At 44.3% G+C, this 62,605-nt stretch overlaps 1 protein-coding gene across 1 annotated transcript; it reads left to right on the forward strand.

Annotated features, from left to right (window-relative positions):
* Nucleotides 1–702: 702 nt before the first annotated feature.
* On the forward strand, nucleotides 703–47,966 carry HDLBP (high density lipoprotein binding protein). The gene is made up of 28 exons (XM_056564736.1): nucleotides 703–859; nucleotides 23,466–23,532; nucleotides 26,355–26,455; nucleotides 26,533–26,687; nucleotides 26,776–26,991; nucleotides 28,262–28,468; nucleotides 28,987–29,202; nucleotides 29,456–29,662; nucleotides 29,747–29,854; nucleotides 29,961–30,065; nucleotides 32,170–32,248; nucleotides 33,274–33,413; nucleotides 33,507–33,611; nucleotides 33,707–33,820; nucleotides 35,308–35,394; nucleotides 35,747–35,878; nucleotides 38,638–38,856; nucleotides 39,285–39,506; nucleotides 40,387–40,605; nucleotides 40,943–41,087; nucleotides 41,166–41,314; nucleotides 41,430–41,534; nucleotides 41,617–41,751; nucleotides 43,582–43,725; nucleotides 44,416–44,595; nucleotides 46,247–46,363; nucleotides 46,486–46,620; nucleotides 46,750–47,966. The coding sequence occupies exons 3-28, from the start codon at nucleotides 26,380–26,382 to the stop codon at nucleotides 46,882–46,884; spliced, it is 3,852 nt and encodes a 1,283-aa protein (XP_056420711.1). The 5' UTR covers nucleotides 703–859; nucleotides 23,466–23,532; nucleotides 26,355–26,379; the 3' UTR covers nucleotides 46,885–47,966.
* The last annotated feature ends 14,639 nt before the right edge of the window (nucleotides 47,967–62,605 follow it).

The following is a 62,605-nucleotide window of genomic DNA, read 5'->3' on the forward strand; positions in this document are numbered from 1 at the left end:
TGAGAACCGTACACAGAATCTCAGAATACGGTTGCACACGGTTTTTCTAATCCATTTTTTGGAGTTGACACATGCGCAGAAGGAATTTAAATAGAACAATAGTAACTTTATTAAATTGCTTGAAAACTAATTCCAACAAAATAGCAAAACCGTAGGCAAAAACGGATAGAACCGTACATACATTTTGGAACCGTATACGGGGAAAAACCGTATTTGGAGTCATACGGTTGTATACGATTGCATACGGTTTTTGCCATACGTTTTTTAGCGGAAAACCGTACACGGTAACCGTATTTGAAGAACGTAGTGTGAACCCAGCCTTACATTGTCATGAAAAATCATTTCGATAGATAAAAAATGTTCATGAGAAATCACATATCATATTAGATGACTGGAATATAGTTACTAGCAGCAGAAGCTCCATTCTATTTCTCCAATCACTGAAAAGGCTGGATCAGTGTTTCCTAACCAGGTGCTGGATGCTCCCTGGCTGGGAAACACTAAACTGGGTTGTGGATGCAGCTAGGAGATTCCATACAATGGAGGTACAACAGTACCAGCCGCCCTCTCCCGCAGCACTGCCCCCCACCATCACGTCCTACTGCATAACACTACGACAAATGTCAACATAACGCAGCGCAATAAAGTTTGTCCTGTTAAAAAAAAAAAGAAGGTAACTTCCTGCCTCTGCGTGACGCATTTCCGCTTCCGTCTTTCCAAACATTCTCCAGTCCCATTCTTAGGGTGACGTGTCGCGGCTGATGACGTTCCGCTAATTGATAGGCTAACCCTCATTCTATATAAGTGCTGGACGGAGCGGCCGACGCTTTCCCCGGCAGTCAGCGGATCGGGACACGGAGTGAGTGTAGGGGAGGAGGAGGGTTGCTCGGGGTCGGTACACGGATGTGTGTGGGGTCGGAAGTGTGTGGGGGCAGGGAGGGAGGAAGGGTGTTTGCTGCTGCTGTCTACGTGGAGTAAGCGCTGCTCGTGTGAGGCTGGGACAGCGGGGCAGCTCTTGTCATTGACTGCTACGTGTCCGCATCATCCCAGCGCCTGCCTGTGTGTCCTCTACTGGAGGCGATCGATCTCCCCGTGCCCTGATCACCGGATCCCCCTCCAGCCTCACTAGATCTCCATATAAATATACACCCACCCCCCCTCCTCCCTTGGTAGCAGCTGGATCCCCTTCCCCACATCCCCCTCCTCAGCACTGACCTCACTTCATTGGCAGTTTAGACCGTTACAATTGTATCAACTGGTTTTTCAAAACAGATTTTTTTTTGAATACTTTAAAACAATTTATATAAAAAAAGCTGCATTGTTACTGTATATAGTCCAGTGGTCTTGAACCTGCGGACCTCCAGATCTTGCAAAACTACAACTCCCAGCATGCCCGGACAGCCGTTGGCTGTCCGGGCATGCTGGGAGTTGTAGTTTTGCAATAGTTTGGATACCGCTGAGTTTTGAAACAGCTGGAGGGATGCAAGTTGAAGACCACTGGTATATACAACCTGTATGTGTTATGTAGATTGTGACTCATCAGGTCACGGTTATCATTATCATGGAAGAGAACGAAACCAGTCGGTTAACTTTTCCCAGTGTTCAGATCTCTGGTATCTATGGACTCCATGTTTACTTGCCCTGGATGGATGTTTGGCGATTATATGGGGGGGGCCTCTAGCCTGATAGGTAAGCTTGGCCAGTGGTCTCCAATCCATGACCCTCCAGATGTTGCAAAACTACAACTCTGCTGTCCAGGCATGATAGGAATTGGCTTGCAACATCTGGAGGCCCGTGCTCTAGGGACCACTGATCCTGGCGAATATTGGGGATCCTGTTCAAAGAACTTTAAATGTTGACTCCTTGTTTTATTCAATATGAAGCAGGCATCCGAATATGAGGGCAACATTTTAACTTTCTGTGGGTTGGAAGTATTATCTGCTGGTAGCATCTGACTACTTTTGTGGCATAATTTCCTTTAAGCTTTGTTTTTCCTTTACCATATGTTTTCATACAGCACTGTTCCCCCCCCAATATCCATTGGCTTTCCGGTTGTTGCAAAACTGCAGCTCCCAGCATTCCTGGACAGAAGAAGATTGTCTATGAATGCTGGGAGTTGTAGTTTTGAAACACCCGGAGGGTCACTGGTAGAGGAACACTGCATTAGGCGATGTTCATCAAGGTCTGCCGTGCTGGGAGTAGTAGTAGTTTTGCCACTGGTTGTGGAACACTGGTATATAGAATAGTATAATGGAGTACGTGGTGATAATAATGCAGAGGCGGGCATGTTTATTAAAAGTGTAATCTGCTGGACAGTTCATATATTCTATTAAACAACCTGTCAGTCACCTGGTGACGTGGGGGTTAAATCCTGTAACCGGCAAGTAGCAGAGGTTTAACCTGGGCCTAAAATGGTGACGTTGGCATAGAATGAGGCCTGGGGTGGGAGGGGTATGCAGAGTTAGGCGAGGGGGAGGTGAAATCCTCCTAATCCATCTCCCAGTCAGCAGTCTATGTTGCAATCTCTGCAAGTGAGAATGTGAGTGGACTCTGTGCACAAGTAACTTTGGGCAGGGGCGCGCACGATTCCTGTATGGATCCAGCGCTTTAATCATGAACACGTGTTTTCTGGGGCACATTCTTGGGCCAGATTTAATTAGAGCGGTTTATTCGGTGTCCTTATTCTCAGTGATCAAAGGTATATCGGCATCTTGGAAACGGCCGACCTACAACTGACTAGTGCAAGACTACGACTTGGTGAATGTACTGGAGGGCTAAAGTGGATGACCGCCGTATATTTAGGACTTCATAAACATCTTAAATGTGTCATAAGAGGCGCTCAGCGTACCCCAAAATTATACCTATTAAATAGCATGTATCCACTAGGCAAATATCCGCTTATTCTAGGCTTTAAAAAAAAAAGTATAGACTTGATACCTCTAGGTATATCTGTTTCTTTGTTTTTTAGGAAGTTTTGTCAAGTTTAGATCTTTGTTTCAAGATCTTGGTCTAACCAACTCCTTATAGAATCTCTTCTAATAGACTTGTAAACAGTAACATACATTGCAGAAAATTCAATACCTCATTTTGGAAGATCTATGCCAGTGTTTCCCAACCAGGGTGCCTCCAGCTGTTTTAAAACTACAACTTCCAGCATGCCTGGACAGCCGAAGGCTGTCCAGGCATGCTGAGAGTTGAAGTTTTGCAACAGCTGGAGGCACCCTGGTTGGGAAACACTGGTCTTTGTCACCTATAACATACTAAGCATTACGCTGGGGTTACACGTTAAAAGAATAATGGTTGTAATGCGACTCAATTTATTCTGTATGACGTTGTACCACAAATGCGCTGCTGTGTAGCCCCATCTTTTAAGCCAAGTTTTTACATTATGGTTAAACTTTGGTGCAGTTAAACGGGTTATCCGGGAATAAATATATATATATATATATATATATATATATATCACATACACATACACATACACATACACATACACATACACACCAACCAACCAACTGGCTCCAGAAAGTTAAACAGATTAGTAAATTACTTCTATTAAAAAAAAATCTTAATCCTTTCAGTACTTATGAGCTTCTGAAGTTGAGTTGTTCTTTTCTGTCTAAGTGCTCTCTGATGACACGTGTCTCAGGAACCACCCAGTTAAGAAGAGGTTTGCTATGGGGATTTGCTTCTAAACTGGGCGGTTCCTGAGACACATGTCATCAGAGAGCACTTAGACAGAAAAGAACTCTACTTCAGAAGCTCATAAGTACTGAAAGGATTAAGATTTTTTAATAGAAGTAATTTTCAAATCTGTTTTAACTTTCTGGAGCCAGTTGATATATAAAGTTTTTTTTTTTTTTCCTGGATAACCCCTTTAATACAATTTTATATAGCACTTTACAATTATAAGATGAGCTTGGCCACAGTCAATAGTGTGTCCCTTTATGGCGCTGCAATGCCGTTAAAATATGGTGGGGGGGAAAAAATGTAGTCACCTGTAAACCACGTGGCAAAACCCACATGTTTTTACTGTGGTTTTTGCAATGTGGTTATGTACTGCATGTGAATCCAGCCTTGTGTGGAGCAGGAATTTGCCCCCCCCTTCCTTTGCTTGTACACATAACAAATGTGTGTGTATATGTGTGTGTGTGTGTGTGTGTGTGTGTATGTATGTATGTATGTATATATATATATATATATATTATAATTTTTTCTTTTTTTTGTGTGGTGTACCATATAGTCTAACTGGTATATAGATCAGTGGTCTCCAAACTGCGGACTTCCAGCTGTTGCAAAACTACAACTCCCAGCATGCCCGGACAGCCGTTGGCTGTCCGGGCATGCTGGGAGTTGTAGTTTTGCAATAGTTTGTATAATGCTGATCTATATGGGAAGTCTGGGGTTTATTAACTAAAAATAAATAAATAGGGGGACAGCCACTCATGGCATGCAGTAGTTGCCCTAGACTTGGTATATTTTGCCACAGTGGCTGTTTTAATGGAGGCCTACGTCTATTATGGCAGTACCAGGGTGCCCTTAGTTTTGAGCAGTGCCTTACAGTACCAAAAATGAGAAAATCCCTTTTAGGCCGTCATACTACTATCCTTGGGTCCCCCTCTGAGGTTCCCTGTTCCTACTTGATTGATTATAGACGTTGCTCTGTATACTTCTGGGCTTCCATATTAAAGACTTTTATATTTTCTTTCTGCGCTCACATTCCGTAATTCCGAGCATTCTACAATCTTCAGGACTCTGTATGGCGAAGGCAGCCCAGATTGTGGCGAAGCTTCAAGCTTATTTGTTTTACTTTAGAACTTTGTTTGTTTAGGCGAAAGTATATTCTATTCTAAATAGGACCACACACAAGCGCGCCCCCCCCCCCCCTCTTCCTGTTGGGGTGCTTTTGGTTGTGTCTATGCTAAACTAGACAATTCAGATTTATTTCACAACACTTGCTGTTACTCTATACCGATGTATAGATTTATTTTAAAGTTTTTTATTTATTTGACTTTTATAGTTTGGTCACCATATGGATTAGTGCAGCCCGAAAATAACTAAATAATAAACTTTGCTTTAGTAAAGTTGTTTCATGAATGCTGACAGGGTTTGCCTGTGGTCGATTTAGAGTGGAAATGGTTAAACTGGCGTAGAGAACAGTGTGCGGTGTATGCTGAGCTGGCAGGGTGCTCTGGCCCTTTAAGTTGTCCCCTCCCCCATACCGGTAATACAGGCTGTGCTGAGGTGGCAGTACTGAGGGGCCTGTCCCTCTAGCCTTGCACTGCTCCACGCTCCCAGGCTGGATGTACCTCCTTCTCGGCGCGCGCGCACACACACACCTGGCAACTGTGTGACCGGTGACAGTGATCCCCGCTGATCCCTCATGTGCACTACACAGCAGCCCTTCATTTTAACACTTCCCCCTCACATGTATGACCTGAATCCGCCTACAAATCTGTGTGGCTCTTACAGCTGACTTATTATTGGAGGGTTAGAACAAGGCAAAGTTAACTTTTTTTTTCTTTTGGCTGAGGGGTGGAGGCTGAGAGCATAATAGGAATGTATTGCCCGACGAGTTTTACTGATAGATCGTACCTATTCGGTGCATGCTTTCAGACCTCAGGACAGGCTTTGATGTATTCTCACGCATTCTCTTTTGCGTGCCATTATGCAAACATGTTAAGAGCGCTTTAAGTTGCCTGTTATTACCGCTCTTACTTCAAGCCGGCGCTAAATTGCTTTTAATTCTAATCTTTATTTGCAAAGTAATTACGGAACATCTGCCGACAAGGGCTTCAATGTAGGCTGATGGAGCGAGCTGCCTGCTTGGAAAGGCGCTGTGCAATGTCAGGCTATCGTCCTAACTAGAGATGAGCGAACTTACAGTAAATTCGATTCGTCACGAACTTCTCGGCTCGGCAGTTGACTTATCCTGCCTAAATTAGTTCAGCTTTCCGGTGCTCCGGTGGGCTGGAAAAGGTGGATACAGTCCTAGGAGACTCTTTCCTAGGACTGTATCCGCCTTTTCCAGCCCACCGGAGCACCGGAAAGCTGAACTAATTTATGCAGCATAAGTCATCAACTGCCGAGCCGAGAAGTTCCTGACGAATCGAATTTACTGTAAGTTCGCTTATATCTAGTCCTAACCTTTGAACTGCAGTCGCCTTCCTGAGAGCTTGGTAGACTTTGGCTTCTGTGGGGTTACTTTATAGAGAAAAGGTGAAAAGGGGGGGGGGGTTCTGCTTTTGGTAAACCAGTTGAATATTTAAGCAAATTGTTAAGGATGTTAAAACAGTATAGACTAGGGATCGACCGATATCAATTTTTTTTTTTAGGGCCAATACGATACTCTGGAAGTTAGGGCCGATAACTTATACCGATATTCCAGTATAAGTCATCGGCTATTTATTCCCAAACTTCCCAAACCTCCAGCAGTTGCAAACACTACAGCTCCCAACATGCCCGGACAGCTGTTGGCTGGGAGTTGTGTTTTGGAGACCATTGGTATAGATTAGAGATGAGCGAACTTACAGTAAATTCGATTAGTCACGAACTTCTCGGCAGTTGATGACTTATCCTGCATAAATGAGTTCAGCTTTCAGGTGCTCCCGTGGGCTGGAAAATGTGGATACATTCCTAGGAAAGAGTCTCCTAGGACTGTATCCACCTTTTCCAGCCCACCGGAGCACCTGAAAGCTGAACTAATTTATACAGGAAAAGTCATCAACTGCCGAGCTGAGAAGTTCGTGACTAATCGAATTTACTGTAAGTTCGCTCATCTCTAGTATAGAGCAGTGTTTTCCAGCCAGGGTGCCTCCAGGTGTTGCAAAACTACAACTCCCAGAATGCCTGGACAGCCAAAGGCTGTCCAGGCATGCTGGGAGTTGTAGTTTTGCAACACCTGGAGGCACCCTGGCTGGAAAACACTGATCTAGAGTGTGTGCTACAACTGTGGCCTTTGATGGATTATTCTGTCTAGGATCTTATTTTAGTTATGGGTTAACCACAAGTATTATCTAGTGCCGTATTGACATCAATAACCAGGGCAAACACAGGCCGCACGCAGTGGGAAGAAAGGCGGCCATAGGTATTTTATTAAGAGATAAGCCAAAAAGGCTCTGGTAACATTCCTTCTACAGAGGAAGGGAAATGAATTCCCAATGAATATGGACGATCTAGTAGACTGCATTTATGTTGTATCTTTGTGTTTCGTTGTAAATGAGTTTGCATTTTTATTTCGGTTTTGTATTTTTGAAAAGTAGAAAACCACATAACTACAATATCAAAATGTAAACGTTAATGTTGTATGTTTGTGATGGTGCACACATACGTTTGGGGGAATTTGTCTTTATAGCGTGCTTTATGGCTGCCTTCTGTTGAAGGCTTTGACTGCTCATCCATGAGGTGACTATGTAAGATCACCAGGGAGATATCAACAAATGCATAAACCACTCAGAGGTCTCTTAACCCCCGGGCAGCACTCAACAGCTGCATTAACAGGTTACATGTCTTATTGATGAATCTGCTGGACAGGCCTGGTTCACACTACACAATTTCGGTCTGAAATAGGGATCGACCAATATTGATTTTTTTTTTTTTTTTTTAGAGCCGATACCGATAACTTGTGAATTTTCAGGGCGATAGCCGATAACTTATACCGATATTCCGTGCATTTTAATTAGTGTGTGTGTATGTATGTGCGGGTATACCCTGAAACTCTTTCTGGCCCCACAGAAGCCACTGCTGATCAATGATTTAAAGCGGGTTCTTTAAATCAATGAACCGCAGCGGCTTTTGTGGGGCCAGAGACTGCCGCCGCCACCTGCTTCTCTCCCCCCTGCCTGTCCTGAGTCCAACCACCACCGCTGGCAGAGACCGCTGCCGCTACCCCCCCCTGCCTGTACTCTGGTCCTGAGTCCAACCACTCACGCTGCCAGAGACCGCCACCCGCATCTCTCACCCTGCCTGTCCAGAGTCCAACCGCCGCCGCTGCCCCATTGCCTCCCCCATCCCTGGTTTTATAATTGCTTGTTCCCGGGGTCCGCGCTACTTCTGGCTCCAGCAGCATCCTGAGCTGTCACTGTATGCCGGGCCACTGACGGTGACATCACGTTGAGGACATCAATCACTGCGCACAGCAACAGCGCAGGAGCCAGAAGTAGCGCCTACCCCGGTAACAGTTGATTATAAAACGGGCTGGAGGAGGCAATGGGGCACCAGTGGTGGTGCTTGGACTTAGTACCCCAGGACAGGACAGGCAGGGCGAGGGATGCGGGTGGCGGCAGTGGTCTCTGGCAGCGGTGGTGGTTGGACTCAGGACCCCAGGACAGGCAGGGGGAGAGAAGCAGGCGGCGGCGGTCTCTGGCCCCGCAAAAGCCTCTGCAGTTCATTGATTTAAAGCGCCCGCATTATCGGCAAGGTAATTGCCGATACCGATAACTTAGAAAATCGTGAATATCTGCCGATAATATCGGCCAAACCTATAATCTGTCGATCCCTAGTCGGAAATTCTGGTGCAGCAGAATCACATCGCTGGCACAGGGGTGTGAAAATTTAATAAAAAAACTACCTGTCCACGGGACTAAAACGGAGCAAAATCTACTTGTCCCTCATGACGATCCACTTGTCCCGGCTAATTTTCGCTTTTACTCGTTTTTTCCTTCTCGCCCTAGAATAGCCAGAACTAACTACTATAAGTATATCTTTATATTTTTCCATAACATGTGCTCCGAAAGAAAAAATATTGAAGTGAAATTGAAATAGTAAAAGAATTTTTCAAATTTGGTGTTTTTCTTTTCTACACCATTTACCTTGTGGTTGAGATAACATGTTGTTTTGATACTTTAGGTCATCCTGATTACAGCAATACCAGATTTGTATAGTTTCCGTCACGTTTTACTAATTAAAAAAAATCAGAACTTTTTTTGAATTTTAATTGCAATTTTGACCCCTGTAGCTTTTTTTTTATTTTAAAAAAGCTACCAGGCTGTATGAGGGCTAATTTTTTTGTGCCATGATCTGTTTTTTGTATCGGTACCATTTGGGTATTGATCTGACTTTTTAATCGCTTTTGAACTTTTTTTTTTTTCTGTGATATTATAAAAATTGCATTTCTGTGGTTTGGTATTTTTTTTACCGTATGGGATACATAATGTTATATTTTAATAGTTTGTACAATTATGCACGCAGCGATACTAAATGTTATGTTTGCATGTTTTTATATAAGAAAAGGGTGATTTGAACTTTTAACATGGAAGGGGTTAATGTCTCCAAACTTTTTTTATTAAAACTTTTTTTTTTTTACACTTTATTAGACTTCTAGGAGGAATCATTAGATTCCTCATACAGATCAATAGTTCTATTGAACTCCGTTGATCTGGGTGCTCTGTGATGCATTGATAGAGCCTAGTCCAGCCTGGATCTATCTATAACAGAGCCACGGACACCAGGAAAGCAGAGGTAAGCCTACCGGCTACCTCTATAGTGGATCTCCCCCAAACCCCCCCCCCCCCCCCCCACGATTAATCTGTTGCGATCCAATTGCGATTTGACAGCAGTGATCTAAAGGGTTAATAGCCAGCCACAGCAATCGCCGCATGCTGGCTGTTAGCAGCGGCCCGGGCTACTAAAAACAGCCGGGGCTGCAGAGTATGAAACGGGCAGAAGTCTGAAGCCCGCTCCATACAGACCGAAGTGTTTGTCAGGTCCGGCCCTGCTTGCCCGAGGCAGGGCTAAGGGCCAGAAAAATTCACCTGCCCGGCGCTGGGAACTGCATGTCCCAGGTGTCGGGCGAAAGGAATTCCACATCCTTGCACAGTGCACAGGTAGTGCTCCCCAGTAGGTAGACATGCCCCTCATACATGTGACCCCCAATAGGCACACAGGCACCCAATAGATATGACCCCCCATCAGTTAGGGCTCACCAGTATGTAGACAGGCCCCAGATAGATATGACCCCCATTACTGATGGGGCTCATATCTATTTGGGGGCCTGTTTACCTACTAGGGAGCCCTAACTGATGATCAGGTAGGGCTTCACATTAGGTAAACAGGCCCCCAAATAGATATGACCCCCGGCAAGTAGGGGGCTCATTTAAACAGTGAGTGTGTGTAAATTTTTTTTATTTTACAAAACCACATAATTTTTGTCTCCACTTCTGCCAGAAGTGAAGCTTCTGGGCCCAGATGCAAAATCTGCAACAGGGCCTCATATGCCAATTAAAATACTTGTCTTTTATGGGGCAGATGTGTATTGGGGCCCGCTTGGGCACCAAGGCCCCGATGCAACTGCTACACCTCTAGCTATGCCTCTGCCTTCTGCTCCGTGATATCATACCCACAGATTAGACCGCTCATCCAACAGAAGTTTCCCTTTAAAGGGGACACTTTGGGAAATTTATATTTCTGCAGTAGAGCTGGGCGGTATGACCAAATATGTGTATCACGGTATTTTTGTAACTTATGGCGGTTCCACGGTATATAAAGGTATTTCTTTCACCCCCCCCCCCCCAAAATCATGTGACCTGCCAGCGTGGTTCTTCCCCCCCCCCCCCAATTAACAGCCCAGCGGGGTATTACTCGCATATGTCACCCGCAAGCACTGCCCTCCTCCTCTTTGTTGGGGGGCCGCCGGCGATGGAACTCTATACTGTATGCCAGTGGTCTCCAACCTGCGGACTTCCAGATGTTGCAAAACTACAACTCCCAGCATGCCCGGAGAGCCAACGGCTGTCTGGGCATGCTGGGAGTTGTAGTTTTGCAACAGCTGCAGGTTTGAGACCACTGCTGTATGCTGTATCCCTATGCCCGGGCTGCAAAATTTAAAGAAAATAAACTTTAACTCACCTACGTCGGCCACACGCTGGGGACGGGAACGTCGGACAGCCGTCAGCCTATCACCGGCCGGAGCGATGTCCCACCCCGGCCAGTGATAGGTTAAACGCCCTATCATGTAAGAAGCCGACCAGAGCTCCTTACATGACAGTGGGCTCAGCCAGTGGGGACATCGCTCTGGCCGGTGATAGGCTGACGGCTGTCCTCCCCCGTCCCCAGCATGAGGCCGACGTAGGTAAGTTAAAGTTTATTTTCTTTATCTTTTGCAGCCCGGAACATAGGGATACAGCGTACAGCAGTGGTCTCAAACCTGCGGACCTGCAGCTGTTGCAAAACTACAACTCCCAGCATGCCCGGACAGCCGTTGGCTGTCCGGGCATGCTGGGAGTTGTAGTTGTGCAACATATGGAGGTCCGCAGGTTGGAGACCACTGGCGTACGGTATAGAGTTCCATCGCCAGCGGCCCCCAACAAAGAGGAGAAGGGCAGTGCTTGCGGGTGACATATGTGAGTAATACCCCGCTGGGCTGATAATTGGGGGGGGGGGGGGGAGCAGAACAGCGCTGGCAGGTCACATGATGTGGTGGGGGGAGGGGGGAACCAGAACAGCGCTGGCGGGTCACATATTAGTTCCTTGATGTGGGGACAGCGCAGCACTGGGCTGATAATTCATTCCCAAGGGGGACGGGCCCAACCGGTATTGTGTTATGGGAAAAATTCATATCGTGCAGCCCAAAAATTTCGGTATTGGGTATGAACCGGTATACCGCCCAGCCCTATTCTGCAGCAACCAGATAACTTTAATAAAACCTACTAATGCATATTGTGCCAATGCCATGAATCCACACCCGGTCTGTCACCTCAGCACTTTTCACTTGCTCCTTTGTTTTGCCAGTGGAAGAGACTCCTCCTTTGCTTCATGTCTGTGACTTGTTTGAAGGTGACTGACAATGTGGATCGGTTCGATATCTCTGACCCCCAGTGTCTCTACAATGTGATGAGGCGGGGGGGCTGACCTAACTAATGATCTGCACCAAATAACCAGACCCCTTCAGGCATGTCACTGACAGTGGGGGATGGAGGTGCTAAGACAGTGACATTGGCACTGGATTCAGATTGTACAGTGCATTAGTAAATTATAATATTTTACTTTTGGACAACAGGTAAATAACTTTGTCCCCCGGACATGCCCTTATAAATAGACTCCTAACTCTTTTGTGACAGCCTTCCATTCATGAGATCTCACCCGTCCAAGAGGGGACGGACGGTAGTGCTGCAGTGATGCTGCAAGGATCTGTCTTGCTTGTGGTATGCAGTTCTTGGTAGCAGAACGTTACCTTGGATATACTGTATATAGTAGAATGTTACCTGAGGGAGCTGTGCACGCAGAACCTCCTATTGCTCCCATGGGGTTCCCTCCCTGCCCTGGAGACGAAACATCTGTATCTGCGCCTCTTCTGTTTTGTAGCACACCATGAGATGACTTGCTTGTTTTCTCGAATTTCTCGAGACCTCTGTAAGATAGGTTGAAGCTCTGTGTTCTTGTTCCCCGCTCCATTCGCTGCTGGCAGTATAGTGTCGATCAGTCGTATTGCAGACTCCAGCTGCCTTTCCACATCGGTTACACCTGTCACAAAAATAACTTTTTTGTATATTTTGTTAATCAATGTATTAGAGACGACATCCTGTGATTAACAAAAATGTATATAGATATATAGTGATCCCTCAACTTACAATGGCCTCAACATACAATAGTTTCAACATACAATGATCTTTTCTGGACCATTGTAACTTGAAACCAGACTCAACATTACCTACTTAGTTATCTACTTATTTTTGTTTAATCCTCACTTTTTCCTATTTTTGGATGACCTTTTGGTGGCTTCAGAACCAATTACTAGGTTGCCATAGAGTTATGGTTTCAACATACAATGGTTGTCCTGGAACCAATTAATATTGTAACTTGAGGGACCAATGTATGTATATATAATTTTTTTTTAACTTTTAAAAACTGAACACTAGGTCTCTCTACATGTCCTAGCTCATTCATTTTGGACTCATGACGGCCTGGCAACATGAGTCCAAACTCTGTGCAGCCGGGACACTGAAAAGCAGAGTCAGACAGACGGGAGCAGCACTGTGCATGGCAGGCAGGACTTCCTGCAGAGCCTGTAAGCACCCCTACACCGCCGCCCCCCCCCCCCCCCCCAGTGATTTCATCAGGACAGCAGATTGTGGTGCTGACAGCACCAAACCACCCCCCCCCTCCCCCTGGGATTGTAAGGACTTGCTGTGGCAGACTGAGGCACTGACAGCAGCCCCCCCACCCGGGATTGAGAACTTGCAGCTGCATATCGTGCCCTGCTCTTCATTGGGGAACACCTGTACTGATGGGTACTATAGCTATTACATCTTTTTGGCTGCTATGGCTGTCTTTATCCCAAGGACTGTTTATGGGGTCCCCTTTATTTGCTTCTGTCACCTTGTACGGGACCTGATATGGCAAATTCCATCGAGTCGCTTGAGGTATGCCTCTGGAATGCCAATTTTCTGCTGGTTGTCTGAGAGCGGCTGCGATCCACTGTGGCGGGTCTTTGCCAGGGATTTCACTATCCCTTGGAAGATTCTGGGGAATACCATCAGTGAGTGTTCTTCTCTACCGCTGGGTGCCATACCATGTCTGCCATTGGCCGAATTCCGGTTACCCCCCCCCCCCCCCCCCCCCACACACACACACACACACACACACACACACACACACTGTGGATGGCACTGGCCGATAGCCCTATGTTTCTATGCAATCTATCCGTGGCTAGTGGTCCGGTCCCCATGTCCAGTGCTAGGTCTCCGGGGAAGTTTCCTGCGCGGGATTGTACCTGTTTTCAATATGCCAGACAGTAGTCTCGCCTGTCAATAATCTCACAGATGGGGTGACTTGTTGTATACCATGGACACATACCAGTAAGCCAGACAGTGGTCTGCGTGTTTTTTTTTCTGCCACTTGCCACTCATCACATGGCTGATGCATCTGCGGCTGGAGATCTGGCTCCCCACTGCTGTACGAGGTGTAGAGTGAACAACCGTGTCCTATTTACCTTATATGGGGTGACTGGAATACAATCCATGGCTTCTCAGCCTCTTCTCCCAGGGTGGTGTGGAAACTATCCATGGCTTCTAGGCCTTCCCTCCCTCCCACATGTGACAGAGGGACACAGTAATTGCCTATCTGGCTGTCATCCCCTTCTTGCCAGCACCTGGAAGTGTACTTGTTCAGCCAGACTTTTGTCCACACGGTTTCTGACGCAGTCTGTCTCCCATCTCAGGGCTGCCACGAGTATGGTCAGTTTCCGGTACCTCACTTCTGGTATGAGGAATCTGGATGAGGTTACCTGCAGTAACGTGGGACTGATGCCAGTCAGCCAGCCTTTTGTCTGCTGGGACTCCTACACTGCCAGGTTGCCCGTTAGATCGGCTGCACTCCAGTACCCCACTTCCTGTGGGAGGGTTCAAAAGAGAGATCCTGTGCGTTCAGAAATCCTATACCAGTCAGCCACACGGTTGTCTGCATGGTTTACTACTACGTTGGGTCAACTTCCATACACTTCGCACACTGTGGTTGGAAGTTCACGTAACCAACTGCCAAGGTGTAGTTTCGAGTAAGTCACCCCATGTTGCTCACTTGCCCTGTACAATGCACCACATACTGGTTCGCAGGATTCTCTACTTTACCAGGTCCCTCTCTACATGCCTGCCGCTCACAGCTGACTACTGGTGACCCACTTTCAGTGTGTGGTTCTGGATGTGTGGCCATGGACCCTATGCCATATAGCCAGACTGTGTGCATGGTTTCACCAGGTGACCGCCCCTATTCTTGCCACTCCCGCGACTGCAGCCCGGTGACTCGCTTTCCATGTGAAGTTCCACACAGTGTCCATGTGGCTTCATTGGACCTTAATACCTGTAAGTCAGACTGTCTGCATGTTTCCTTTCCCACATACATCCTTCATCTCTTGCATCTGTGACAGCAATCCTGGTGTGTAACACCATTAGGAGATGGAGTGTGGGCGTTTCCTGCAGTTTCCATGGCCTTTCAAAGCACTCTCTGTTACCCTTTCTAAGAGTGCCATGTTGGTCTGCTAGGGGCATGGTTTTGACACACCGTTGGGTGCTGATCCTGTCTTCCAAAAATCCAGCTGTATGGATGTCTACAGTTTTTCATGTCCGCAGTCTTGGTACCTCGTTACTGTCGTTGGGTAATCATTTCTGTGTCCCTACGTATGCGAAGGTCCCTCTGCACATGTAGAGCCCACTTTTCCTTCTGTCGGTGGGTGTGCATCAGACCTTCCTGTGATCTTTGTTTCCACAGGTCTGCTGCAGTTGATCCTCTGTTCTGACATGGGGCACCCCCTCCTGTGCCTCCAGGTATCTTCCTGGGTTCCTTAGCATGGTGGCTCAGACGCCTGCTCTGTTGTCTTAGGAACGACCGTGATGGCTCGGTTGGTGCCAATCTGGTCCAAGGTTTCACCCAGCTGGAGTGTCCCCCTCTAAGCAGTTGGTTGCGCTGTGTGTGCTTCTTACTTGCATTTGTAGTCTTTTTGTATCCTTGCCCAGCACCAGTGTTGAGGATTCTGATCTTTCTGGTAACTCAAATTGCGACAACATATCAAGGTACGGAGGAGCCAGAGTTCCTGGGGGCTACGTCGACCAGTACTTTGTCCTGTTGCAGTAGGGCAGCATTTCCCTGCTTCTACAGTGCCTGGCACACTTTGAAAAACCCCTTTCTTCAGGGGGTACGAGGATCAGGGAGCTTGACATGGTCAGTGCCTGAGTTTCACCTCGACCACTCCTTGATGTTTTTCCCTCTGCTAGGGGGACAATTTTGCTGGGCGCTTTCTACTGCCAATATGGAGCCATCTCTCTTTTCCTACGCTATAGATGGGGTATTTTGCTTCTCCTTCAGGGGTCCATGTCCTCCTGAGATGGAGGGTGGTGCGGTCATCTGGATTATACAAGTCGCTAGGGGACTGCTTTGGTGTGTGTCCCCCAATGAAGAGTGACAGAAGTTTTTTTTTTTTTATTTTTTTTTTTTTTTTGTATTCACAGTAAAATCTCGCGTGTAACCTTCATGTGGGGCCACAGCACCCACTCATTTCTTAATAATTCGTTTTTGTCCGGATAATCCTTTGTTTTTTTTTTTTTTTTTTTTTATCTGGGATTCTTTTCTAGGGTCCTTCGGACATATTTCTTTGGCTTCTCCTACTGCTTTGTGACAAAACTGATTACCTTCCTTCCAGTGGGTGGGTGTATCCTTTCAGGGAGGAGACTACTTTTTTTCTTGGTGTCAGTGCCTCTTAGTGGCAAGAGCATATACCAATCAGTATAGGCATCCCCCAATGAAGGCCACGAGTACGGTGAGTACAAAAAAAAATCTCCTTTTTCTCAACCAGGTTGCCTCCAGCTGATTAAAAATAACTCCCAGCTCGCCCGGAAAGGTGGTCCAGGCAAGCAAGGAGTTGTTGTTTTGAAACAGCTGGTGGCACCCTGGTTGGGAACTACTGCTGTAAATCATAGATGCTCCAAGGCCTTCAATCAAATCATAAAGGCTATAAGCATAGCATAACACACTAGGACACACAATATTCCGAATACAAAAATCATAACTGCTATAAGCATAGCATGACGCACTAGGACTTATTGTCTGCCATTGATCTGAAACTGTCTTCTCTCAAAGCTGCACTAGAGCAACTGAGAACTATAGTATGATGTTCTGCAGCAGCTTGATCCCACTTACCCACTTGCTCCATAGCTGCTGAAAGGTCTCCAAGGTTATGTTCACATGGCATAGATCTGTGCATAGTTTCCTACAGAAAGGTGGACCCATAATGTTACGAACATGAAAATTCTGTACTGATTCTGCACAAAATCAAACCCCATTGACCTCAATAGGATTCCTCTGTGGACTTCTGCAAAATTATAAGACAAGACTCATATTTTTACAGAATGCAGAATTTCCACAGCACAAATTCAGATGTGTGGCTGGGACAGCGGAATCCTATTGAAGTGAATAGGCAATACATTTCTGTGGAATTTACTACATAATTTTCATGCAGAATTCTGCACTGAAATTCTGCCGTATGAACGTACCCTGAGGCTGGGTTGACACGGCAGAAATTTATATCAAATACACTTCATTCACATTCCTGCAGCAGAAATTCTGCTGTGACTGGGACATCGGAATCCCGTAGAAGTGTATTGGCTATAAATTCATGCAGAATTCAGTGCAGAAATTCTGACGTGTGAACCCAGCCTAATAGTATATTCACACTGTAGATATCTGTTGGCATTTTGGCAGCAAGCATGTGGAAAGGGGCAAAATTTCTGCATTGAATCTGCCGTGGACAAAACTATTCTTAACCCCCTCTTAATTCTTAATAATGATATACTAGCTTTTGCCTGCGGCTTCGCTTGCGTTAAATTTGGAGTAACATAGATCTACTACTTTTTATGATCCTATAGTCATGAGGCTGCTCTGGGTAAAGTCTACGGGCATCCAAACAACCCGAATTCTTTAAATTTTCATCTAAAGAGTTTAATGCCGGACATCTGCCGGAACGGTGATGTCGGGCATTAGCCACGGGTCCTGGCTTTATAACCCTCCCCTGCCGCAGTTATACCCGGCGTTCTGCGGCAAGGGGTTAATTCATACAAACTTGGACCCCCGTTTCACCCCTTCAGGGGGGGAACTTTAGAAGACATTAAAACATGTGTTTCTTTATCTTTAATTAGCCTACAGTTTCATGCTTCTAGCTTCAAAAATGACCGACTTCCATACAAACTTTCAACCCCTTTTTCACCCCCTTAAAAGGGTACAACCGGGCTGACAACTTATCCCCTATCTAAAGGGGGACCTGGGACCCCCGCGATCTCGCACACAGCACCCCAACACTGCCGATCACGGGGCCGGAGTATCGTGACGTCACACTCCGCCCCCTCAATGTAAGTCTATGGCAGGGGGCGAGACGGCTGTCTCGCCCCCCTGCCATAGACTTGCATTGAGGGGCAGAGCGCGACGTCACACGGGGCGGAGCAGTGACGTCACTATCACCGACCCCGTCATCACACATGGAGCGGATGTTCACTCAGGGGCCTGATGAGCGCGGGGGTGCTGCGTGCGAGAGCACGGGGGTGCTACGTGCCAGAACGCGGGGGTCCCCAGCGGCGGAACCCCGCGCGATCAGGCAACTTATCCCCTAGCCTTTAGATAGGGGATAAGTTGTCAGCACGGTAGTACCCTTTTAAGGGTTGAATTTCGAAAAATCCTTTCTTCCTAGTCTACGTCTTAAACACCTGTGAAAAAAAATTCCACTTTCTAGGTCCAAGGGTTTAGGCTGGGCGTTGAGGAGTCTGTGAGTCAGGTCTTCTTTTTATGGATATAGATTATATTTTTATATTATATTACATTTTATTGTTTAATATTATATTAACACCGTATAATATTAAACAACATAATATAAAACATATTATGTTTAATATTTTATGTTTAATTATGTTGTTTAATATAATATGTTTGTTTAATATATAATAAAATTATAGAAATACACACACACACTCACACTGATGTGGAATTCCTATCTCCCGACGCCCGGGACATGCAGTTGCTTGCCCTTGGCCCTGCTTCGGGAAAGCAGGGCTGGATCTGACACGCGTGTCGGCGCTCAGCAGTCTGTATGAAGCGGGCTCCCGACTCCTGCCCACTCCATACTATGCAGCCTCCGGCTGTTCTCAGTAGCCGGGGGCCGCTGTGAGGTGGAAATTTGCGACTCGTGCAGACTTGCCTCAGCTCCTCCCCAAATTTCCACCTCACACCACTGCTAATAGTCAGCATGCAGCGATCGCCGTGGCTGGCTATTAACCCTTTAGATCGCCGCTGACAGCGGTGTCTAAAGGGACATGTGAATGCTCCCTGGTGGGCTCGTATGGATCACAGAGCACACAGATCAATAAAGTTCTATTGAACTTCGTTGATCTGTATGAGGAATCTTATGATTCTTCCCAAGTCTAATAATGTGTGGGGGAAAAAAAAAAAGTTTTAATAAGTTTAAGACACACGTTAACCCCATCCATGTTAAAAGTTCACATCACCCCCTTTTTCCTATATGTAAACAAAATAAAAATAAACATATTTAGTATCGCTGCGTGCGTAATTGTTCGAACTATTAAAATATAACCTTATGTATCCCATATGTTAAATGACGTAAATGTAAAAAAATACCAAACCACATAATTGCAATTTTATAATCTAAGAAAAAAGTTGAAAAGCTATTAAAAAGTCAGGTCAATACCAAAATGGTACCGATACAAAAACAGATTATGGTGCAAAAAATTAGCCCTCATAATACAGCCTGGTATGCAAATTATTATATTTTTTTTTTAAGCTACAGGGCTCAAAAAATGGCTATAAAAGATTAAAAAAAAAGTGAAGACTTTTTTTTTTTTAAATGAGTAAAACATGACGGAAACTGTACAAATCTGGTATTGCTGTAATCAGGCTGGTTTAAAGTATCAAAACATGTTAGCTCCACCACAAGGTAAATGGCGTAGAAAAGAAAACCACTGAATTTGCAAAATTATCTTTTACTATTTCAATTTAACTTCATCGCATATAAATATAATGCAAGAAAGGTAGAGCCGCTCACCACTCCTCCGTCTGCTGCGCCTCCTTGTGCTACGAACACCGGTACCACCCCCAGTTCAACAAAGGAGACCCGCCGGCACTCTATACTGTGCCGTATCCCAATGCCCAGGTTGCAGAAGGTAAACAAAAGAAACTTTATACCTCTGAGAGGGCCTGCTCCTCGTCTCCTCATACTTCACGCTCTCACAAGCATACTAGGGGTGCCTCGTCTGACTCTTCCATTGAGTTTTCAGATAGACGTGAGCGTTCCCCTCGTGGGTCCTGCCCCCCCCTATCATCTGGGCACAAACGTCGCTCCTCCAGAGGACGTTCTCGGAGTCACCGCTCTGCCACGCCAGAGCTGAGTACCCGGGCAGGGTTGCCCCCCTCCAGGACTGCCTCTACACATTCACATTCCCCTGGTGGACGAGGCTTCCGAGCCAGCATCTGACTCAGAGGACTGCTCGGACTTAATTGCAATGCTGAACTCATTGGTGACAGCCATAAGAGACACCGTTCACTTGGAGGACCCTGGATCTTCGGATGTCAATCCAGGAGTATCCTTTCATCGTGCTAAGCACCTCAAAGGTTCAGCTGATTAGCTCAGAGCCTGACGGCGGGTATATCCTACTGGGATGAGCCGACTTTTTTTATTACCATAGTGTCACACCTCCTAGAGACAGCAGCATACACCCACGGTCTGTGTCCCTCAATGGATCCTTTGAGAGAGAGAGATTTTACGGTAAGTAAACAAAAATCTCCTTTTAACGCACCTACGTCGGCCTTATGCTGGGGACGGGAACGTCTGAGAGCCGTCAGCCTATCACCGGCTGCAGCGATGTTCCGCCTCGGCCGGTGATAGGCTGAGCCCACTGTCATGTAAGAAGCCGGCTTCTTAAATGACAGTGTGCTCAACCTATCACCGGCTGAGGCGGAACATCGCTGCGGCCGGGGATAGGCTGATGGCTCCTGTCCCCAGAAAGCAAGTGAGGGCGGTACCGGACCAACGGGAGGTGAGTTGGTGTATTTTGTTTGTTTTTTGCAGCCTGGGCATAGGGAGATCACACAGTATAGAGCAGTGGTCTCCAACCTGCGGACCTCCAGATGTTTCAAAACTACAACTCCCAAACTGCCGATGGCTGTCCGGGCATGCAGGGAGTTGTAGTTCTGCAACATCTGGTGGTCCGCAGGTTGAAGACCACTTGTATAGTGTCAGCGCCGGCGGCCGCAACTAACGGGACGAGGAGGGCAGCGCTAGCGGGTGACATGTGAGTAGTACCCTGATGGGGACAGAGCTGGGCTGATAATTAATTGGGGGACAGAACAGCGCACGCGGGTCACATACGATTAGTTCCCCGATGTGGGGACAGCGCAGCGCTGGGCTGATTCATTCGTTCCCAAGGGGGGAGAGGCCAAACCGGTATTGGTATGGGTTTAAAAATTCATATCGTGCAGCACAAAAATGTAGGTATTCGTTATGAATAGGTATACCGCCCAGCCCTAATAAATATATATACGCACGCACGCACGGTAAAAGCCCGGACAAGTGGATCGTCATGAGGGACAAGTAGATTTTGCTCAATTTTAGTCCCGTGGACAAGTAGTTTTTTATTAAATTTCCCCAATACTGATATAATAATCTTTGTTTTGATGGAACTTTTTGATCACTATTTTACATTTTTTTTTGTTTTTTTTGTTTATGAAGTGACGAAAAATGTGAAATTTTGGACTTGCACGCCATCAACAGTGCGGTTTAACTAACCTTATATTTTAATAGTTCTGGCATTTATGCATCCGGTGGTACCACATATGATTATTTTTTTATTTTATTTGAAAAATGAGAAAAGGCTGGTGTTTTAAAGGGGTACTCTGGTGGAAAACTTATTTTATTTTTTAAATCAACTGGTGCCAGAAAGTAAAACAGATTTGTAAACTACTTAATCTTAATCCTTCCAGTACTTATTAGCTGCTGAATACTGCAGAGGAAATTATTTTCTTTTTGGAACACAGTGCTCTCTGCTGACATCTCTGTCCATTTTAGAAACTGTCCAGAGTAGAAGAAAATCAAACATATGCTTCTCTGGACAGTTCGTAAAATGGACGAGATGTCAGCAGAGAGCGCTGTGTTCCGAAAAGAATTTCCTCTGTAGTAGTCAGCAGCTAATAAGTACTGGAAGGATTAAGATCATTTTTTTAATAACCGGGACCCACCGGGTATGAAGCGTGCTCAGCTCGTGTGCATTCTTCAAAACTCTGTAAAAGAACCAGTGTACAGTTGCGACCTTTGTCCTTAAGGGTTTAAAGAGACTGAGGGCGGAATAAAAGATGTACCTTTATGCGTAGGTTCACATGGCAATTCCACAGATTCCATTCAGCAAAGTAGAACTTTAGGGAATACAGAATTCCACCAAAATTCGTGCCCCGTTGACTTTAATGCTGTTCCACTGTGGAATTCTGCAAAATAAAAGGCTGGTCTTATATTTTTGTGCCCACCACGGGAATTCTGCTGTGACTGGTGCAGCGTAAACCCATTGAAGTGAACGTACAGTAAATTTGGTAAATGGGAAGTTCATCGCTTTATAAAGATCACAGATGACAGAGCGCCTTGTCTTTTAAAGATAATGAACTTCCTATAAAGTTCATGGTCGCAACAATAAATTAGAAAGATGCACAAATGTTCCTTCAACTTTTTTTTTTTTTTTTTTTTTTTTTTTTTTACACACAGTAAATCTACAAAGTTAGATTTAGTTGCTGTAATGAGAACTGTAAACTTTTGGTAGCTAAACTTGGCTTTTTACCGTTTTTTCGGTTGATAAAGATTTTGTGGAAATGATAAAACAAGGATCATACAGGAAGCCGAGCAATAAGTCCTTTACATTGAAGTCATTGTGGTGTTTTCCTGCTGTCGACCAGGAAACGGTTGCTTCAGGAAATGGTCTGTTTGCCATCTCTGAAATAATGCGCACGTATGAGGAACGACCTGTCTGTTTATGTTCTTTGCTTGAAATGTTAATAATTTCATCTTGTGCAATGATTGTCTATTTACTATTAAAGCTATTCATCTAATACAGAGGAGTACAGGAAAGGCCCTTTGTATTTTGCACTATTTAGGTCACTGTTTGTATCTGCAGCTCTAGGTGTGACACAGCACCAGGGCAGCCACTTAGTCCTGGATTGGTACATGTTGTAAAAGTCTTATCTTGCTTTGATCTTTGGAGGCTGTTTAAAAGCGTTACCATCTTTTACAGTTTGACATGTCGCACAGATTTTTTTAAAGTTAAGATTTGTTGGGGTCTCGGTGCTGATATCTCCTCCAATAGCTGGGTGAAGCACATGGCAGTAAGCCTTACTCCCCAGATCAGTGCACTGTATGACTGATGGGTTCCATTATGTTCTGTATATGCCAGGGAGTGAAGCGCACTGCCGCACTTCACCCAGCTATTGATCAGAGGGGGGCACAACACTGAGGCACGGACCTATCTTAACTTTTCGATTTTAGTGGTATTTTTATGTTTATAAGGTGACATGTGGCATGACCACAAACATTGGGCAACGTCGCATATATTGTTTCACTGTGACAACCGACATGACATGTCTCAGAAGCGGCATTAGCAAAAAATCCATGTTTGGTTAGGGCTACACAGCGACTTCCAGCTTACAACAAAGATCTGTCACTACAATATTACACATAATGTTAGTCACTGGTATTGCAGTAAACACAACACAAAGTCCCATGTGACTTTTCTGTCATTTACCTCACTGCAGGTCTCATTCAACTGTGACCGGCTTCTGACTTCGGTGTTTTGCCTATGTTTTTTACAGCCAAATCTGTAATAAAGTTGCAGGACAGCGAATCACACAATTTTTGTCATGTAGCACCTACTTTATACTTTAAAATGTTAATACTTTGTCTAAGATACTCAGATCTTACATGTACTGATTCTGTATTTTTCTTGCAGAAGCTGGCAGGCTGAAAAAAGCATTCAGCTCACCGGACGGACTTTCTGGCTTTTGACCCTTTAGCTGGTAAGTTACCTTTGCCTGTATTTGTAGAATGCATTTCACCTACAAATCTGTACCCTAGCAACCTACACCTGTTTTTATCCGATCCATGCTGCAAATATGTGTGGTTCTTAAAGGGGTTAAACCCTGTGGGCCTGCCTGTCACCCTATCAGGAAGAAGTGCAGCTTGCAACCCAGTCAGCATTAGAATTTGATCTATAGCCTAGGCTCCTTGCCATCCCCCTGGACCCTTACAATAAGGACCATTAGACAAGGATGTCTCTGGCGGCATGTCCTGAGTCTAGTCACTTATAAAGGACCTGTGGTCAAATCCATAAAACATAAATTTTTAATGCATACTAGATCTGTTAAGGAACCCTGATCATACTTTGTTTAACAGTATATTGACTGAACTTACCTCTGACAGTTACCTGCTCCTTGACTCCTGATTCCTCCGCAGCAATCCGGTCTGAGGAAGGTCTTAATTGACCAAGACGTCCCTTTATTGGATTTGTTGAATAAAACAATCTCATCGCAAGTGGGCTGCTACGTTAATTTCTTTGTTTGTGAACTGCTCGGGACCCGAACCGAGCACCCACGCTAATAGTGCTGTATTTATCAAAGTTTATAGCCACTGTATAAACACAGAACCAGGCTATGACACTCTACCTCCACTGCCCTCATCAACCCCCTACTGACGGTTGTTGTTCTGTAACACTATCATGGAGAGAATAATGTGGGGTGCTGTTGTCCTCCCACTTGTTGCCTCTGAATTCTCTTCGGTGTGGAGACAGCACCTTGCATGATCACCATGATAATGGTACAGAATAACCGCAGTCCATAGGGGATTAATGAGGAAAGTGGAGGGAGGGCAGCTTGGGTCAGCAGCTTCAATGTGTATACAGTCTATGGCTCTGAGCAGCCAGCACTAAACACTCCCCCTGGCAATAACCTATCCATCCCTCCTCCATAGCCCACACTGACCACAGACACTTTTAATGAAGTGCCCACCAATCTGACTGTCACTGTCAAATTGGAAATAAAATAAGCCCCATACCCCTGAAACAGATTTCACCACAGGTCAGGTCCTCTTCAAGTGGCCTCATGGCGGAAGCGCCCCTGCATGCTAGCAGCTACAATTAGGGTGCTTTCACACCACGTTTTGTACCTACGGTTCCCGAATACGGCTGGGAGGAGGGGGCGGGGCTTAATCGCGGCGCCCGCACTCAGCCGTATTCGGGAGCCGTATTTAATGCATTGCATGTCTATGAGCCGACCGGAGTGAACCACAGCCTCAGGTCGGCTGCGTTCTCGGCCGTATGTGGTTTCCCGACCATAGGCAAAAATGCGGTTGACCACGTTTTTGCCTGCGGTCGGGAAACCGCATATGGCCGAAAACGCAGCCGACCAGAGGCTGCGGTTCACACCGGTCGGCTCATAGACATGCATTAAATACGGTTCCCGAATACGGCTGCCGCAATTAAGCCCCGCCCCCCTCCTCCCAGCCGTATTCGGGAACCGTAAGTACAAAACGTGGTGTGAAAGCACCCTTACAAAGGCTGATAGGTACCATGAGAACTGTAGTATTATACTTCATTCTGCCAGCCGCAAGCCCTGGTAGCATTAAAACCGAGGTGACACATAGCTGGGCAAGATAATAAAACTAGCTATGTTTTTGTGTCATAAGTTTGTGTTGCACAAGTTAAAAGGGATTTTCTGAGATTATATAAGTCTGTACTGTTAGTAATTGAAACCTACAGGTGACAAGAATGTCATGGTGTAATTCCTGAAATGGCTTAATGAAAAGGTGTGGTGATACAGGAGAGCAGCTAGCTTGTCTTTGATCTATTCCTCTCAGTACGTTGTCTTGGTTTACTGTACATAAAAAGAGAGAAGTACACTATCTTGTCAGGTTATGAGGAAAGGTTTAGCCATTTCCATATTGCAAAGTATCCTCACATGGGGAGATTTCTCTAAACCTGTGTAGAAAACAAGTTTGGGGCAGTTGCCCATATCAACCAATGAGATTGCTTTTATTTTTAAAAATAAAAGCAATCTGGTTGATATGGGCAACTGCATTACTCTCTCTGCAAATGTTTTGATAAATCTCCCCTGGCTTTCTGCTTAATGGAGCTATGCAGTTTGTATAGCACAGTACAATATATCCCTTTTTTATTAGTAAATTCTTAGTCGTATTTTGGATAACTGTAAAGCTATCACCTATACTGTAGATAGGGGTTAAGTGTCTGATCCCCTGCAATCTTCTTAAAGGGGTACTCCACTGCCCCAGCGTTCGCTGGGTGTGGGCTGCAAGGGTTGTGACATCACAGAGGGGGGGGGGGCAGCCTTCACACACCTTCCCATAGACTTGCATTGAGGGGTCGTGGTCTGACATCAAAAGGGTTGTGGCCATGAGGTCACGATGCCCGCACCCAGCGTTAGGAACAAAATGTTCCGGGTGCTTGGGCAGTGGAGTACCCCTTTAAAGGGTTTAGTCTTCTGCCCATCCTCTGTGTGCTCTCTACCTCACCTTCTGAGATAACTGGGAGTGACGGCCTGCTCAGCAGATCGGCTTAGACGAGAATAGTTTGTTACACAGAGTACTCCTTTAATAGAGGGTGGAATGGTGGGATTCCCTGTTCAGGATTGTGACCTCTTGGCTAGAGTGGAGAGCAGTTACAAATAATGTCTCCTACTTCCTGAAAGACATGTCCTGCATTATACAGCCAAACAATTGATATGAATAGACACTGCATTGTAATATTTAGAATTTTTTTTTTTAACTTAAGAAAAAAACCTGATGCTGAAGTAATTTCACAAGTTAAGAAATAACTTGATTCTTCCAGTGGTTACACGGATTTGCGTGGGACAATGAGCTCGGTGGCGGTTCTTACCCAGGAAAGCTTCGATGAACATCGCAGTGGGCTGACCCAACCAGCGGTCAGAGGTTAGTACAGGACCCATCTGCTACACAAACTTTTCTCCTTTTGAGAGTTCAATACTAAACCCTCTGTAACTTTTTAGTGGCAGCCATTGGATCGGAGGAGGAAAGTGATCCCCCCACTTACAAAGATGCATTCCCACCCCTCCCTGAAAAGGCTGTTGGCAGCGAGACCACTTCTGAGCCTGCAGGCGCATGGAGCAAAATTCGGCCTATCAAGTCTTCCGTTATAACTCAGGTTAGTTAACTTCTTTTGTATGTTATAGAAATGAATAGTGTGACCTAAAACCTATACTAACTAGACTTTCCCTCTTTCCCTCATCTAGGTGTTCCATGTCCCTCTGGAAGAGCGTAGATATAAGGACATGGCTCAGTTTGGGGAGGGCGAGCAGGCCAAGATTTGCTTGGATATCATGCAGAAGACTGGGGCTCAACTGGAACTTTCTCTGGCCAAAGATCAAGGCTTGTCAATCATGGTTTCTGGAAAGCTTGATTCTGTCATGAAAGCCAGGAAGGAGATAGTGACACGTCTTCAGACCCAGGTAAGATGATCATATATAAGCACAGAGGAGAAGCAAGCTGGCACATACATCACTAGGCGCAAGCAGAAGCGGTGGAAAGCACAAACAAAGCTGACTCGTAAAAGCCTGTAGCGGTGGTGCTCAGTCACAATGGGGGAGCACTGGTGGAGGATGGGGCTAGCCGGAAGATTGTTCCGGTTAGCACCGACCTCCACCAGCGCTCCCCTGCCTGTGACATGCTCTTCAGATGTGAATAAAGCATACCCCTGCATGGTGAGTGCAGTCTACTGCATCATTCATTGTCTAGATGGATCATGTCACACAGGTTAACTTGTAGTCCTGACATCACTACAGCCTGCTGAGGGGAATGGATGTGGAGTCTCAAAGGAAACCACTGTAGCGGGAATGAGAAGTATTTATGGACCTGATGCAATTTGAAATCCTCTAAAGGTTAATTTACCAGACCTTCCGGGACACGTTAATGTTGTGTAGATCAACAGATTTTTCTGCCAGTATTGAATGTCAAGAGATCTGATTTTTCCCACGTGTTACGTATCGAAGGATGGGAGTTCTTGTTATGAAGGTCCTGGTTTGTCAGGTTGCATAGAGCAGGTATCTGTTGCTTATTTCATTTACTTGTAGATTAAACATCCTGTTAAATCATAGGCCATATTTTACATAATCAGTTTAGCTCTTTAAAGCTTTGATCTTAAGTTTTGTGACGTGCACACCCATGTATTGTGTATTCATATTGTCATTTAAGGCCACTTCTGACAATTCATCAGTCTTGTTAATTTACATAAAGCTATATATTAAATATTTAAGATTTCAAAAAGAACATGTCATCGTACATGAATTATGAAGATTATGTATAGCTAAATTAAATAGCTGGGTAAGGCATGCATCCACACCCAGCATTAAAATGTCTACTGGCTTAACATTGCAGATGACCCAGCTGTGCTATACAGAGCATCATAAACTGCTGATCTCTGTACATGAAACAGAAGACTCTGCCTCTTTGGTACTGTTCTCATGAGCTATATCCAAAATTGCCAAGCCTAATCGTATAAGTGAATGTTGTTTATATCGGTCGAGTTGTATGTGCACTTTAATGGCTGACTGTACAGCTAGAGTTTGTTCGGTAAAAAGCAGATGGTTCACATCCGCACAGTGGACACCTGGATTTCATTAGGCACTGTAATTATACTACTTTTTACACTTTGATGAAATTGGCAATTTATTTTTTTCATTAAAATTAATCTTCAAAAAACGTTTTTATTTTATCTTTTAGGCTTCTGCTTCAATTGCTATTCCCAAGGAACACCATCGTTTTGTGATTGGTAAAAGCGGAGATAAGCTGCAGGACTTGGAACTGAAAACCGCTACCAAGATTCAAGTCCCCCGGCCCGATGATGCCAGTAACCTAATTAAGATCACTGGCACCAAAGAGGGCATTGAAAAAGCACGGCATGAGATTCTGCTCATCTCGGCCGAGCAGGTAGGGCAAAATATCTTAGCTGTATAGATAAACAGAGGCACCCCATGTGGAGCATTACCAGTAATCCAGTGAAGGGGAATATGCAGTCGCTTACCAACTCCGGTTGTGTACCTGCATACACAACAATGGAAAGCATTTGTATGGGAAGCAGATATCCTGTCTGTGGCCTTCCTGATGTAAACGTAGAGAATAGATCAAGACTTTAAAAATTCAGGAATTCACTGGAGGTACAAGATCATCAGAGTGAACGCTTTATTATCAGAGGCAACGCGTTTCGCAGCGCATGCCTAGCAAAATGCATTGCATCTTAGATAATAAAGCTTCTCTCTCTCTGATCTTGTACCTCTGTTTCTATCCTGGTCAGCGCCAGTGAATTCCTGAATTTTTTGAAGTCTTGATCTATTCTCCTAGCTGTATAGATGACTGTGCTTTGTGGAAGTAGTACTGTTATTATATCTGGCTTTTATTTTACTAGTAAGGATACTTCTCCTTTTACCTACACTCATCTCATATTTTAGGATAAGCGAGCAGTGGAACGTTTGGAGGTTGAGAAGGCCTACCACCCATTCATTGCTGGGCCCTACAACAAAACAGTGAATGACCTCATGCATGAAACCGGAACAAGAATAAACATCCCTCCTCCAAGTGTCAACAAAACTGAAATAGTTTGTATGGGCGAGAAAGATCAGCTGGCCCAAGCAGTGGCAAGAATCCGGCAAATCTATGAAGAAAAGGTGAGTGTTTTACCATGGAGTTTTCTTTGTTGCGGCTACATTTTTCAAGACAAAAAAAGTTAATGTTCTGTTTATTTATACATGCCACAGATGGCCTTACTGTTATATTGATCATGCCATACTGATATTGCTAGCCTGAAAGCTGTGAATATTGGTCTGTTCTGTGCCACATAGGTTAGATGTATACATTGCTTTCGTAGTTTAACATAATCATTATGTAACTTGGATTTTTTTTTTTAATTCTCACTTGCAGAAGAAGAAAACAACCAGCATTGCAGTAGAAGTAAGAAAATCCCAACACAAGTATGTCATTGGCCCTAAAGGCAATAGCCTACAAGAGATCCTGGAGCGCACAGGAGTGTCTGTGGAGATACCACCTAGCGACAGCACCTCAGAGACCGTCATTCTGCGGGGTGAGCCTGAGAAACTGGGACAGGCACTGACTGAAGTCTATGCTAAGGTAATATGAGCAACCTACGTGGGTGTGTACACTTACTAATAGGAAGCAGAACAAAGAAATTACCTATTTTCTCTGATTTCTTAGGCTAACAGCTTCACTGTGGCTACAGTCTCTGCTCCATCATGGCTGCATCGGTTCATAATTGGCAAAAAAGGACAAAATTTGGCAAAGATCACACAGCAGATACCAAAGGTTAGTAGCTTGCTTCTCTCATTCTTCAGACCTTATACAATCTCTGATCAATGTCTGCTTTGCAAATGTGTTGGATGGGATGATTATGCCAAGGGTCTCATTACAGGTGCACATTGAGTTTACCGAAGGAGAGGACAAGATTTCTCTGGAGGGCCCTACAGAAGATGTTGCCATTGCCCAGCAGCAGATGGAAGTACTTGTAAGCGATCTGGTAAGAAGTAGTTTTATTAGTTTGAGCACCTTAACCACATTCTCTGTGATGCCATTTACAGGATTAACTTAAATCCACAATTAAATTGCTTGTATAAAACATAAATGGGCTGGTCTCGACCAGTGCTTTAGGACTGACAGCATTCATTTTTCACATAAGTTAACTTTGTTCTTATAATCTCCCCTGTTCACTAGTTCCTAATCTTCTATTTAGGAGAATCTTAGTGCCATTAGGGAACACATGAAAAGATGTCTTTAGGGATGTCTAAAACTGTGGATGTTGGGTAGAAGTCTGAGAGTAATTGAGAATTACAGTATCCAGAAATGTGAACAAATTCAAGTAGCTCTGTATTTCATGATCAGAAGACAACTGAATTCTGACAATATAGACTAGATCATTAAGGTCAGATAGATATTTGGATAGACCTTTTGGTCATTACGTCCTTTATCATCTAGGATCTTGAGTCTTAACAATAAGAAACGTAGTCATGTACAAATCACACACTCTGGTTACTGAAAACATTGTTGCATGGCTGTAAGACTGTCATAACGATAAAACACGTAAAATCAAAACTCCAATAAGCAAGTAGATGTAGCTGCAGTGCACAGCTCAGCCATCGCTCCACACCTTGACTTCAGAACCCTGCACTGTTCGGGGACGATTTATCATGATGTACATCTTCTTAAGTTTTTAAATCTGATGTGACTAGTTGTTACCCATTTTTCATGACAATAGTCCACGGCACTCTAATAAAGATGGGACCAGTGATCACACATCCCCTTATCAATTTCAGATATAGCTTTATAAATGTCCTGTGAGGTCCAAATCATTACATTATATTTACTGGTCTACCTCTTATGTATAGTCAGGAAAAGAATACTTTAGAAACAGTCACTTGTGTTGCTACAGCTGACTCCTTGTTCCTATTTTTGCTTTGATGTGCAAATAAAAACATTCATCTGAATGCTGTGGTCTGTTCTTCTCATTGACTTATGGATTGTGTATCCTTCGAAGTGGCACCAATCCACTAAACTGGTTGTACATGATTGGTACTTATCTACTTATTGCCCAAAGTTGTCTTGAAGAATTCACAAATTGTTACTTGAAAGGTGCTTTCAAGGGGTACTGCGCCCCTAGACATCTTATCCCCTATCCAAAGGGTAAGGGATAGGATGTCTGATCGCGGAGGTCTCGCCAGTGGGGACTCCTGCGATCTCAACTGCGTCACCCCAGACATCTGATGCACGGAGCAAACAGCCATGCCCCCTCAATGCAAGTCTGTGAGGGGGCTTGATGCCTACCACGCCCACTCCCATAGACTTGCATTGAGGGGGTGTGGCCATGATGTCACGAGCCTCCAGTGTTGCAACCGACACTTTAAATGAACGCTGGGTGCAGCAGGGAGATCGCAGGGGTCCCGCAGCTGGGGATAGGGGATAAGATGTCTAGGGGCGGAGTACCCCTTTTAAGTCTTCGTACAAACAAGTTCTGTTTTATGCAGATCACACCTAACTGGAGCTGGTCTAGATGGCAATGTTGATTTGTCCACAGTTTGTGGTCTGTCCAGCCTGGCTTAGTTTAGATTTGGCCACCTGTCATTCCTGCTACAAAGCCTTATTGATGCCAAATTTGCAACCTTGGGACTTGTTTTTGTATGTTATGTTTGCTGTTGTCTGGCTTTTGTAGATTTTAATTTGTACTTAGTATTTTGAGGCTTCAATGCTGACAGATTTTATTCCACGAATAAAAAATTTGTTCAAACAAAATATTGCCCATAGCAATTTCACCAACCAGTTTTTAGGAACACTGATTCTGTAGTTTTTGAGCCAAGGTCAGAAGTGTATTGAATAGAAAAAGTAAATAGAAAGGAAGGACTTTATAGGTGGGATCAATGAGGAAGAGGTATGTCCTTTTTATTTCACATTCCTTTTTGAATACACTTCTGACTTTGGCTCAAAAACTGCCAAGTGGAATCCCAGCCTTAAAGGCGTACTCCACCGGAAAACATTTTTTTTTTTTTTTTAAATCAACTGGTGCCAGAAAGTTTCTTGCTTATTCATATACATACTGATCTAAATATTTAAGATGTTTCTACCTATTCTAGATTTCACGAATGGATTTTGCAGAAATAAATATCGACCACAGATTCCACAGACACCTCATTGGAAAGAGTGGAACAAACAGTAAGTTAGTGTGCTAGTGGTCTTAGAAAGTACCAGTTTGGTGCCTGCCAGCCTTAGCAATGCCTTGTTATAATACATTTTAGCAATAAACATTAGCCAAGGTTTATTAAAACTGACTACTTTTTATGCAGTCTATTAATGCACCAGATTTGTTACTGTAACCGATGCTGTTTGTTTAAATCGGCACTTATTTAGACTGTCTAGTGTACGTTTTTTGCCCAGCTATTAAGTTGTAGTGAAGGGAAAATTACATTCTTTGTAAATGTCTGACATGGAGCACTTCACTTATAGCTGAAGAGGTTTTCTTACCTTTTTTAAAAAAAAAGTAATGGTTAACATTTCAAGGACATGGGCTAACTTTCAAGGGTGACTTGATATATTTTTTTATTTTTTGTGGGGATGGCTTCATTTCCTTTTTGTGTAAATAGTCCTACAGGGGAAAATGTTATAGCTATTTATTGATTGCTTTTACTGTTCAGTGCTATGCATTGGTGTAGTACTGGTCAGAGATCTGCAATCCACTTGTAAAGTCTACCAGAAGGCAGACCATACCAGTGGATGGCTTCATAGCGGCATGGAGCAGTTAAGCAGAGCTTCGGCCACCATCTTGAGGTATCTGACGAATGAGTCTCACAAAGCCCTCCCTAATGCTCTAGATTCTGTGATCAGTATTGGTCACAGCATCTAAAGGATAAATGGTGGACATCAGCAGGATTGCTGATGTCCACCATAACATATGAGGTCCTGGCTGCTAACAGTAACTGGTTTGGCCTGATCATCGCATCTCCCGGGAGACAGTTCTTGCCAAACCGTGTAACTTACATGAAGGTCACTGTGCTCCAAGTACCAGGGAACAACTTGTATTCTATAAGTTAAGCCACATAATATGCTATCACTACTTACTACTGGGCTTTATTTGCAGAATGAATAGCCTAGTATAGTTAGAAGTCTTGTTGACACCTTCTCCCCCGTATTTCTGCAGTATTTGCAGGTATTGCACCTACTTACATTGTTAACTTGTTCAGTTAATAGGATAAAGGAGCAGTACAAGGTCTCTGTACGCATTCCCCAGGACAGTGAGAAGAGCAGCCAGATCAGAATTGAAGGTGATCCCCAGGGTGTGCAGCAAGCAAAGAAAGAGCTGTTGGAGCTGGCATCACGGATGGTATGTGAAGAAATTTACTTCTACAAGTTATGGGAAAAGCCTTCAAAAGTAGTATAACTTTGATAGAAAATATATATTTATAATTTTTTCAAGGAAAACGAGCGCACAAAAGACCTGATCATTGACCAGAAATTCCATCGAACGATAATTGGACAAAAAGGTGAAAGAATCCGGGAGATTCGTGAGAAATTCCCTGATGTAAGGCACTTATAAACTTAAGACAGCATTAAGATTTTAGTTGTGGGCAATCTACATTGTGCCTATTTATTTCAATGTTTTCTATCTCCTTTTAGGTAATCATTAATTTCCCAGATCCTACTCACAAGAGTGAAATTGTGCAGCTGCGTGGTCCCAAGAATGAGGTGGAGAAGTGCACCAAGTATCTGCACAAGATGGTATCAGAGATGGTATGGACAGATTTACACTCAATTCTGTTTATTTGACATACTTTGTTTGTTCTGTATGTATCTACTGAGTTGCCATTTACAGTGGTCCCTCAACATACGATGGTAATCCTTTCCAAATGGACCATCGTTTGTTGAAACCATTGTATGTTGAGGGATCCGTGCAATGTAAAGTATGACAGTGGTCTACAACCTGCAAACCTCCAGATGTTGCAAAACTACAACACCCAGCATACCCGGACAGCCAACGGTTGTCTGGGCATGCTGGGAGTTGTAGTGTTGCAGCATCTGGAGGTCAGCAGGTTGAAGACCACTGGTATTGGAGGTCGTGCTCACGTGTCCCCACCACTGCCCTGGATGTCTCCTTCCATCGCTGTTGCCTCATCCCCGATGCTCCAGCAAGGCCTCTGCTTCCCCGGCATCCTCGCTCTCCGTCGCTGCCATCACGTCGCTCCTATTAGATGACGGGACGGCGTGCCCAGCGACGTGATGACTATGATGGAGATCGCCGGACCCCTGAGGACAGGTAAGTGATAGTCAGCGGACCACACAGGGCACCGTAAACTGCTATCCGACAGAAGCAGTCTGCGCTGCCAGATGGCTGTTTATGCAATGGCCCCGACATACAAAAACATCATATGTTGATGCTGCCTTCAACATGCGATGGCCTCTGAGAGGCCATCGTATGTTGAAATGATCGTAGGTCGGGGGTCACTGTACTTAAAAAAAAAAATAAAAAAAAAATAAATAAAAATGAAACCTAGCGCAATACTTGTAGAATAGTAAGTCAGGATGCAAATATGAACAAAGCCTTTTATTATAATAATGTTTGGTAGTACTGTTTGGGAAAAAGCTGGCAGTAGTATCTTTTAACAACTTCCTGATACCTGTGCTGATGTATTGCACCCTGGTAACCAGTATTCAGTTGAGCACATAGCGGGTGTAAATATTAAAGAATCTGTCTACAAATGTTACAAACTATGCAGTAAAAGTTGGTTGTAATTCATATTGCTTTTAAACAATGACACGTTTGCCAAAAAGTAAACGGGAACAGCGGTTACTTAAACATTTCTTCAATTTCTCATTTTGCTGAAAATATTCTTGATTTACACAGCCGTATTAAACAACTAAACTGCTAAATTTATAGAAGATGTAGAATTGTGTAACAACCTATGTGGTTGGTAAATGGCTGCAAAATTCCTGTTTTTAAAAGTAGTTTAATCATACTCGACCCAAAACAATCATATCCTTGGATCTTGGACACTTCAGTGTCTTCAGCTTGTTTATATCTCCGGGTATATTATGGTAGCTTTAGTTTGTAGTTCAATCTCAACCTACATGTATTTCTTTTGTACTGTGAAATTTACCAGTAAGACTAAAGCCAAACATAGTGTTTCCCTAAGGTATTTGCTTTGATAGGTTTTATAGAACTTGAATATTAAAAACCATGTTAAAAAAAAATATATATATTTTCTTTTTTTACCTACCAGGTGGAGAACAGTTATTCAATCTCTGTACCGATCTTTAAGCAGTTCCACAAAAACATTATTGGCAAGGGCGGTGCCAATATTAAGAAAGTGAGTTGTCCTTTTTCATACATATCATTTTCTTTTCCACCAAAAAGTAAATTTTTAATTCGGCAGCGTGAGGCTGCTGAAACGTAGCACTTGTCTTTTTGCACTGGAAATGGCATAAAACACTTTGCTATTTTACTTGATTTTTGTGTGCTGCGGACTTTTTATTTTATTATTTTTTTTAAGTATCAGCCTCTCACCAGGGCTCATACAACTGAGAGCACCTTCATAATTCTTTATTTTTTAGTAGCTGTGCTGTTCTTCTGAGATGGATAGAATTAATATAATATAAATATATATTTTTTTAAATTATAATATATTTTTTTTTGTCTTTTGTGTTGATCTCCCTGTTCAGATTCGTGAAGAATGTAACACTAAAATTGACCTCCCAGCTGAGAACAGCAACTCAGAAATGATTGTTATTACTGGGAAGAAATCCAACTGTGAGGCAGCACGGGATAGAATCCTGGCTATTCAAAAGGAACTGGTAAGCAATATTTCCATTGGTTTCACTTGTCAATTAATGGCGTAATTTCTCTATCAGCTCCATTGGGGGGACACAGACCGTGGGTGTATGCTGCTGTCTCTAGGAGGTGTGACACTATGGCAACAAAAACAGTTGGCTCCTCCCAGCAGGATATACCCGCCTTCAGGCTCTGAGCGGAAAACCCCCTTAAGGACCGGGGTTTTTTCCGTTTTTGCATTTTCGTTTTTTGCTCCTTGCCTTTAAAAAATCATAACTTTCAATTTTGCACCTAAAAATCCATATGATTGCTTATTTTTTGCACCGCCAATTCTACTTTGTTATGACGTCAGTCATTTTGCCCAAAAATCTACGGTGAAACGGAAAAAAAAAAATCATTGTGCGACAAAATTGAAAAAAAAACGCTGTTTTGTAACTTTTGGGGGCTTCCGTTTCTACGTAGTACATTTTTTAAAATAAAATTACACCTGATCATTATTCTGTAGGTCCTTTACGATTAAAATGATACCCTACTTATATAGGTTTGATTTTGTCGTACTTCTAGAAAAAATCATAACTACATGCAGGAAAATTAATACGTTTAAAATTGTCATCGTCTGACCCCTATAACTTTATTTTTCCGTGTATGGGGCAGTATGAGGGCTCATTTTTTGCGCCGTGATCTGAAGTTTTTATCGGTACCATTTTTGCATTGATAGGACTTATTGATAGCTTTTTATACATTTTTAAATGATATAAAAAGTGACCAAAAATGCACTATTTTGTATTTTGGAATTTTTTGGCGCGCCGCCATTGACCGAGTGGTTTAATTAATGATAGATTCTTATAATTCGGACATTTACGCACGTGGCGATACCATATGTTTATTTGTATTTTTATTTACACTGTTTTTTTATTTTTTTTATTTTTATTTTTTTAATGGGACAAGGGGGTGATTCAAACTTTTAATAGGGGAGGGGTTAAATGATATTCATTCACTTTGTTTTTCACTTTTTTTTGCAGTGTTATAGCTCCCATAGGGACCTAGAACACTGCACACACTGATCTTTATCATTGATCACTGGTTTCTCATAGGAAACCAGTGATCGATGATTCTGCCGCATGACTGCTGATGCCTGGATCTCAGGCACTGAGCAGTCATTCGGCGATCAGACAGCGAGGAGGCAGGTAGGGGCCCTCCCGCTGTTCGGGATGCCGCGATTTCGCCGCGGCTATCCCAAACAGCCCACTGAGTTAACCGGCAGCTTTCACTTTCGCTTTTAGCCGCACGGCTCCGCTCTGAGCGCGCGGCAAAAGGGTTAATAGCGCTCGGCGCTGCACGTTATTAGCGGCGGGTCCCGGCTTTACTCTGACGTTGGGCCCGCCGTGATATGATGCGGGGTTACCGTGTAACCCCGCGTTATATCACGGGAGCAGGACCAAGGACGTACCAGTACGTCCTTGGTCCTTAAGGGGTTAAGCTTAGTGTCTTGCAGGAGGTGGACATGGTCTGGTTTGCTCCAGACCAGGTCTTCTGTTTTGTTTTCCTAGTTAGGTTTTTATTCGGTCCTGGTGGGTTCAGCCGCTCCACCAGCCTGGGTTTCTTCCCTGTCCCAGTTTATGGCTGACTTGACCCCACTGCTCCCCCAGACCCCCTGGTACCCCCTGATGTCCTGTTTCTGTTCTGTTTTCAGGTGGGGACTCGGGGACTGCGGTTCCCAGTTTCCCTATTGCGAGTGAGGGGGCACTGACATTGCGTATATGCGCTGTTAACACCCCCCCCCCCCCCCCCACCCCCCTCTCCAGTCTCGGCTTCTTTAGGGGGTTATTGTTCCCGTTCCTCCAGGGGAACGGTTTTGGGGTTTCTATTCAAATCTTTTTGTGGTTCCCAAGAAGGACGGTTCTGTGCGTCCAATTTTGGACCTAGAGTGTCTCAACCATCACCTTCTCATCCGCCAATTCCGAATGGAATCTCTCCATTCGGTGGTGGCGTCCCTGGAACAAGGGGTGTTCCTTTCATCAGTGGACATCAAGGATGCCTACCTCCATGTGGCAATATTTCCAGGCCATCATCGGTACCTCCGCTTTGCGGTTCCGGAAGGGCACTTTCAATTTGTTGCTCTCCCCTTCGGTCTAGCCACGGCTCTTCGGGTCTTTACAAAGATCCTTGTGCCAGTGATGGGCCTGTTACGGTCGAGGGGAATCTCTGTGATACCCATACATACCCATACTCGGTGATCTGGACGACCTTCTCATCAAGGCTCCAACCAAAGCCCAAACTCTGGAGAATCTGGACGTCACTCTCCAAACTCTGACTCTCTTCGGGTGGATGGTCAACCAGGACAAGTCAGTCCCCCGCCCTACCCAATCTCTAACCTTCCTGGGACTTCAATTCGATACAGCCTCTGCCCGGATTTGTCTTCCGCCGGACAAACGTCTGGCGCTCCGGTCGGGGGTCCGCTCCCTTCGGTCTCTGATATCAGTCTCCATCCGCACTTGTATGGAAGCCCTGGGTCGGATGGTGGCAACTATGGAGGCCGTAACCTTTGCCCAGTTTCATTACCGCCCCCTTGTTTAACAGAGCATATACACAATGTCTGTGCCCCCTCACTCGCAATGGGGAACCGCAGTCCCCGAGTCCCCACCTGAAAACAGAAAAGAAAAGGGAACTGGTAAGCAATATTTCCATTGGTTACACTTGTCAATTAATGGTGTAATTTTTAGTAGAATCAGAAGCACTGTCCTGTATGGTATTAATTTGTTCTTGGTGGTCATTGTTTCAGGCTAACATAACAGAACTGGAGGTCAGCATTCCATCTAAACTTCACAACTCCCTTATTGGAGCTAAGGGCCGCTTTATCCGATCTATTATGGAGGAGTGCGGAGGAGTGCACATCCACTTCCCAAGTGAAGGCTCTGGAAGTGACACAGTTACTATTAGAGGACCAGCTCAGGATGTAGAGAGGGCCAAAAAACAGCTGCTTCAACTGGCAGAAGAAAAGGTAAGTCTGTTATCTAAGGATTGCATAGAAGAGCAGGATTTCTTAGAAAAAATAAAAATTTACCACCTAGATTTTTGCATCTGTGCATTGTCATTGCTTGCTTGCTTTGTTGTTATGTAAGTTACGCAAGTAAATAAAGTGTTTAGCACGCACAAATAACAAGCTTTATCACCTCAAATGCTAACCCTTAACGTAAATTGGGAATATTGACTGCCAATTTGTGACATAAATTTACATTATTACTAGACCCTGATAAGATTAACCTTGATTTACTTTAAAGAACTCACATCCTCCTGAGGATTTAAGCAATGATTTTCAGGCTGCATTCTTATCTTGCATTACTATGAAGAAAACCTCTATTTCATATCATGGCCATAATTTTAAAATTAAATTCTATAGATTGTAATAGCTTTAATGTATCCTTACAGCAAACAAAGAGCTTTACTGCAGAGATACGCGCCAAACCAGAATATCACAAGTTTTTAATTGGTAAAGGAGGAGGGAACATCCGCAAGGTGCGTGATTTAACCGGAGCCCGTATAATCTTCCCCACCGCTGAGGATAAAGACCAACAGCTTATCACCATTGTGGGCACAGATGAGGCCGTAAAGGACGCACAAAAGGAACTGGAAATCCTAATCCAAAGTTTGGTGAGAACATATTTTAATTTGTGTTTCCTGATATTTAAAATCACCTGGAATGCAGGTCAGATACTAAAGACAAACTTGTATAACCCCTCTTCCCCCGGGCTGAAAATATGCCACCATAATGTTTGATTTACACTGCTCCTGATGGAAATTAATCTTGAAGTAGATGCAGTATCTGGAGGTGTAGACAGATATGGCATAAAATGTGGCCCTATGTCTATACATAAAAACCCCTTTAAACATATTAAGGCAAACATTTAAACTGTTACTTCAGCGAACTAAACCCATAGCCCATAGTTTTCCTCTCACCAACCTATTTGTCTAAACACCATTTATTAGCTATATAGAACAGTTTACCCTTTTAGTTGTCATTTACATGCAGTGAGTGGGAAAAGGAATTAATCAAGCCATCCACTGTGTCTCTGTCAAAGTCATGCTTCCTATACTGCTGGGAGGTGTGTGCAGCCTCAGCCAATCATACATTTAATCTGTCTGCTCACAGAGCAGGAGGGTGGTGGCTGCTCTCAGAGGGAGATGAAGGGCATTGAGAGCAGAGCTGCAATGTAGTATTGTGTTGCAGGGGAGGGAAGGAGTAAAAGAAATTCAAGCAGCCAGAGAAGACAACAGGGGCCACAGTAACAATGCATAACAGGCAGGATCGTATACAGAGAAGAATATATCAAAGTAGTGTTGGCTTTTTTTTTTTCTGTTTAATTATGATCTCTGTTAGAACACTCAAAAGCATATGATCATGCTGCAGGGTTACTGCCTTAGTTTACGTCTGACTTTCTTTGGCCCAAATGGTCTATATGTTGTGATTGGTGTATATATATATATTTTTTTTTTTTCTACCAACTTACCTGGTTGTTTTTTGTCTAAATAGGATAACATAGTTGAAGACACTATGGCTGTGGACCCTAAGCACCACCGTCACTTTGTAATCCGACGAGGACAAGTACTGCGGGACATAGCAGAGGAATATGGCGGTGTAACTGTTAGCTTCCCTCGTTCTGGTGTGCAGAGTGATCGTGTTACTTTGAAAGGTGCTAAGGAATGCGTCGAGGCTGCCAAGAAACGGATTCAAGATATTATTGAAGACTTGGTGAGTATACATTATGGCTTTATTTTCTCTTCATAAAGGTGTGTTAGTGTTACTATCTTTTTCTCAGGTGACACTAAATGTGGTATTCCTTTGCCTGAGACTAACGTAGATAATGTCATCAGGCAGACTGCCTAATTTTCCATCCCAAAAGTCCTATGGAATTGAATTGGACAAGAATAAAACATCAAGCAAGTCCATCTGATGGCTTATTGGCTCTAGTTTTGGTGCAACGGGATAGCACTTTTAGTTTCCGCCTTATCCTGTCGCTGGCCAAAACGTTAGTAGCGGTTTAACATAGTTGTGATTCTAAAAGTTGGTCTTGCTTTTGGTTTGTCAGGAAGCTCAGGTCACCATGGAATGCATGATTCCTCAAAGATTCCATCGATCCATTATGGGTCCTAAAGGTACTCGCATCCAGCAGATAACAAGAGAACATGCCGTACAGATTAAGTTCCCTGATCGTGAAGAGAACCCTCAGGCAGGTAAGAATGTCTTTGTTCAGATAACATGGTGCTTGGGTTGGTAAATCTTTAAAAACTTCAATTTTTACCTTTTATCAGCCCCCAATGCAGAGTCACCAGCCCAAGAGAATGGTGAGGAAGGGGCCGAAAATAAAATAGCTGTAGATCCAGGCTCCCCTAAGAAATGTGACATCATTCTGATCTCTGGGCGCAAGGAGAGGTGTGAAGGAGCAAGTGAAGCTCTAAAGGTTTGTAATGATTGATGGGGTTTAAAATAATGTTTTCTTAGAGATATTGGAATTACTTGTGGAGGTTTTTTAACATTAATATACAGCTGTATTGTGGCCTATTCTATTTCTTTAGGCTCTTGTTCCAGTCAGCATTGAGGTGGAAGTCCCATATGATCTCCATCGTTACATCATTGGACAGAAAGGTGCAGGTATTCGCAAGATGATGGATGAGTTTGAGGTATGTCTTAAGTCTGTTCAGTGACAAACTTTTTGAACAAGCTGTTAGTTATTACAGATTTAATGTTTTTGTCATGTCTTAGGTGAATATCCAAGTCCCAGCCCCAGAGCTGCAGTGCGATATAATAACCATTACTGGGCTTTCTTCTAACCTGGATCGTGCCAAAGCTGGGCTGCTTGATAGAGTGAAGGAGCTGCAAGCTGAGCAGGAGGATAGGGTGAGCAAAGTGTTCAGTGATGTGCTTCGTATTGACTTAATTCTCAGGGTCATATATTCCATAGGAAGGTTGTAAAAGTGGAATGTGCAACAGTCTGCTGTAAAGGAGTCAATAAGTCTTAATTGTAGATTAAAGCGTACCTGTCGAATCACCCAAAAAAAACTCTTATATGTTGCTCAGTATCCCATCCTGATCATGTACATATCATTTTTGTGTGTCTAGGACCTATATTTCTCTCAGAATTAGCTTTATTTCTGAATTACCTTAAAGGGGTACTCCCGTGGAAAACTTTTTATATCAACTGGTGCCGTAAAGTTAAACAGATTTGTAAATTACTTCTATTAAAATATCAATCTTTCCAGTACTTTTCAGGGTCTGTATTAGAGATGAGCGAACTTACAGTAAATTCGATTCGTCACGAACTTCTCGGCTCGGCAGTTGATGACTTATCCTGCGTAAATTAGTTCCGCTTTCAGGTGCTCCCGTGGGCTGAAAAAGGTGGATACAGTCCTAGGAGAATCTTTCCTAGGACTGTATCCACCTTTTCCAGCCCATCGGAGCACCTGAAAGCTGAACTAATTTATGCAGGATAAGTCAACTGCCGAGCCGAAGTTCGTGACTAATCGAATTTACTGTAAGTTCGCTCATCTCTAGTCTGTATACTACAGAGGAAATTATTATTTTTATTTTTTTTGGAAACACACAGCTCTCGATTGACTTCACGAGCACAGTGCTCTCTGCTGACATCTCTGTCCATTTTTAGGAACTGTCAAGAGCAGCATATGTTTGCTATGGGGATTTTCTCCTACAATGGACAGAGATGTCAGCAAAGAGCACTGTGCTGGTGATGTCAGCAAAAAGCTCTGTGTTCCAAAAAGAAAACAATTTCCTCTGTAGTATTCAGCAGCTTATAAGTACTGGAAGGATGAAGTAATTTACAAATCTGCTAAACTTTCTGGCACCAGTTTTTTCCACGTGAGTACCCCTTTAATGTTGTCTATCAGAAGCAGGGGGCGGGTCCCTTTCTTCTCAGGTGATAACCACTTCCCCTCCCTGACTCTCCTCAGTCGCAGGTCTCGGGAGTGAGCATCTGTAAACCCTTTCCTTTCTGGTTTAAAGCTATACACACACTGTGTGCTTACAGCTTTTGCAAAACTACAGCTCCCAGAATGCCCACACATCCTTTGAGTTGTAGTTTTGCAACAGCTGGATGAATACTATTGTAGTCTCCCTGTATTACACACACCTCTTTCCTTTTTTTTTGTCTTTTTCTCTTTCTTTCTCTCTCTTTCTTTCGCTCTCCCCCTCTCCCCTCCACACATACATGCAGGGACACTTACTTTTTAAACAAAAGATCTTCCATTCAGTCCTCATCTTCAGTCACCAGCTTCTTTTATAATCTGCTCACAGGCAGCAGTGTACTCCCTCCCCTCCTTCTCCTCACACAAGGAGACTGAAGTAAACACAGACAGTGAGGGAGCCGATCACTGCAGCTTTAGATCTGCAGACCTGTCAATCATGAAGTGAGTCTATGACTTAGGTGATGACGAGTGGACACAGCCAGGATGGTTTGTATCCTAGGAGGCAGGGAGGCAGTTTTTTGACTGGCTTTTTGAGTATGAAATACTGTATTATAATATATATATATATATATATATATATATATATATATATATATATATATATATATATATATATATATATATATATATATTCTATCCGATCACGTTTTTCTTATATCTGACAGTGCCCATTTAAAGATTTTAATATAAATTGTATGTGGGTTTTTAATAAATTTGTTTGTTCTAAGCCATGGCTCTTGTGTTATAGGCATTGAGAAGCTTTAAGTTAGTCATCTCTGTAGATCCCAAGTATCACCCTAAAATTATTGGTCGCAAAGGTGCAGTCATCAGCCAGATCCGCAATGAACATGATGTCAACGTACAGTTTCCAGATAAGAGTGATGAAAACCAGGTAAATAAGTTATCCTTTACTGTTGGATTACAAAGGATAGGGAATAAGTGGCTGCAAATACCTTTAAGGGGTTATCCCACTGCTGGGACATCTACTGAACATTAGAAAGTACGATGTCTCCTGTAGAGGTGGTTATTGGCAGTCCCATAGCAAGTAAATGGGGCAGCCACACGCTTCATCATTCCCCATCATATGGGTGACTGGACCATGTTTTTTGTGATTAGTGGGAATCTCCCACCAATCATGAACTTATCTATCCATAGGATAATAACTCTTGTGTTGTGGTAAACTTTTTAAGAGTGCTCCTTAAATATGCCCTACTTGGTTTATGGGTGTAATAGAATGATGATCGGAGTGCAATCAATGCAGGGTCATTTTTCACTTCAGGAGAAAAGTTTATGAATAACTTTATATTCTGGTGATCATAAGGTTCTTAAAACCTACTAAAGGTATACAGTAAAACCCACTAAAATTGACTTAAAAAGTGGTCTTTTATGGTGGTGGTCTTCCCATAGAAAATGCCCACTATGCATAATGTGTGATATACTGTTACACAATCTGAAATAGATAAGGTGTCTTGTTTTTGTGCTTTATTTTTTTTCCTCTTCACTGTACCTTTTTGGTAAAAATAAATAAAAATTAAAAATAAACATTCACCTTTTCGCTTGTTTGCTTTAAATCCATCTTTAGGATCAGATCACAATCACTGGTTACGAGAAAAATACAGAGGCTGCTAAAGAAGCAATCATGCAAATTGTTGGAGACCTGGAGCAGATGGTGTCAGAAGACATTACTTTAGATCAACGTGTCCATGCCCGAATTATTGGTGGAAGAGGCAAAGCTGTACGCAAGATCATGGATGAATTTAAAGTATGTGACCAAAGCAGATACTGAAATTCTAATGCTTGGTTGATTTAAATTACACATAAGAATCCACTAAGACACCAGTTTCCTCCCTTGGTCATACTGACTCTAGTGTGAATATGGTCTTAGTTGTGTATATATCGATCAGAAATAACATGCGTTCAAACAACAATCTTTTAATTTTAAAACAATTAGTTTTAAAAATACAATAGAATCTGACTAAATGACTAAGTATTATTCAATACGCAATGTTATAGTAGCAAAAAGGATACAGAAGAAAACCCGCCAAATTCAATAAAAACCCACTTACAATGTATTAGCTGTATACTTGTCGCCCAACTTTTAACTAATCACTATACAGCCATATTAGCCTGAACACAATGCGTTAAGGTAACTTTATTGAGGAGTTATTTAATTTGGGAGTGGTGACCATTCATGTCAAGATTTAGATCCTATAAGGATCTTACCAATCTCCGTGGTGAGTGCTCCTCTGTACTCCTACATACGTTTCATTGGTTTGTCAAGGGGCCCCTTAAGGGATTATTCCATAATGAGAAAACTTCTATCCTAAGATTAGGGTATACGTCTCAGATCGCTGGGGGGGTGGGTGGTAGCCGACATGCCCCCTCAATACATCTCTATGGGAGAGCCGGAGTGCCGTTTCAGCAAAGAGCCATGGGCCCTGTATGGGAGATTGCAGGTGACCCCAGCAGTCGGACCCCCAGCGATCTGAAACTTATCCCCTATCCTTAGGATAGGGAGGGGATAGGTTACCTATCCCGGAGTTCTCGTTTAACAAAGAAAACAGCAAAACGTAGGGGTACAGAGGGAAACTAACATGTAAAGATTACGATCATAAAAGGACCCCACTTAAACAACTGATCGTTATAGTCACTGTAATGTATTGGGTCACAGTGCATTATGGCTGTATGGTGAATTTAGTTAGGTGACATATTTATACAGGTGAAACTCGAAAAATTTGAAGATCGTGCTAAGTTAATTTATTTCAGTAATGCAACTTAAAAGGTGAAACTAATATGAGAGAGACTCATTACATGCAAAGAAAGATAGTTCAAGCCGTAATTTGTCATTGTGGTGATAATGGCTTACAGCTCATGAGAACCCCAAAGCCCCCCCCCCAATTAATATGATTTGGGGAGCCATGTCATCTGCTGGTGTTGGTCCACTGTGCTTCATGAAGTCCAACGTCAACGCATCCGTCTACCAGGAGATTTTGGAGCACTTCATGCTTGCTTTCCTTTTTAAGTTGCATTAATGAAATACATTGGACTTTTGCACAATATTCTAATTTTTCGAGTTTCACCTGTATAACTAATTTGGTGGGTTTTTTTTTCTCTCTTCTGTATCATGTTTGCTACTATAGTGTTATGTATTGAATAGTATCCCTCTGTAGTACATACTGTTTCTGGAAGATGTACTCATTAAGTCAGATGCTATTCTATTTTTAATCTTTTTAATAAAACCTTTTTATATTAAGTGGTTGGTTGAACTTTGAATTGTTTACCTTGTCAACTTTTGGGATAAAATCCACATGGAACATTTCTTGTCACTCATGTAAGTGGGAGCATGGTGAGAATTAGTTTTTAACACCCAAATATATTACAAGTAAACTTAATGAAGTAACCTTTTTGTCTAGGTGGATATTCGCTTTCCCCAGAGTGGAGCCCCTGATCCCAACCTTGTGACTGTGACTGGCAAACCTGAGGATGTGGACGAAGCCATTGATCATCTGCTGAATTTGGAAGAGGAATATGTAGGTTCATCTAAATCTTATGTTTTTGTTGATAGAACTTGTAGTACTGCTTTTTTTTACTGGATTAAAACTAGAATTCTTTAGTTGGAGGCATTACATTTTAATATATAACATTTTTGTAGATGTCTGATGTGGTTGAGAACGAAGTGATGCAATCTTACATGAAACCACACTCTCAGGACGACAACAAGCCCCAACCATCCAAGGGTTTTGTTGTACGTGATGCTCCATGGACAGCAGGAGGAAACAGTGAGAAGGTGAGTCTTCTACAAACAATACATGCTGTGGATCTTTGAACACGGCACATCAACCCAGAACTACGTAAGGACAGATTAAAAATCGGTGAGACTAATATATATATATTTTTTTTTCCCCCTTCTACCAAGGCTCCTGACATGACAAGCTCTGAGGATTTCCCCAGCTTTGGGGCTCCAGTGGCCCACAAAACTTCTCCATGGGGCCCAAAAAGACATGGTGGTGGAAAAGGCTTAATGCCTGCTGACATGTCTGCTTCCTGTTAACTCTCCTGTTGCTGTGTCTGAATCACTTGACCTGTCATCTCCTTATCTCCCTCTCTACCCCTTTCCTCTGCCTTCCAGGATCCAATATAAGTCACTGCTGCAAGGGGTTACCTGGCACTTCTGGTTCCTCCATAAAAGATATATAAAATGTTGGTATTTCAGTTATAGGATGGAAAGAGCCTATGATTGCACCGGTTTGCCATAGTGATGCGTAGTGTTACTACACACCATCAGCTTTAGTGTCCCTTCCTAAGTTGTATATACTGCCACTACAGCCTTTTTAGTTGCTATGTATCTGGAGTAGGTGTAGTGTCTGCTGGTTTGCCGAAACTACTACTCTGACTTTATGAAATCATGTCTGTGTCCATAGGATCAATTTGGAGATGTGCAAACCATTGTTCTTCTGACACTTCTGACCAAACTGTTAGGTGTGCAGCTATACTTGGTAATCTCATAAAATGTGCTGCAACATGTTTTGGACAGACTTGAATAATTCAGACTGCAACTAAGGCTATTATCTCTCATTATAAGGTCTCAAATACCAATGTTAAAATTGGCATATACAGTCCTGCTACAGAGCAGAATGTATTAGGAAGTGTCCTGTAACCCTTTCACTGCCAGAGCCATTTGTGAGGGAGGGATATGCACAAAGGGGGAGTGTTGAAGGTGTATTGAATTTCCCCCTCCCAATCCTCTCATCCAGTTTTCTGACATTACAGCTACTCATGTTCCAGGCTGTGGAGAAGCCTAGAATTATACACCAGTGGCATCAGGATGGAATTTTACCCTCTGCTGCTAAAGAACAACCTTACCATGCGCTGACTGAGTAATGAAATGGGTTAAAAGCCCACGACATCTCGACAGTCCTGTCACAGCCCTTTCTCTTGTCCCCTTACCTCTGATGCCGGGGGAAAGGGATCATGTGTTTTTTGTCCAGTTTGGGTGGGGGGGTGTAACATAAATTCCAGGATTTTTCCAGACCTCTCCTCAGCCCCCTTACTCCTTGGACATTTCTACTTACTGTGCCTAAGTATCAACTTCCTGTACACAAAGGTCAGGAAATAAACATCCTTTAAAAGCCATCCTCGGTATCACTGTCTTAATATTGGGAATTGGAGGGAGGCATTTCTTCATTACCAAAGGATAAATCAAGTAAGCTTTCTGGAAGAGTTGGTGGTAGGTGCCCACTCTTGGTAATGTGTTTCCTGGTCAGTCTCTGGAAAAGTAAATGTTAAAAGAAGTTCTTACCGGCCATAGGGGCATATTGTAGATGGACATAGCATCCACTAGAATTTGTGGTATTTCTGCACTACAGATATTGAACAGGATTTATGAAAAATACTGTCCACACTGACTGTTACTGTTAAGACCACCACATGTATAAAGCCCAATGTGAACATACCTTTTACTAGATGCCTAGTCAAAGCAGTTGTCTGGAGTTGTAGAACATATAGATCTAGCTCATAGTGTAGATATGGGATAGTTCTCAGTTATGTGGAGGAAGTACCTGGCAACCATTGTTATAAAGTACCAAATAAACTTCCCTAACACCCCTCCCACCCTTAAAGGATGATACAGAGCTTTTCGAAAGTTCTGACATTTTTTTGAGTCTTGCAATCTCCCAGCAGGGGAAAGTGGTTGTTTCCTAGCAGGCATGACCTCACTGAAGCCTGCTGGGGGACCACTTCTGCCCTCACATGATTGCAGCATTGTGATGAAAAGAAGACCTCAGACTCTGCATCTTTCAGTGAGGCTCTTTTCAGCTGACAAACAAGCTCGGTGCAGAGAAACACTTTCTGAGTTTGGACATCTGCCAGGCCGGGAGGAGACCAAACTCACTGTGAATTGTGGCAGGGAACAGAACAAAGCCACCTAGTGGCCGTTTTTTCTATTACATTTTAAACATTTGTTTGTTTGTTTTTAAAAGCAAGTGAATGGGAAAGTGTCTGCTAATTACACAAGGAACACTATATTAAAAGTTTTATTTGGTGACAGGTACTCTAACTTAACTACATCACCACCACAACTGATTCTATGAAAATGCATATTACTGTAGTGTACTGGCACAGTCTACCAGAGATGCTCTTTGTGCACACCCAGGCGGGTTAACCTATCAATCTTGGTTTGATCATCCAAACAAGCCCCTTCATTTTAATCTCTAAAGTTATTTACCAAGTGTGAATACCCTGGGAAAGTCCTGTGTTTTCCAGGGCAAGCCATTACAAAGCTACTTTTTCTAAATGAAACAGGCTGCTGCTGCTTCCCAAGTTTCTCACAGTGCTTTGTACTGAAATCGATGATCTGCACTTCATAGCATGACTTTAGAAAAGTAACCTAAAGGGGTAAACACTAATCCCACCCCACAACAGCATAACAGATGGGGTGTTTCTGATTGTGTGCATGCATGAGGTCAGTAATATTTTAATGACTTAAAGAAAAACTGTCATCCTCTTCACCCACACTAATCCCAATACAATGTGTTATTATAGTGTGGGTGAACAGGAGTATGTTGAGGGGTCACTTAGTAACATACGTACCTTAGAGTTATATCCCACAGAAGATCCTCTTATCTAGGATGCTGGGCAAAACCCTTAGAATCCGCCACTAGTTCTCTGGGGATCCAATGCGGTTTTCTTCATATAGTGTTCATTGCTTCAAGATTTGAAATCCTTCACTTTAGGCAGCATCTGTCCCCTTAGAACTGTTGGGCAGCCATGCATGACTTCACACATGGATGCTGCCATTTTGATGTAGCCTGGATCCAGTCACACACCGGAAGTGAAGTAGAGGAAATTCTGGTCCAGCAGTTATGCCTCTTTTTAATAAAATGTAAATTCAAAAAATTCTGCTATTTGCAGTGATTCTGCTCTTTTCCTTTCAGTCACAGATTTCATCCTCCGCTTATTGATCTTTTTGTTTGTTTGTGTAATCATCATCCCAGCAAGAACCCTTATTTTAAGTCTAATAGGCTCAAAGGGGGAGATTTATCAAAGCCTGTGCAGAGGTAAAGTTGCCCAGTTGCCCATAGCAACCAATCAGATCGCTTCTTTTTTTTCACAGGACTTCCTAAAAACTGAAAGTAGCAAGTTGATTAGTTGCTATGGGCAACTGGTCAAGTTTTTTACTCTGCACAGGTTTTGATAAATCTCCCCAAAAAGCCTATTAAAGCTGTGTAAACTCACTCCACAGTGCTTATGGCCTTTATTATGGAGGGGCATGTTAAAGTAGTACCCTGGAGGAAAAATACAACTTTCTCTGGGCATAACGGGGGAAAAAAGATTAAATAACTTGCTTAGAAAACTTATTTCTTTCTAGTATGACTCCAGTGCTCTCTGCCATAGAAAATCTCTCCTGCTCTAGACAGTTACTAACCTGGACAGGAGTGGCAGCAGAGAGCACTGGTCAGACTGGATTGAACTACACAACTTCCTCTGAAGCATACAGCAACTAAGTACTGGAAGGCTTAGGGTATGTTCCCATTGCGGAGTCTGCTCGCTGTGGAGATTCCGTCTGGTGACTGCTGCTGAAAGTATTTTGGCGGTAGCACTGCGCTGTCACAATTGAAGATATGCAGTGCTTCCGTGTAAACAATGAACATGTTCTTTCTTTGCGTGGAACAATTTCAGTAGCTAAATTGTCCGCCGCTGAAATTCCGCAGTGTACGTCTCGCGGAAGACCCATTCATTCACATTGATGGGAATGTTCACTGCGTGGAATTCCAGTGTGAACATACTTTTAAAGGAAAACTTTTGTTCACCTGCACTATAACCTGGTGTATTGGGTTTAGTGTGGTGAACAGGAGACCGATGCGGGGGTTTCTGACTCGGATAACTGCTTTATTAGTCCGTTGCACGGTTTCTCTGAAGATCCCCTCTGTGCCGAATTGCACGTGCTGGAGGTGGGTCTGCCAGCTGGATTTGAATATTCATGGTTACTGGGAACCTGGACTGCAGGTATGTATATTAGTCAGAGACCCCGCATCGTTCACCTGCACTATAACCCGGTGTATTGGGTTTAGTGTGGTGAACATGAGACCGATGCGGGGGTCTCTGACTCAGATGCCTACCTTTTAGTCCGTTGCACGGTTACTCTGAAGATCCTGTCTGTGCTGAATTGCACCTGCTGGAGGCGGGTCTACCGGCTGGATTTGAATATTCATGGCTGCTGGTCACGTGAGCGCTCAGTAGGCACAAGTGTTGAGTATTGAGTTTAGTGGGGGGTGAACAGTGGCTGTTCTTAAGATTTTTTTTTTTTAATAGAAGTAATTTTATACATTAGTATAACTTTCTTGCACCAGTTAAATTGAAAATCATTTTATTCCTCTAAGGATTTAAGGAAGGCAGAGTGGAGAAAACCAGAAAAGTATTGAGCAGTCTGTTCAAGATACTCTAGTCCACATGTGAGGAATAGTCAAAGGATCAGAAACCATAAGATCGGTGAAGTCTAAAATCCAGGGAGACCACCATGTGGTCTCCTGAGCAGACTAAAGATTTCTATCTTTTTTAGTTGCTCGGAAGATGTTTCCTTTATATTGCAGTGCCAATCAATATTTGTATCTGATACATGGGGAAAATATAAATAAAATCTTTTTGTATTAATATTTAGCTAATGGGCACATATGTCGTAATGCAGCATGTTAAAGAGACTGCCCAGCCCTTGGCAGGAATATAGTAAAACCATCTTATTGACCCCCTTCTGTGCCTTCCTTGGCTTTGTACCCTGGCTACATCCTCATACAAGCAGCTAATCCCTGGCCTTGGTCACATGCACTTCCTCTTGTGCCTGACTGCAGAGGCCAGTCACTAGTCCAGTGTTTCCCAACCAGGGTGCCTCCAGCTGTAGCAAAACTACAACTCCCAGCATGCCCGGACAGCCAATGGCTGTCCAGGCATGCTGGGAGTTGTAGTTTTGCAACAGCTGGAGGCCCCCTGGTTGGGAAACACTGGACTAGTTGTAGCAACTTCCAATGACTGGTGCATGGGGATGTCATCAGGGCACTGCTGGAGCATCAGCAATAGAGATGAGCGAACTTACAATAAATTCGATTTGTCACCAACTTCTCGGCTCGGCAGTTGATGACTTATCCTGCATTAATGAGTTCAGCTTTCAGGTGCTCCTGGAAAAGGTGGATACAGTCCTAGGAGACTCTTTCCTAGGACTGTATCCACCTTTTCCAGCCCACCGGAGCACCTGAAAGCTGAACTAATTTATGCAGGAAAAGTCATCAACTGCCGAGAAGTTCGTGACAAATCAAATTTACTGTAAGTTCGCTCATCTCTAGTCAGCAACAAGAAGGGAGTCTAGATGGGCTTTTTGTATTTTTTCTTTTCTATGCATTTATCCCAATCGGAAAGAATTCAGTTTTTTAAAATTGTATTTAAACACTGCAGATTTTGTTGAAGAAATGTATCTTCCCTCCAAACAGAACTTGCAGAAAGTAATGTGCTTCCTCAAAGAACTCCAACTCAAAATCCATTCCGCTGAAGGAAGATCTTTTTGCAATATAATGTACTTTTCTTTTTTTGTTATATTTTGGTTCCCTTTAAGATCTCTAGTTTCCTAAAAGTGGACAATCCCTTTTAGGGTTTGTTCTCATGTTCAAGTTTTTAATTGCACCAGACCCCAGTTATCAGTGTGGTTTTGGCAGCTCCTTTGGCCCCTGATGTCTCCTAAATATTATTTTTCCTTATTTGCAGCACAGACTACAACTCCCAGAAGTCAGTGCAGCTCTGTGTAATGGCTGCCAGCCAATTGCTTTCACTACCTGTATGCATCCTGTAAACACACTGCACAGGTCTTTTATTTCAGACTATGTCCAACAATAAATCATGCTGTGCTCTGAATGGCAGCAGTCAGTGATTGGATCTACAGCAGAAAAGAGCATTAGTGCTGAGGAGACTTAGAATCGTCACTGAGCTTTTCTCTCACTGAGCTTTTCAATCAGGGAGGGGAGGTGAGGTGTGGCTGTGAAGCCAGAGCTCTAGACCAGACAGAAATCATCACATGGTGTTGTCTTGAAGGGTGGGGGCTAGGTCTAAGTGAGGGGTTTATACCAAGACAAAGTGGATCAGAGAATGGCATCTTTTTCTCACTCCCTGCATGTAAGTGACAGCTGAGAGAAACTGCTCTATATATCTAATTAATGATATTTATACAAACACATAGGTTGGTGAAAGGATGACCTATGGGTTTAGTTCCCTGGAGTACCCCTTTAATAAAGTATATATTTTTGTATGATTTTCTGCCGCAATTTCTTGAGTTATAGGTTTATATGCAGGGCTCGAGTCCTACAGGAACGGCATTCCTTTGCTTTTTCCAGAGGAGGAACGCTGTCCCTGTTACATTAGTCCTGCAGGACTGACCTCTGAATGATTCTTACCCTCCCTCCTTCTTCTCCCCTGGCCCAGACTGCTAGAGATGAGCGAACTTACAGTAAATTCGATTCGTCACGAACTTCTCGGCTTGGCAGTTGATGACTTTTCATGCATAAATTAGTTCAGCTTTCAGGTGCTCCCGTGGGCTGGAAAAGGTGGATACAGTCCTATTAAAGAGTCTCAACCTTTTCCAGCCCACCGGAGCACCTGAAAGCTGAACTCATTTATGCAGGCTAAAGGAAGCAACTGCCGAGCAGAGAAGTTTGTGACTAATCAAATTACTGTAACTTTGCTCATCTCTATCAGCAATGTCTGTGGAGCAGGTTCAATAGGGGACATGTTTCAATGTTGGTGTCTTTTTGTAGATCATTTTGGTTGGTCTAAATGTGGTGCAATTGCATCAAACTTACCATACTTGTGCAAGGCCCATGATAAATTCTACGCAAAGTTCTAAATCTCCACATTTCTTTTTGTACACCTAAGCCGCACCTCACAGGAAAAATGGTGCGTTCTGGACACTGGTATTTTGTTCTATTGTTTTGATGCCAGGATTCCATTGATTTTATTTATTTTATGTTTTTGTTCACCAGAAAAAATGCCAGAAAAATCAGTGGTTTCTTGCATTTTTGCTGGTGTGTGAAAAATAATTTTTGTACCCTGTGGCAATTCCCCCTCCCAAAAGGACTGCTGACCCGAACCCGCCCCCGCCCCCGAGGCGCTGCCATCAGCTGCATCCACAAGCTGATATCTTTATGATCCCAGTGCAATTACAGATGGATAGCCATCCGCTGCTGAAACTGTTCGTCATAACGGAGCCACGCTGTGCCCCCGTAGACCCTATACGCCTCACCCACCGAATCCAAGTAACAAAAAGAGGCCGGAATAATGTTCCGGAATCTTTTCCCCGCACCAAAATCGCAAAGGCCTGCAGCCAGTTAGCCGATACCACCGACGTTTCTCCTTCCCCTCATCCGGCTTCACCCTCCTCATCTGCCTTCAGGTACCACTCTGTGGATCAGATGCAGGGGGTCCTGGCCCACAGACTGTAAGGAGTGATGTATAGCATATACATGGTGCAGAGCATCCCTACTCATCTCTGCTGGCTGTATACAGGTGTGCATAGTGTACCCATGTATACTATACAGGAGCCCAGCAAGAACTAAGTTAACCCATGTTGCTGCTGAGCAGTTCTGTGTTAAGCCTTTGTGCACTATCCTGTATATACAACCATCTATAGATGACTGTATATACATGATACAGTAGTCAGACGTCAACAATTGAAGGCTCCCTGTTTAGGAACACTGCAGGTTTTTTTTTTTTTCTATTTCAGATACGTGAATGTGGAGGACTACATTAGATTCAATGGATTGAGACAATGACCAGCATTTTTTTTTTGTATCAATAAAAGGGTTTATGTGGGCTGTGAGGGAGTTTTTTTTTTTTTTAAATTTTTCTATAATTGAATTTTCAGGCTCAGTAGTGGAAGCCATCTTGTAGACAGAATCCATCACTAAGGCGGGGCTAACCCCCCCAATTATTACCCTTGTACCCACCGCCCAAGGATGCCGGGAAGAGCCATTACCAACAGGCACAGTGTCAAAAAAAATGGCTCTCCTAGGCGGTAACAGGCTGGCATTATTTAGGCTGGGAGGGCCAGTAACGATGGTCCTCGCCCACCCTGGTAACATAAGGCTGTTGCTGCTTGGTATCTGGCTGAGAATGAAAATAGGGGGAAACATATGCAGTTTTTACCAAGTATCAACAGCTTGACGTTACCAGGGTGGGAGAGGACCATTGTTACTGGTCCTTCCCAACCTAAATAACGTCGGCTTGTTACCGCCTAGGCTCAGGAGTGCCACTGTTGATGCTCCGGGCCTGTTGGTATTGGCTCTTCCTGGCACCCCTGTAGCAGTGGGTACCGGGGTAATAATCGGGGGTTAGCGCTATCTGTTTTTGGGGCTAACGCTAAGCCCCGGCTTAGTAATGGGCTCAGTCTATGAGACAGCTTCCACCTAAAAATTCAATTATAAAAAAAAAACAACACATTTAAAAAAAAAAAACTGGTCATTGTCGCCACCCATTAACTGTTTAGAGATTTAAAAACCATTGGTCATAGTCTTAGTTTTCTGCATTCATGTATCTGAAATGAAAAGAAAAACACGAAAAGTTTTTTTTTTTTTTTTTTTTATACAGGGAGCCTTCAATTGTTGCTAAACTACAACTCCCATCCTGGAAGACTGCAGTTAAACAGCTGGAGTCTCCCTGTTTGGGAACACACTGCCGTAAAGGCTCTGTTTCCATTATGCAAAACGCATAATGAGAACAGAGCCATACTTACCACCCTGGCTTAAATGGACACTGTCAGATACAAAAACTTCCGATGTGTTGTAAAGCATGCAAAACCAATATGTTTTGCAATTGCTTTCATTAGAATATTTTCAGTATTTCATACTGAAAAAGCGGGTCAAACTACTTTTTTTTTTGTTGAATCTGATGGATACGCTTTAAGGACTGAACAGACTCTGTCCATGATGGGAGTTGTAGTCTAGGGACTGGAGGACAGATCGCAGCTGGTCATTCTCCTGAGAGCCGCTGCGATACGCATTTATTAACTTAAGAAGCCGCGGCACATGCGGCTCCACTGCGCTCCCTGCCAGCTTCAGGCAGGGAATACTGTATACAGCTGTCACAATTCATAATCCCCGCCGACAGCTCTGATTGGTGAATAGCTATTCACCAATCAGAGCTCCTGTTTTCCTGCAGCAGAGATTATGAATTGTGACAGCTGTATACAGTAGTCCCTGCCTGAAGCTGGCAGGGAGCGCAGTGGAGCCGCATGTGCCGCAGCTTTTTAAGTTGAGAAATGCGGATCGCAGTGGGTCTTGAATGACCTGCTGCGATCTGTCATTCAGTTCCTGGACTACAACTCTCATCATGGACAGTCTGTCCATGAGGGGAGGAGTCTTAAGAGTCCCGCAGGGGGGATGTGCAAGAGTTACCTCAGCACTGCAGTACTACAACTACTCCCATCATGGAAGTAGTTGTAGTACTGCAGTGCAGAGAGCTGCCTCCTGCATCCCCCAGCGTCTGACCCTTTCTAAGTGTCCCTGCTAGCAGTCTCACGTTTCCCCCCCTCCCAAAAAAGTGCAATTGCGCAAAAAACATCCAAACATTGTTGTGCAATTGAGATATACCAGGCCACTGCATAAACTGGTGTACGGTACACTAAATAGTAGACAACTTTGCAAAAGCATCCACCCAAAAAATGCAACACAAATGCAAACAGAGCAATTGCTCAAAATTTGTAGAAGAGAAAAGTGGTGTAAAAACAGATACATGTCCCCCAATGTTCTGCCGTAATTTGGGGGATTTGAAAGTCCTGCCTGCAATTTTTAGCCCACCTGCTCCTACATGGGGAAACCCTCTAGGAAGGTCCCCAGAAGATCAGCGGCCACTAGGAACCCACCTCCCGCCCAGGTCCACAGAGGGATCCAGCGGTTCCTGCATCCCCGTCCGATCCCTGGGCCTCCAGACTCGCTCGCCATAGCAGGGCCCGCCTCCAGCCCGCGTTCGTGCACCGGGACTCCGACCGCCCTCTGCTTACCTGCTCCCGTGCTGCCTCTGCCTCCGGATTCGACTGCGGACTGCTCTGGCTCTCCTCCTGTAGTCCCGTCTGCACCTCCAGGACTCCGGCGCATCCCCGGGCTGACCAGCTTCCTGAAGGCGAGCTCGGGCCGCCGGGGGGTGTCTGCCCTGACACCACACACACGAGAAGTGGTGGTGTCTCCCTGCCAGCACGGTCCTCCTACCCTGAGACCTCTGCACTGCCTGTTGACCCTGGGCAGCCCTCTGCAGTTAGGGGTCCTGAGAGTTCAGTGTGCCTGGTCCCCCTTTAGTCTCCCTGGGCTGGGGTGGTGAGGGGGCACCTGACCTCCCCCTCTATCAGACCAGCCTGCATCTTTTGCTGCACAGGACCCCCTGGCCCTTAGGATGGACTGTGCCCCTGCTGTCCTGGATTGGACTCCCTTTTCTCCCTCTGCTGAGCACCTGCCCTCCGGAGAGCCCTCTGGTTCTCCCTTCTGCCGGAGCCTTCCCTGCCCTACTCCCACAACCCCCCAGGATAATGGCAATGGCCCTCAGTGTGCCTGCAGGGCTGCCTCCCTCCCCCCGGGGGAACTCCGCTGCACTGGCACTCACACAAGGCACCCCCCTCGGATATGGGGGGCTCATCTCCTAGGGACGGTCCCTCAATAATGGAGCTTGCATTCTTGGGGTCCCCTGTCCTTTCACTGACCCCTTTTGATCTCTCACAGCTTCTGTCGCACTTCCCCTCTAGAGAGGATTTTCGCTCCTTGATCTCTGAAGTCAAGGAGGCCTGTAGAGCAGAAATTGCCTCCATCCGCAAGGATTCACAACATGTCTCTGACTGTGTGGACACTCTGGAGGACTCACACGACTCCACCAGGGGATATATTGCTCAACTCCAGTCCACGATTGTTTCTCAGTCGGAATTCCTTTGTGACATGCATAATCACCTGGAGGACTTGGACATTAGGGGGAGATGGAATAACATCCCGGTGCGGGGCCTCCCTGAAGCTACCAGGGATGAGGACTTGCCAGTGACCCTGGAGGCTATCTTTAACATGCTTTTGGGAGAGTCCCCACCCCTTCAGATTAAGCTGGATAGAGCTCATCGGGCTCTCCGCCCTAAACCGTCCAATGGACCTCCTCGGGATGTCATCTGCTGCGTTAATGACTTCCAACTCAAGGAAGCTATCATGGCAAAGGCGCGGTCCCGGCGGAACTTTGATTTTTGATGGGGTGCCTATTCAATTGTACCAAGATCTCTCCTGGATCACCCTGAGGAAAAGACGCTTGCTTCAGCCCCTCCTGGCAGTCCTCCGACAACACCAAATCCCCTACTGCTGGAATTTTCCTTTTGCCTTTACAGGCCCGCAGGGATGGATGCTCTGCTGTTATACGGGCCTCCTCCTCCTCTCAGTCTGACCTCTGTTATGATCTCTCATTTCCCCCGCTGAGGTCTTCCCAAATACGACACTACTTTGTTTGTATTATTGTATCTTACTTATGCCTGTATTTAGGACCTCTTCCTTGACCATAGGGTCACGGGTTAACTTTTTGATTGGTCTGTTCAGGTTTGTTCCTATTTGTTTATTGTCTCTGTCTTATGTCCCATTTTCTGTGTTCCCTCCCAACTTCCTGACGTGTCCTTCCCTCCCTCCCATCTTCCTACAGTTCGTTGGGAGGTGCCCTTCCTGTCTCTGCTGCCTGCTGGCTTCGAGTGGACCCCTGGGGGTTGGATTTTGTCCCCTGCTCTCGGGTGAGTATCCTTTTCTTTGGCATTACCCTTCCTTCTTTTCCTTGATTATGGCTAAGTGTGTCTCCTTGAATGTGAAGGGCCTTAACTCCCCCCCCCCCCTTCCTTCAGGAGACACACTTTGACCATTCTGGCTCTTTTCAATTCTTGCACCATCTCTATCCTGTTGCTTTCTCTGCTTCTTCGGGTAGAAAGACAGCTGGGGTGGCGATCTTACTCTCTCGCTCTTGCCCTTTTCAGGTTTCTTCTTCCTATGCTGACCCCCTGGGCCGATATGTGATAATGGGGGGGGGGGGTAGGCCTCTTCTCTGTAATGTCTACACGCCCAAGTTGTCTCAGATCCCCTTTTTGCGTCAGGTTCTCGATCGACTGAATAGATATTCCCCATCAGCCTGGCTTTTTGGTGGCGACTTTAACCTTATTTTCTCCCCATCTATGGATTGTTTTTCCGAAACGGGTCAATCCCTCCCCCCCCCCCCCCCCCCCCCGCCGCCTGCCCAGTTGCGCTTAGCTACCCTTTTCCGTCGCCAGATTCGCACATCCTCTTTGTATGATCTCTGGCGGATTAATCACCCTTCTGACAGGTCCTTTTCCTTCTACTCCCACACAAACTACATACTCGCATAGATTACTTTTTTGGCTGCCTGCCCATGGTCCATATGCTTTCCTCTGCTTCTCTTGATCCTATTTCTTGGTCAGACCATTGCCCTGTACTTCTTTCCTTTTCTACCTTTTCTTACTCTCCTCGCTGCTGTCACTGGAGGCTTAATGACTCTTAACTCAAGTCTTTGCCCTCCCGGGAATCGATCCAGGCATCCATCACTGAATATTTCACTCTTAACCAGGGGTCTGTCTCTTCCCAGGCAGTGCTTTGGGAAGCCCATAAATCGGTGGTTAGGGGGCATTGGATAGCCCTCGGTTCTCGCTTAAAACGTGATGCTCTGGCTCGGACCCGGAAATTGCAAACGCTTGTCCGTACCCTGGAGGGGGACTTGCTTCTCCACCCCTCCCTCCGGGTGCTGAGGCGCCTGGTTGCGGCATGTGCTCAGTTGGGCGAGCTTGCGCTTCGGAAAGTGGAGCAACAGCTTCTCTACCCTAAACAACGATTTTATGAGAAAGGTAATAAGGCGCAGTCTATGTTTGCCAGACGCCTTAGGGATCGTGCTGCGGCCCAGGCGCCCTCGGCCCTGAGGGACCATTCTGGTACTCTGCACTACCATCTCAACGAGGTCTCTCGCCTCTTTAGGGACTACTACTTGAAACTGTATTCTCTTCCTTCACAGCTTCCCTCCGACCCCGGGGCACGAGACACTCGACTCTTTTCTGTCTGATTGTCATCTGCCATCCCTCACTGCTGATGACCGGGCTTCTTTGAATGCCCCGATCACGCCGGAGGAGATCTGAGGTTCTCAAGTCTCTCCCTGGGGGGGCCGTTCCCCGGGTCCGGACGGCTTCACTTACTTGTATAAAAAAAAAATTCTGCTCTTCTTCCCCATCTGGTCTCTCTGTTTAACTCTTCCCTGGGTGGGGAGGGGGTTCCCACAGTCCTTTCTACATTCCCTGCTTACCCTTATCCCTAAACCAGGCAAGGATCCGTATGATTGCTCTAGCTACAAGCCCATTGCCCTGCTTAACCCCTTAAGGACTGAGCCCCTTTTCACCTTAAGGCCTCGGCCATTTTTTGAAAATCTGACCACTGTCACTTTAAACATTAATAACTCTGGAATGCTTTTAGTTATCATTCTGATTCCGAGACAGTTTTTTCGTGACATATTCTACTTTAACATAGTGGTAAAATTTTGTGGTAACTTGCATCCTTTCTTGGTGAAAAATCCCAAAATTTGATGAAAAATGTTAAAATTTTGCATTTTTCTAACTTTGAAGCTCTCTGCTTGTAAGGAAAATGGATATTCCAAATTTTTTTTTTTTATTTACATATACAATATGTCCACTTTATGTTTGCATCATCAAATTTATGAGTTTTTACTTTTGGAAGACACCAGAGGGCTTCAAAGTTCAGCAGCAATTTTCCAATTTTTCACAAAATTTTGAAACTCGCTTTTTTTCAGGGACCAGTTCAGGTTTGAAGTGGATTTGAAGGGTCTTCATATTAGAAATACCCCATAAATGACCCCATTATAAAATCTGCACCCCCCCCCAAGTATTCAAAATGACATTCAGTAAGCATTTTAACCCTTTAGGTGTTTCACACGAATAGCAGCAAAGTGAAGGAGAAAATACACAATCTTCATTTTTTACACTCGCATGTTCTTGTAGACCCAATTTTTGAATTTTTGCAAGGGGTAAAAAGGAGAATTTTTACTTGTATTTGAAACCCAATTTCTCTCGAGTAAGCACATACCTCATATGTCTATGTTAATTGTTCGGCGGGCGCAGTAGAGAGCTCAGAAGGGAAGGAGCGACAAATGGTTTTTGGGGGGCATGTCACCTTTAGGAAGCCCCTATGGTGCCAGGACAGCAAAAATCCCACATGGCATACCATTTTGGAAACTAGACCCCTCAGGGAACATAACAAGGGGTAAAGTAAACCTTAATACCCCACAGGTGATTCACGACTTTTGCATATGTAAAAAAAAAAAAAAATTGACATTTTTAAAAAGGGTAATAGCAGAAAATACCCCCCAAAATTTGTAACACAATTTCTCCTGAGTACGGCGATACCCCATATGTGACCCTAAACTGTTGCCTTGAAATACGACAGGGCTCCAAAGTGAGAGCGCCATGCGCATTTGAGGCCTGAATTAGGGACTTGCATAGGGGTGGACATAGGGGTATTCTACGCCAGTGATTCCCAAACAGGGTGCCTCCAGCTGTTGTAAAACTCCCAGCATGCCTGGACAGTCAGTGGCTGTCTGGTAATACTGGGAGAAGTTGTTTTGCAACAGCTGGAGGCTCCGTTTTGGAAACCGTGGCGTACCAGACGTTTTTCATTTTTATTGGGGAGGGGAGGGGGGCTGTGTAGGGGTATGTGTATATGTAGTGTTTTTTACTTTTTATTTTGTGTTCGTGTAGTGTTTTTAGGGTACAGTTGCACGGGCGGGGGTTCACAGTAGTTTCTCGCTGGCAGTTTGAGCTGCGGCAGAAAATTTGCCACAGCTCAAACTTGCAGCCCGATACTTACTGTAAACCTCCTTGTACATTCACATTTGGGGGGGGACATCCAGCTGTTGCAAAACTACAACTCCCAGCATGCGCTGACAGACTGTACATGCTGAGAGTTTGTTTTGCAACAGCTGTAGGCACACTGGTTATGTATCACTGAGTTTGTGACCTTACTCAGTGTTTCAAAACCAGTGTGCCTCCAGCTGTTGCAAAACTACAACTCCCAGCATGTACGGTGCATGGTGTAAGGTGACTGCTGGGAGTTGTAGTTTGCAACAGCTGGAGGCACACCGGTCGTGAAACACTGAGTTAGGTAAAAAAAAAAAAAAATATGGGTTTCACAACCAGTGTGCCTTCACCTGTTGCAAAACTACAACTCTCAGCAGTCACCGACAGCCAATGGGCATGCTGGGAGTTGTAGTTATGAAACCAGCAGATGCACCACTACAACTCCCAGCATGCACTTTAGCTGTTTGTGGAAGCTGGGAGTTGTAGTTATAACAGCTGAAGGTACACTTTTCCATAGAAAAAATGTGCCTCCAGCTGTTGCAAAACCATAAGTCCCAGCATGCCCATAAGGGAATGCTGGCAGTTGTGGTGGTCTGCCTCCTGCTGTTGCATAACTACAGCTCCCAGCATGCCCTTTTTGCATGCTGGGAGCTGTTGCTAAGCAACAGCAGGAGGCTGTCACTCACCTCCTGCTGCTGCTCCGTCGCAGGACAGTCCCTCGCCGCCGCCGTCGCTCCTGGGGCCCCGATCCCAACAGGGACGCCGGGGATCGGGGTCCCCAGCACCCGGGGTCTTCTTCCCGCACCCGGGGTCTTCTTCCCGCACCCGCTCACGTCCTTCGGAAGAGGGGCGGAGCTGGTGCGGTAGTGACACCCGC

Source organism: Hyla sarda, chromosome 3 (assembly GCF_029499605.1).
Source record: "Hyla sarda isolate aHylSar1 chromosome 3, aHylSar1.hap1, whole genome shotgun sequence".
Classification (NCBI taxonomy): domain Eukaryota; kingdom Metazoa; phylum Chordata; class Amphibia; order Anura; family Hylidae; genus Hyla; species Hyla sarda.

Coding starts and splice junctions, on each gene's coding strand:
- HDLBP (XM_056564736.1), top strand. CDS start 26,380: ATGAGCTCGGTGGCGGTTCTTACCCAGGAAAGCTTCGATGAACATCGC. Junction 29,203..29,455: donor GGCAAATCTATGAAGAAAAG/GTGAGTGTTTTA, acceptor TCTCACTTGCAG/AAGAAGAAAACAACCAGCAT. Junction 43,726..44,415: donor ATAAGAGTGATGAAAACCAG/GTAAATAAGTTA, acceptor ATCCATCTTTAG/GATCAGATCACAATCACTGG.